This window comes from Syzygium oleosum, unplaced genomic scaffold (genome assembly GCF_021117445.2).
Source record: "Syzygium oleosum isolate NSW1041296 unplaced genomic scaffold, Sole_v2.1 Sole_v2.11, whole genome shotgun sequence".
Lineage (NCBI taxonomy): Eukaryota > Viridiplantae > Streptophyta > Magnoliopsida > Myrtales > Myrtaceae > Syzygium > Syzygium oleosum.
Genome location: NW_026607495.1, coordinates 7830125 through 7901921, shown reverse-complemented (window position 1 = coordinate 7901921; position 71797 = coordinate 7830125). Strand labels below are relative to the sequence as shown.

The following is a 71797-nucleotide window of genomic DNA, read 5'->3' as shown; positions in this document are numbered from 1 at the left end:
CATTCATCTCCTTTTTTGATGCCTGATTCATTATCTTCTTTGCTTTGCTATCTCATCTAATGTCAAAGCCCTATGCATTATAATAAAACCCTAGCTTAAAGACAGAACGAGACATGGAAGCCATCTTAACAGGATTAGGATTTGACAGCACTAGATATTCCACCTTTGACCTATGTTAACGTAATAAAGGACAAGATATTAGACATGTTCGAATCTTAAATTAGATCTCACATTTGACAATCAAAATCGATGGCTGCATCTTTGAAAATCAAGCCTCGTTGTTGGACCACGCCCATATCATGACATCTTTCAAACAGTAAAAAAAAATTCCAACAGCTAATAAACCGCGTGCTCTTGAGGCACACTCATTAAGACAACCACGCAATGCCATGTAATTAAAAATTTTATCGAATAGTAAGAGATTCCCTGTCCTATCACCAAAAACTTTACCTAATTATTCGAGATTAATATGCATGAAAACACGTGTAATATTCGGGCTGATTATAAAACGATGCTGTTCTTGGAAATAGTACATCAAAAGCATAGAGAGTTAGGCTTAATAAATTATTAAAAATTGCATGTAGTTTTCTTCTATTAGTTTATTATGTTACCCTTTATTATCGAGTATACATTTTTTAAGTGTCCAAAGTCTAATTATATAATTATATGGTATATGTATGTATGTATGTATATTAATACGGGTCAAACTTTCAATAATGTTTTTTCAGTCTATAAAACCGCCATAACCACCCACAAGATCAAAAAGTCAAAACCCAACAAAGCAAAACAAAGCAAAACAAATCAGACAGAGCCCATGCAACGTGACAGTTGGCAACGCTAGATTGGCCAACAATGAATCCTCAACCCCTTCAGAAGGTCAAACGGTCAAAACAAGACTGCACTTGTTTATTCCTCACCTCCACCTTTAAAAACAAGACCACACACTCTCACTAATAGCTCATCAACTTCCCATACTCTCAATCCCATCTGAACTCAGTAACGCACTCGCGAAGAACACAGGAGAGAGAACCGAGGGCATGGCAGGTTCGAGAAGGTCGACGATCATCGGTGTTGGTGGTGGCAATATAGCGAGAAGCATCATGAGCCGGCCGTTCCCAAGGAGGGGCCGGGTGAAGGCGGCTATAGTGGCAGGGCTCGCACGCCGGTTGGCCTCCGTGTTCACTGTCCACGTTCGATGCGCCTGTGCTCATTTTTCACAGTAGCAATTGCATTGGGAAGATAAATGCCATCTTCTAATGATGATTCTGATTGAGGCCATGTTCTTTGAGTGGACACAAGAAGATGGTGGGGGCAAATGAACTGGGTTCATCACTTGGGAAGATCCCATTTTTCTGTAGAGAGAGAGAGAGAGAGAGAGAGAGAGAGAGAGAGAGTTGTTCTTGAGGGTTGGGACTCCAAATGGTGTGTTCCTCTGTAACCATACAGCGAACTGTTGTTCTCTTTAATTTTCCCAAAATGACAAACTTTTTTATTTCTTGGAGTTTCAGTGCTATGAAGAGGTCACAATCTAATGTTTCTCATATGTATAAACAAGAAATGAAAAGGAACTTGATGCATTCTTTCTCTCTCTACTTTTCTGGGGAGAGAAATTTCTCTCCGGAGTATGCTCGGCAGGAAATTTAGTTACTGATCGATGCGGAACTGCGATTCCACATCGATCAGAACTTGTTTCGATTCTCCCTAAGATCATGCATTCGGCTCAAGCATCTACTTTTGTTCCTGCTTTTGATCTGAGATCTGTTGTTTTTAAATCTTCTACTAGTGGTTAAGCAGCTGCTGTTGGGTTGGCCAAATTCTAGTACGAGAAGAGAAGTCCATTTTTGGTCCCCGAAGTAGGGCGTTCTTTGTAATAAAGCCCTTCAACTTTTAATTTGTCACATTAAAATCTTCAAACGGGTATGTTGTTTTTTTTCGAATTAAGTTGATCGGAGATGACGTGTCTTGTTGGAGCTGGCAAGAGTTCGACGTGGAAAGCTTGAGTGCGGTGTTCATGCTCGGAAATCCCTTTACTGTAGGTCCGATTATACATGATATTTATCTTCGGGGTTTCTAGTCCCACGCATTAAATGGTAGTTCACTATTAGCAGGAAAGGCTTTTTCTACGCCAAACTCTTGCCAAGTCTAACTTCCACATTAGTTCTAATTCACTTCCTTTGAAGTTGGAGACGCTTGATTGCAAAAATTAAAAGTTCAAGGGCCTGACTTGACAAAATACACTTAATTCAAGGATCAAAAGTGAGAATTTTCCTATATAATTCCCCGTCCTATCACCAGATGCTTTACATGATACGTTCGAGATTAGTAATTTAATATGCATGAACACACGTGTAATACCTAGGCGGATTGTAAAACGGCGCTGCCCTTGGAACTTGAGTCTGGAGATTATAGTTGGAATATTAGATCGAAATCATACGGGGTTAGGTTTGATGAATTTATTAAAAATCGCAAGTAAGTTTTCATTTACGAATTTACCGTGTTGCCCTTTGTATTAGGAAGGTTTAGTGCGGCAAAAAAAATTGTTCGTCTTAAGAGGTTACGGTTATAGTTCCGCAGCTTAAACAAATTCATCGGGTAAAATGTCTTCTTTTGAGTGTCCAAAGTCTAATTATATCAAAATATAAATATAAAACGGGTCAAACATTCAATTATGTTTTTTTTAGTCCCACGGCTTTGAACAGAACCCGCCGTACCCCACGAGGTCAAAAGGGTCAAAGCCCTACAAAATAAATCCCGCGCACGTTGTCCTGCCCCCGCACCCCTTATCTTTAAAAAATCAAAATTCATTTTCTCTCCCAAACAAAAAATGAAAAAAAAATGAAAAAAATCGGTTAATCGGGTCGGGGGCAGAATGGGTAATAACGACGGAAGCTTCGAGAGCGAGGCATGGAGTAACTCGAAGCCCCAAAGCAAAACAGTGTCTTCGTTATTAATTTTGGATTATTATCACGAAAAATCCTAAATTAATACATTTATAATAAATTTACTTTTTATTAATTTTCGTTAAATTTTACGGTTAAATTATTGAATTGGATAACACGTAACTATTGATGGGTGTACCAGCTTAAAATTTTATACTTCGTTTGACATATGTATATCAATTTATTCAATTTAATGGAAACTAATAAAAGGTAAATTTAACACAAATATATAAATTTGAGATTTTTTATGACGAAAAAAATTAATTTGAAATAAATTGACGGGTACGTACCAACTCGGGTCATTTCATGATATTAGCCCCTAATCTTTTTCCTTTTTTTTTAATATTCATTTTTATTTTTCGTATATAATGAAATTTGTAGGCAGGACAGAACGACTAGAGACGACGTTGCATCGTCCTCGGCCGCACCAGCACCACCAACTCCCGCGAAGGAAAAAGCTCTCGTGATCAGTAGTAATGCAAGAGCTCTGAGAAGAAGAAGAAGAAGAAGGAGGAGGAGGAGGAGAAGAAGAAGAAGCAGGAGGAGGAGGAGAAGAAGAAGAAGGCTCGCTCGATAGGTTTCAGGTTGCAGGTGTGGCAATGTCGGGCCCGAAGAACAGCCTGTGGAAGCGGGAGGCGTCGTCCTCGTTCGACACCGACGACGATCGGCGGACGCCGGACGCTCCCCCCGTCGGGCGGTACTCCATCTCCGCCTCCTCGCTCTTACAGCACGCGCTGGCCTCCAAGGTCTGGCGGCTCAAGGACAATATGCAGGTATGCTCCGATGATCTCGCTTCGTTTTCGCTCCCGATTCTCCTTGCGTTGGTCGGTTCCTTCTTGTCGCCGAGCATGAGCGAGCGCTTTCCGCGACAGCCTGCGAAGCAGGATTGCTTGGAGTCGAGACGAGAGTCGAGCGAGCTGCGGGAGCATTCCAGCTCGGAGCTCGACCGAGTCGCACGCTACCTGGGCGTTCTCGCCGAGGAGACGTGGAAACAAGGTGAGGACGCGGCCTCTGTTGTGTGTCTCGACGTGTGTGTTTTTTTGCTTCCTCTTTCTGGTTTTTGACTGGTTCTCTGTTTGCATAAGATCGAGCTGCCGTTGAAGGTGAGGCTGGGATAGCAACACTTGAAAGCGAGAAGGAGAAGTTGTTCTTCCGCTTGTGGACATCAGAAGGTCAGTTTTCCCCTTTCTAAATCGAGTTCTTGCACTCTCCGTGCGAAGGATGCGAGCGGAAGTACATGGATACACGAGCCGAGATTTCAGAAAACTTCTAGTTTTAATCGCAATAAATTTCCGGGATGATGTCCCTGTCGGATGGACGAATAAGAGATAGCTTACTTGCAGGACAATTTTGCAGTGAGGAGGAGGACTAAACTTTAGTTTAAAATGTGAGATCAAGCTGGAATACAACTGATAGAGTTTTAGTGACGAAGAGCAGATCGACTCGAGATTGCACTGTGAGCTATGGGTTCGTGATGCATTTTGATTGATCAGTTGCGAGTCTGAAAATTGAGGTGCCTGTTAGTTCAGGACTGATTATATATACCTCAGACATTCATTAATCTGTAAATGGATGCTAGAAATCAAGCACGAAAATGATTTTTTTTACTTTGTGTATTTTTCTTCCTCCTCCAGAGGATCAGTTCTGGTACTATGGTCAGTGGTCACGAAGAAATTGAATCTCTTGGATTAAAGTAATGGGAGAACTCCCAAGAGATATGATTTTCAGACAAGAGTCCAGTCACCGGTGACGTAACTTCCATTTGGACTCCTTTCGCATTAGCAATTCACCATTGACTGCCCAATCACCAGATTGGTCGACCTAAGTTACACTAATAGTGTTTAAGTGAGAAGGACAGATCATCTTGAAGCCATTTGGTTGGCTATCAGTGCAGGAGGTGCACGCACGTTAATTAACTGTTTGGTTTAGAAGTTGAGCTATCTGTTAGTCAATTGCCGAGTGACTATAGTTCAATTGGTTAATCTTTAATGGAAGCAACGAAATCAGTCAAGATAGTAAATTTCTATCTTCTTTGTGTGCTCTCTTCCTCTTACTATAATAATTTGTTTCAATAGCTCTTCTCTTTAATTTCCAATCCTCCTTTTTTGAGTCAGTACAATATTTTGGGGTCAGAAATTTATTATGGGCATTTTCCTTTTCTATAATGATTTGAAGATGCCTTTAATATCAGGAAACGTAAAGGTATTCTGTCGTTCGAGACCATTGTTTGAAGATGAAGGTACCTCTGCTGGAGAATTCCCTGAAGATCTTACTATCCGTGTCAACACTGGTGATGAAACCAGTACCAACCCTAAGAAAGATTATGAATTCGATAGGGTATATGAACCCAATGTTGGACAGGGTGAGCTAGAAAATGATTCATTTTGTTACATAACTGGCAGCATTTGAAGATTTTTGGGTATATACTAGCTACCTGGCCGATTTGCTTGGAAGTTTGTTATCTTACAGTAGGACTGGTGCATGTACAGCTGAGATATTTAGTGATGTTCAACCGTTGGTTCAATCAGCTTTGGATGGATTTAACGTGTCAATATTTGCTTATGGACAAAGTCACTCAGGAAAGAGGCACACTATGGTATGGTCTCTCTCTCTCAAACATGCTCCCACCGATAATATCTCCATATGAGCTAAGTATCCAAATATCTGGGTATGGGTTTTTAGATAGTATTTTGCTCGTTATTCCCATTGCATTCAAAAGGGAGCAGATCTGGAATGAGAATGTGCTTTTGTGGACTAAACATGTATGGTTGCCATTACAGGACCATTAATGGAGAGACTTCCTTCAGATATCGGTCTTATGTCGTTTGAATTTAAGGAGCTAAAAGTTCTGTCGCTCGCATTTCTTAGATCCGATTATCGGTGGTTCGATCATTTGCAATCATAATTATCTGAACGATTTATCATTAACCATGTTCTCCCGCCATCTCATTCCACAAAATTCTGATATGGAAGTTGACATGATGCTTTTTTTTTTATGCTTTTTAGGAAGGATCTAGCCATGATCGTGGTGTATATGCACGTTGTTTTGAGGAGCTCTTCGATTTAGCGAATTCAGATGCAACTGCTACACCTAGATATGGTTTTTCTGTCACAGTTTTTGAACTCCACAATGAACAGGTTTCTTTTCTATTTACTCACTGTAAATAGCTTCAAGTTTCTTCAGGTGTTCCGAACGCCTACGTTTTGTCTTGATGTGATTGTGCTTCCACATGCTTATTTATGTAGGTACGAGATTTGGTGCATGAATCAGGAAGGAATTCATCGAAAATCTGCATGGGGTCTTTGGAATTTTTTGTCGAACTCACACAGGAAAAGGTCGACAATCCATTGGGTTTTTTGAAGGTCCTGAAAGAGGCATTTCAAAGTCGAGGAAGTGATGTTTTAAAGTCCAATGTTTCTCACTTGTATGCTCTGAATTCTACGCACCCTCTCTCATTGCTATCCTGGGTTTTGTGCTTTCTGGATATATCATGATGACAATGTTAGCTAGAAACTTTATTTTGCTGAAGGGTGAATAACTGTGCAATTCTTTTTGAAAGAATTCAAGATTAATTCATGAGGATAAGAAGAATGAAAAATAAATTCGAGCAATTAGTACAGATATGCCGTAATGTCTACTGCCGTCAATTACCCCTCTTAAACAGGTTCAATTGACTGTGTTGCCAAGCTTCTGAAATGAACGATGACGTTTTCCTTAATTAGATGATAGGAACAGCATTTGTGCATACCTTTCATAATGAGAGTTTCAAGCCCCTTTTGGCTGCTTTATCCTAATTAGATGGATTAGCTTGTTGCGCTGAACTTATTTATAGGTATTGCATGGAAGAGGATGCTGCTCAACCTAGTTGTTTGCTTTTACTTTCAGGGAGTACCACACCTTAATAATTTCGGAAAGGATGTTTTCTTTTATTTTTTGAAGCAACAGCTGAATACGAGCGATACACATGATAATTACAAAACGTTATTACTTGATTAAGCACACAGCAATGGCCTCTAAACCTCCCACCTCCAACCCATTGTTGAGGTTTTAATTGATACTCTTTTATTCATTCTCCTGTTATATAATCAGGATCGTCACAATCCATATATCCCACAACAACTTGATTACCGGAGAAAACCCTTATAGCAAGCTTTCTCTTGTTGATTTGGCTGGAAGTGAAGGGTTGAATGTGGAAGATGGTAGTGGGGAACGGGTGACAGAACTTCTACATGTTATGATGTCACTTTCTGCGTAAGTCTTGGCTTGTTTGCTATCATTCTTATTATTTTACTGTATAGTTAACTTTATTTTAGTAACAATATTTCAATAGTGGTTGCAATACTGTTTCTGGTCCCTTTTTGATGAGTAACTGCCTGTGCTTGCTTTCTAGCAGTATATGAACATCCGAAGACACAAATCTTTCCTGACACTGATTATCTGCTACTTTCAAATTGTTAGGCTTCTCTACCCCATTTTGATTCATTAATGTGTTGGTGCTTCAGACCTATCTATGTCCTCAACTATAATTTATTCAATGAAAGAAGTCCAAACTCATCAATTTAGAAGTGCTATATCTTGCGGTTCTTTACTTTGTTATTAAGCGGAAGTCAAATCTTAATTGCAGATTGAATGTGTTGACTGGTCTATTGTTCTCTAGTAAATAACTCTGATATTTTGGAGTGCCCTTGGGCACGGGGTTGTTGATGTAGAAGGGAGACATGCAGACATTACCTCTTATGTTTCCATAAACTTTTAAGATTTAAAATTTTGATTAATTTGTTTTTTTTGTTGATATAATGTTTTATGACTTGTCTTTCATTTTGTAGGTTGGGGGATGTTTTGTCTTCATTGTCGTCAAAGAAGCATATCGTTCCATACGAGAATTCAACGCTAACTAGAGTACTTGCTGATTCACTAGGCACCTTTTGGCATTGACTTTCTTGGTTGCATACATGATATTTGGATTTTCCGAAGGTGGTGGATATTACAAGTGGGTGTACTAGCTTGTGCCTGCTAGGATAGCACAAGTTCTCTCTCTCTCTTCCTATTTTATTTACTTTAATGGTACATAAAAGGTTAACTAGTTGACATCTTCACATTAATAATTTTTTATAGAAAGAACTTGATATGTTGGAGTGCCTGATGAAGAGATATGGAATTTTAATTGCTGATACCTTTTCAATGGATAAGAAAACTTATGAAAGGGATATGACATATCTGGCGCACAATATCTCGTGAAACTATTCATACAATATTATCGAGTGATAAAATAATTCACTGGGCTGCATCTTGCTTTGAAATATTTAGCCTTAAGATATTATGAAATAAGTTTGTGGATGGCCGCCTTTCCTTTTTTTTTTTTTATCTTAGGTTACATTCCATCAACATACTCATTGGTGATTTGGTGGTGCATAATCTAGGTTGTTGTTTAATCGATGTTATTTTGCTTAGAAAAGCTCCTGACATACCTGGATTGATGTTGTCCTCTTAGCTGCTAATAGGTGTTCATGACAATACCTGCACCATTTTCTGGAGAAGTGTCTCATCTTTGCAGAATGACTGTTTTTTACATCTTTTTTATTTGAGCCTAAAAAAAAGTAGTTCATTTCCACTCCTTTGGCAACGAAGGACCATTATGAATTTGATGCTTATTCACAAGATATTGAAGGTTGCACCTTTTCTTTTTTCCTTGAGTCTCAATTAAAACATTTGAGCAAAGAAACTTTGCAGTGACACACATTAATTTCTAATGGCTTGTTCATTTTCTTTTGCTAAATGTCTCTACAGGCGGAAGGTCCAGGACTCTGCTGATTGTTAATGTGTCTCCTGATGCATCAAATGTATTTGAGACGTTATAATCCCTTAATTTTGCTTCCAGAGCACGAAATGCTATGCTAAGCCTTGGAAACAGAGATACGATAAAGAAATGGCGGGACGTTGTATGTTCTGTATTCCTGAGTAGACTGAACCTTAGTTGGGATTTTTGGTTGAACTAGTGTCTATGGTCTATGGGCACAAACCCACATTAGAAAATTTTGTTTGTTTCTCCCTTTAAAGCTTTTGATTTTAGTGGACGTGAGAAGGTGTCCATGTCTGACCTCACCTTTCGGTCGCCTGTTGCCTGAATAAGTGACTTGTCAATTTTTATTAAATTTCTAGTTATCATGAGTATACTCTTTTCAGCTTGTCCTTGTGATGTGATTGGTTCGATGTCTTGTCATCATAATAGAATGCAAAAGCACTTTAATACAGAATTTCTGGCCCCTGCGATAACATATTTCTATTATTTGTCATGAAAAAGAGGAAAAAGCACTGAAATTTTGCAAGTGGGTTTCTTTATCTTTTTTAGGTCAATGATGCGAGGAAGGAGTTGTATGAAAAAGAGAGAGAATTACAAGATGTTAAACAAGAGGTTCTGGGGCTAAAACAAGCGTTGAAAGATGCAAATGATCAATGTGTCCTTTTTAATGAAGTTCAGAAAGCATGGAAGGTCTCTTATACTCTGCAGTCAAATTTGAAGGTGTGCACCTTCATAGTGGTATTTCTCCAAGTTTTGTGTGAAACTTGTATGATGATCAATTACTTTGGTTGATACATGTCCTTTGCACTCCTGATTATCAAAGTTTTTAGTTAGGATAAAGTTTATGGAAAATATTCTATGATGTTAACACCCATAATTAACTTTTTCCTCATCTCTAGTATGTGCATGAGCAGTTCAATATAAATCCAAGAAAATGTCATGTTTTAATTTGGAAATGATTTGCATATGTGGTTTTTAATGAGGATTATGTACTAAAATCGTGCGGCGACTTAGACTTCCTTGGATTGTTGGGATGCCTAGGCCAAGGCCTTTTCTCGATTGCTCGCTCGCTCGGATCGTAGAGAGAGAATCTAGAGAGAGAAGCTTTGGGAGAGAATGAAAATTACTTCTATTGCTTAGATGATCAAAATAAGAAAGAGGGCACCCCTTTATATAGTAGAGGGCCTCATATTACATCCGTTGATCGACTATTGATCTAGTGGCCGATATCGCATCGTCTTACGTGCTAACCACCCGCATTTATGGATACGGCGCAATTACCGTATCGGCCGGCCCTAGGGTGTTCTAGAAACTCCATTAGGGTTTTGGATTAGTCTTTGTCGATGTTGCACGGTTCTCGGTGCATGAAAACCTCTTGACCGTGATAGAAACATCCGCAATCATCTCCTCCTTCCAGTTGAGATGAAACTCGAAACTCGGTGGACTACATCAGCTTATTGCCCGACGCCTTAATCCATCATATCATCTCCTTCTTGACCACAGAAGATGCTGTCAAAACCAGCATTCTATCCAGGCAATGGCATTCCACTTGGACTAGAATTGGACCTCTAGTCCACACATATCACTCTCTGTTTTCCCGAGGACCGTATTCCGCAGTTGCACAACTTCATCCGTTTTGTCAAATCAGTGCCGTCACGCTGCACCGCAACTGAGGTGAAGAGGTTTTTCTTTGATGCTGCTTATCACCCCTTCTTGGATTCAACTGTTGATGCATGTCTCGAGTTTGTAATGGGGCATGGCGTTCAAGAGTTATCATTGAACCTGCATCGCCAGTGGTTGGGAGCTTATGTGTTGCCGCCGTACTTCTTCCACCTCACAACGCTGGTGAGTTTGCAATTGTCTCGATGCAATCTTTGGCTTATGGATGCCATGAATTGGTCTTTGCTGAAGACACCGTGCGTTGGATATGCCCGATTGATCAATCTTGCGTTGAAGAGAGACTTTTGAGTGGCTGCCCTGTTTTAGAATTTCTTGAGTTGAAAGGGTGCGAAGGCTCCCAGTTTTGCGTGGAACTTGTATGATGATCAATTACTTTGGTTGATACATGTCATTTGCACTCCTGATTATCAAAGTTTTTAGTTATGATAAAGTTTATGGGAAATATTCTATGATGTTAACACCCATAATTAACTTTTTCCTCATCTCTAGTATATGCACGAGCAGTTCAATATAAACCCAGAAAAATGTCATGTTTTTAATTTGGAAATGATTTGCATCTGTGGATTTTAATGAGGATTATGTACTGAAACCGTGCGGCGACTTAAGACTTCCTTGAATTGTCGAAATGCCTAGGCCAAGCCTTTTCTCGATCGCTCCCTCCCTCCCTCACTCGGATCGTAGAGAGAGAATCTAGAGAGAGAAGCTCTGGAAGAAAATGGAAATTACTTCTATTGCTTGGATGATCAAAATAAGTAGGAGGGCACCCATTTATATAGTAGAGGACATCAGATTACATCCGTTGATCGACTATTGATCTAGTGGCCGATATCGCATCGTCTTACGTGCCAACCACCCGCATTTATGGATACGGCGCAATTACCGTATCGGCCGGCCCTAGGGTGTTCTAGAAACTTCATTAGGGTTTTGGATTAGTCTTTGTCGATGTTGCACGGTTCTCGGTGCATGAAAACCTCTTGACCGTCATAGAAACATCCACAATCATCTCCTCCTTCCGGTTGAGATGAAACCCAAAACTCGATGGACTACATTAGCTCATTGCCCGACACCTTAATCTATCATATCATCTCCTTCTTGACCACAAAAGACGCCATCAAAACCAGCGTTCTGTCCAAGCAATGGCTTTCCACTTGGACCTCTAGTCCACATATCACTCTCTGTTTTCCCGAGGACCATATTCCACAGTTGCACAACTTCATCCGTTTCGTCAAATCAGTGCTGTCACGCTGCACCGCAACTAAGGTGAAGAGGTTTGTCTTTGATGCTGCTTATCACCCCTTCTTGGATTCAACTGTTGATGCATGTCTCGAGTTTGTAATGGGGCATGGCGTTCAAGAGTTATCATTAAACCTGCATCGCCAGTGGTTGGGGGCTTATGTGTTGCCACCGTACTTCTTCCAACTCACTACGCTGGTGAGTTTGCAATTGTCTCGATGGAATCTTTGGCTTATGGATGCCGTGAATTGGTCTTCGCTAAAGACACCGTGCATTGGATATGCTCGATTGATCAATCCTGCGTTGAAGAGACTTTTGAGTGGCTGCCCTATTTTAGAATTTCTTAAGTTGAAAGGGTGCGAAGGCTCAAAGCTAATCAGTGTTGAATCTAGAGGTTTAAGAGAGTTGGTCATTGACTCTCCCACTTTACTTACTAGGGATGGTTCGATCTTGAATATTAGGGCACCTCATCTTCTCAAGTTGCGCCTATTGGGCAATAATACAAGCATAGAGTTCAGACTAGATCGAGTGACTTCTTTGGTTGAGGCTGAGTTGAATTTCAGCATGACGATTTCTGGACTCAATAATGCTAAGGCTAGTGTCGATCTTGTCTAGGGGCTTCTCGAGAGGCTGCGTCACGTCACGAGATTGATGATAGGGAGCTAGTGCCGTCAGGTGCGAGCCTATTTAATTAATTTTTAAATCTTGTGCCCTGTTAAATTGAAGTTGCGGACAGACAATACACACTATGCCATTTGCTTAGGGTTAAATTGTATTATTGTTTGTTTGGTGCCTTAATGATGCCATGCTCATAAATTGTTAATTCAATGAAACATTTTCATTTTATAGAGATTCAGTGAAACTTTTGCTGGATGAGGCCTTTTCCTTTTTTGTAATAGGACTTATACACATCTTATTGCCCTTGTGGATCCAACAATACATTCAAATTTTGATAAGATTTCTTGACAAGCATTTGCTATTTGTTTGCTCATTTGTTTGGTCTATAGAGATCCTTGGAACTATACGCATGTCTTGGGAATGGTCTTCTTTATTGCCTGAAGAAGTAAAAGTAATTGGTATCTGCTTCTTCCCCCACGACTGATGTGCAGGTGCTGTCATTAACGGAGGCGAGAGTGTTTCTTCCATCCATAGAATGTCGTCATCTGACATTCCACGTCACAGAGGACCATGAGGGAGTTCCCACTATAGTGAAAATACTCGAAAGTTCACCAAGCTTGGAGAAGTTACTCATACAAATGACTTGCACACGCAGTTCTGCGGTACACAACTGTTAGAACCCTCCCATTTCACTTTTAACAGCATATTTGCATGAACATGCATAGTTTGTGAATTTCAGCCTTAGGCCGCATATAAACCTGTCATTTTTTTTCTTCTCGTGATTGACAATCGTCTTTGCACCTCTGCCATTTTAGTTGACTTCGGGATTCTCCATCGATTTATATTTCTCTTAATATAGCAACTGCTATTTTATCTCGTCAAACCTGGATATTTGTCTGTTCCAATTGCATCGCTCATCGTATGTCATGATGTTCTATATCCGCAGACTAAGTTCATTGCAGAGATTGTTGAACGTTGCAACTTGGATGCAGAAGAATTTTGGAATTCTGCAAACCGAAGGATCTACCAATGTCTGATGCATCTCAAGAATGTCGAGATTATTGATCCCGGTGCCGATTGGCTAGCGTGGGGAACTGTTCTTTCCCTGCTCGAGTTTCTCCTCCAGAATGTACCTTGGCTGGACAAAATAGAGATCAATAGTAACAATTCCAAATTGTCCAAGGCTGATGACATGGCTCGGATAATTTTGTCGCACCCAAATCGTTCTCCTAGCTTGAAGGTCATTCACAGTTATCCCTCCCAAGGATGCTCTTCTAAAAGTGTGCATAACGCCTGATTTTTACATCAGCCTGGATGTTGTCTATTGCTCCTTTTTGGACACCGGAATTTTAGCCTAGCACTTACAGGAGTTCTGACTGCATGCATTTAGAGTACAATGGCCTGGTGCTGAAATTTGAAATATCATCCCTTTATGTTTGTTCAACTGGACTTTTGGCTCAACTTAATATTGTTTCGTGAGGTTACAATGTGCATCTGTCTGAGAAAGCTGCTAATAAGGATGTTTACCTGAGTGAATAACACAGGTTTACGGGCATCAACAGCCCACAAGTTACACTCACGATGAATAACATTTGATTAATTAACATTCTCAGAAACCTTTAATTAAATAAGTTAATATTAGCCTGGGTTAACACCACATGCTTAGATATGTTTGGACAGGTAGATATATGCTTGAGCACATTTTGGTAGATTTACATGAGAATCGATTTCTTGAACATGTGTATGCAAGGTTGGCGGCCTTCAATTTGTTTGTGTGTGAGAGAGTAATGCTGGCTACAAATAGCATACGGTATGGATTGTATAAGGAAGAAGAAGAGAAAAGACAGGAAAAGATAAAAAGCAAAGGCAAGCTAACATACTTTTGGTTCTCTGCTCGTGCACTAATTACCTCTACATAGTGTACCTTTCCAATGACCAGAGAGAAGTCGTGATAAAATTGTCTCAAGATAGTAACCAATCTGATAACTAAGCTTGTACAGACCTTTCTATTTCACAGATACCATTTACTCTCCAACCAGGGCTCCGAGAAAAGAACTAGCGTTGTTCATAGGCTATCCTCCAGAAAAAACAAGACGAACAATTTCTTTGATAAAGAACATTTCTATTGGTTAAGTTCTCACAAGAAAAATTTGTTAAGCAAAAAGTTAGTGTGTTAATATTTGTGATTATATCTTGTACAATTACTTTTACACAGTTGGATCAAATCGGGCAGCTTCCAAAGATCACCTACCTTGAAGGGTTTTTCTCTGCCGAGGTATGTGCATCCTAGCTTTGATGATCATCTCCTTTAGCACAAGGGCACAAGCTTCAATGCATGATGACCAACAACGCGATGAACAATTTCAACTCTCTTGAAATGATTTGCTACAAACACGATGCTCTCATGTCGCGAACCTCATAATTCATTGTCAACAGAGTTATGAGATTAAGGGAATGAATCGGGTGATTGGCTTCTCATAGAAAGGATGTCGCTGGTCCGGTAGCTCTTCACCGTGGTCGAGGCACATGGGCTAGAATCCCATCTACCAAGACAGACAAGGCTTTGATCGTTTTGCGAGTGTAAGTATCTGGGCGTACAAAGCGATCGAAGAAAAGGAGGTCAGTGGCGGCGATCCAGGTGGAACGCCACCGCTTGGAGACGATGTTGGTCTTAACAATGACTTCAATGTGAAAGAACGATAGATGCGGCGGATTATGGCTTCGGGTAAGGTGCTGATGAAATCGTGGGGATAAAATTGTTGAGGTTCCTTTATCGGAATTTTCCCTACCGAATTAATAGGCAAGCATGAATAAATAAAGAATTTGATCGTGAAAATAAATTAGAATATTTCCATGTGACAAAAGAGGTGAAGGTCTACGATGAAAAAATATGTTTAGAGAAAAAAGGCTTTAAATGGCTTATGCGATACATATATTTTTTTATCAAAGACTTTGCGAAATGAAATAGCAAGGGAATAAATAATAATCTCGTGAAAATAAACTAAACTTGGAATAAATACAAAAAAGATTCTTTTTATTCGTTTAACAGGACAATCTAAGAATAACAACCACAAGCTTGAAACTCTTTTTAATCGATTTTAATAAGATGATGATTGAAATTTAATATCATAATATTTTTTCTTTGAATTATAAATTTGAGGTGGAACTAGTAATTCTTAGAGTTATATCATAATTTCTAGTTACTATGAGTTAGTCGAAAATTATTCCGACCTTTTAAAATAAAATTTATCAAATTTTTTTTGACTGCAATCGTACAAATCATAATTATTAACAATTTTTGAAATAAATTATTATTTATCAAGTATAATAAAAATCACCTTATTTAATTATGGTAATTAACATCTTGATTATTTAAGTTTGATGATAGAGTTATCTTACAATGTAATTTTCATTTAATTGGGTAATTTATTATTTGATAACTTAATCCAAGTATGTTTGCTTATGTACTGAGCATGCACTTCATTAAATTATGGAAAAACTAATCATGGATATTGAAATAAAACTAAATTAAAGGTTTCAAGGGCTACCTATAACCAGTCGGGTATGTTGGGTTCTTATCCTTGCATCTGTCCATTAGAATCATGTACCCTCGCTTTTAGGTCTCTAAAGACTCCCCTGTTTCCACAAATTAGATATTGAGCTCAATAATGATAGGCTTGAAAAAATTTAAAAAACTTAAAATCTTATAGAACATATTTTTTTCGGATAATTACAGGAAAAATCCTAAAACTTATTATGATAATGCGTTTGAGTTCAAAAACTTACATTCCGTGCATTTAAGTCCTCAATCATGCAATTTCGATGCACTTGAATCTTTTTTGTGAACTTTGTCAATTTTTGGTTGACGGAAAGTGTCACATTCAAGAAAACTTAACGAAGGTAACAAAACGCTAATGATGTCACAATTTGTTTCGATTTTCCAAAAGTTGGACAAAATCAAACATGAAATACGATTTAGTTCCGATTGCAAACTTTTTTGCCAGGAAAAAATCGCCTTGAATCAAATTAAACCACCAAAAAGGGGTGATGTTAAAATTGGACTTTATCTTCTTTTGGGTTGCAAAGAAGTACTTCAAGTTTGTGTCTCCCAAATCAAACACAACCCAAGGAGTTATTTGCCTATTCATAAATTTTTGTACAGAGAAAGCGGAGCAATATCTCAACCAAAACACCACTTCATATGTCCATCCTCCAAAGCACTACCATTAACCTCTTTCCTTAAGAGGTTCAAATTTATAGATGAACTAAACTCGAAAGAAGTTTAAATTAGGTACATGTAAAAATCCTAATACTGTCATAGTTCGTGTAACATTACTGTCAAAAGAGAGTGAATACTAATGAGCAGTGTAGTGCCCAGGGCAACATATGCTTGCCATGCGATCAACGAGAAACCCGGACTTTCATATGCTTTTATGAGGACACCAATTCAAAAGGATAATCGAAGATAACCTCAGCAATTTTGGAAGCTCTTCGATAGCTAAGCACATTTCGGAAAACACCAAGGAGTTTCGACAGAACAACGGCTTGAAGATGTTTTGGTATATATTGTGGGAACAATTCAGCCTTGATAATCAACTTCTCCAGCACAAGTGCATCCCCCAGAAGAAACTTAATCAAGGCGAGCACATGTTTCCACCCCAAACTATCTTCACAGCCAATGATCTCAACTCTCTTGAGATGTTTTGCCAAACATTCAAAGCTCCCCTTCCGTGAGCACAAAAAATCTTCGTCAAAGGTATAACGTGCTTTAGATTCTTCATCAAGCACAAACTGCACATAGATACCCCATTTAAGAAACTTATTTCACATTAGATGCGGATCCACGAGAAAAAAAAATATCATTGGCTCACTAAAATTTCAAACAAACAACTTCCACTTGTCCACTGCAGATGCTAGTTAGTTTTACTTTAATACAAGCTCTCAAACTCGTCCACACATATAAAACATGTTCCCTTTCTGGGTGCTCATCGCTAAACTCTTAGTTCAAGATCGAACGCTACATAGCAGCAAAAGAACCTCGAGTACAACACTGCAGTTACTTTAAGACATGAACTCAAACAGCTTAATGTTGCCCTGCACAAATGTCGAGTAGGGCTCACAAAGTTTCGGGCAATCTTCGATTGCTGGAACAAAAAAGAGGTTACGATTGATATTCTTTATGTACTTCTAAAGTTTTAACTCATTGTTTAAACATTAATGCAAAGGAGAAGTCAGCACAAGAAGCGAACTGAAAATACCACAGCAAAGGAACAAACCTTGGGGAAGCGAATCAGGCGTATGACTAATTTTTCCAAGCATTGTGAACTTTGTAGCATGTAAGCTATCCCGGGAAGGTCCGATTGACTAACCGGTGCATGTAGTATCAGATTCTGATGTTTTGACAGTGGCGATGGCACTCCATCCATCTCCAAAAGGGACAGAACCTAAGCACATTGAGCGAGCGAAATATAAAAAAATTTAATTAATATTTCTTTTTCCATTCAACATGTATAAAGAATAACAAAAATTACAGTATATCCAGATTTGTTACCGTCCGACCCTGTCTCCCAGCAGGAAAAAGACCGATAAGGATACTGCAAGTAAAAATGAACAAGGGAATGTCTTTTAAGAATTGAGACTATTTACATAAGCTTCTCATGTAAAACTTTTGATCATTGAAAGATCTAAAAATTCAAGTAGTTGGTCACATGAGACAGCACTTTGTTATTGACTGAAGTTTCCAAGTGAATCGTTCCATTGCCGTTGTAAAATATTCTGAGGATACTCTGTAACATATATTATGGAATAGCGGCTTAATGTGACAAGAGAACATGATCCAGTTCTGTCAACCTAAGATGAGTAGGTCCATTACCCTTCGTCATATACCCAAATAGCTGTAGTTCCTCCATAAACTTGAAAGAATGAAATGAAAAAAGCAACTCTTTCAGATAATCTCTTCGTGCATTTTTCTTGTGAAAATCAAGCGTTTGACAATGTCACGCTGAGCAACATCCAAAATAATAAGCAATATCTAGCGGCAGTCATTGTCCCTCATTGAGTGATCCCAGATCCATTTACTTGAAATTAGACAGAGGGAAAAAAAGCTCCGAAGGCTCACCGTTTCGTAGCAACTCGAAACACAAACTTATGGATCGTCCTATCTGCTAATAATTAATCACAATTGAGTTCACGAGGAATCCACTTGATGAAACCTAGAATGCCACATAGAGCTGATGTCACTCATCCAGGGCAACATACAGCACAAAACGGTGCTAATCAGAGACCCCATTCAACACGGGTACGTCTTATAAATGGTAAGAAATATTGAGCTTGTACCTTCAAACACCAACCGCCGATGGTGATTGTAGGAACGTTGCGCAGCTTCTCAAGAAGTTCCTTCAACAAGTCGCGGCCCGCGGAGCAAGACAACCCATCATCAGTTTCAACGTAAAGATCTAACTTGGCTTCCACCAAAGAAGACACATGGTCAAGTCTGAAGTCAGCATGAGTCCCTTGCAATACACGCAGCGAGAGCAAATTCGGGGCCCGAAGATTCTCCACGCAAGAGTTATAAGAAGTGCCGCGGCCCTTGAGTACCAACTTTTTCAAGCTTAATGAATCTATCGTAACGTTCCTCACGCCCCAGCACCCGCGCAACTTGAGGGACTCCAAAACAGGACTTCCCCTGAAGATTCGCCCGAGGAAATCATCACTCAGCTCCGCATAATCGATGGACAAGACCTTTAGACAAGGCCAGCTAACAGTCGCGCCCAACGAGAAACAGCACCCAGCGACATCCAGGCGCACCAACCAGCTCAAGCCATACAAGATCCCCGGCAGTGTATAAACACCCATCGTCTGCTCACTCAGCCACAAGCGGAGATGCTCTACGCGGCGCCGCACCGCGAAGTGGAGCCAGAGGTCGACCTTGGGGCAGTCGTCCTCGTCGCACACGAAGCCGATGACGTGAAACCTCCTCACCGTGACCGTGGGTGGGGAGGTGCTGCACTGGCTCAGGACGCTGTCGACGAGAGACGAGAAGTCCAAGGTTCTGAGACGCCGGTGTTCACTATATCCAATGAAGACAAGGTCGGCGGTGGTGGTCCAAGTGGACCGCCAGCGCTTGGAGAGGACGCTGGTCTTGACGACGTCTCGGATGGTCAGAAACGAGAAGATGTGGTGGATCACGGCGTCCGGCAAGGCGCTGATGTGATCCCTAGGGGGGCTCAGAGGAGGAGGTCGGTTTTGTAAGCCGCGGTTCGGCCGGTCGCCGGAGGATTTGCACCTGGCGCCCTGCACGGACGTCTCCGCCATGGATTACAAAATTCTAGGGTTTCTCTGCGGACGTTCCCCGAGTTCCCTGTCCTTTTCTTTTTATAGGCACTGCTTTTTATCCTTATATTTTTTCTTTTTATTTTTTTTCCTATTTTCGTGGCAATTTGAAAAAAAGAGTTTTTTTTCTTTTTATCGGTCATAATTTTTTTTTTTATCTGTCATGCTCCTACTCCTACTTTACCTCTCGACTCGCTTTCAAACTTTTGCCCGACCTCTTACAGAGCGTGGGGGTCGAAACCCACACTTGAAACTATGCGTCCCCACCCCTAACCCCTCTAAGAAGGTGGGGAATCGAACTCCCCATATTTGAGAAGGGTGGTCACTGGAGCAACCCTCAGTAGTTAATTTGAAAAAAGAGTCGGACGACCAAAATTAAACTTCAACTTTGAGAAAGTTAACCCGCTCGATATTTCTTTTCCTTTGTAATATGCACGTTCGTCAATCACTATAGGATAGAAAATCCCTAATTTCCTATATTTGTTACTCTCTCTTTTCTCTGTCTACTCCACCACGGCCATCACCACACTTTGTCGCTCCCCGCCCACTACTACATTTGACCATACTTCAGAGTCGCATCACCTCCCACTAAGACTGGCAATTTTGTACAGAACCATTTACATGACACAAAAGTAAGCGTGTTCCGTACGGTTAAAGCTTGATCAATTTCATGTCAGGAACGGGTCAACATATGTAGGCACGAATCATAAACATGTTGATCACAAATTGAATCTTTTAACGCTTTTATTACGCTCTTAGACATGTTTAACTAAAAAAAAGTTAACTTATACTTGGCTCAACACTATTTGTTTAGATACTATACACGTTAGTACTCCACAGGGGAGGGACGACCATGCCGGTCTCATGCAAGCCTCGAGCTCGCCCGATTCCGGCGAGCCAAGCCTCGCAAGCTTCAATCGAGCTCGCCAACCTGTGGCGAGGCTGGAGCGTCGCCGATCTGACGAGACTTGAGCGCACCGGCCTCGGGCAGGCTGGGCTTGTCGGAATCGAGCGAGCTCGTCCTCGCTTGTGGCCAGTCGCCGGCCATCACATGGCCAGCCGTCAGCCAAAAATAAAGGAAAAACAAAAAACAAAATAAGAAAATAAAAATGATTAAAAATTCGATTTTAAAAGATAAAAAATTAAAAAAAATTGAAATTATTAAAATGAATGCACAAAGTAAAATCAAATCATATTTTATATACCAAACGTCGGAAAATATTCTCTAGTCAATTTTCAGGTTTCAGCCAAACATCGGAAGTTTTTTTATTTTCTTGGGTAATGGCTTCATGAAAAATATTTTCTAGAAATGTTGTATTTTTTGGGAAACAAACAGAATCTCAATTTAAAAAAAATTATAAAAATTGTTCACTAACTTTATATTGTATGAAAATGTTTTAGCAGTATAGTTTTTAAAAAAAGTCATAAGAAACAAATTTTCTTAGATTTGGTTAACTATAGAAGTGTTTTAGCAATATGAATTTGGTTGGATATTGATCGGGATATTTACATTACAAATAAATTGATCATAAACGGGTTAATGGGTCGATTTGGATCTGGTCATAAATAATCCGACCCAAACCTAACCCGACCCACCCGTTTAATAGGTCTACACGTAAGTAAAGAGATTCCCTGTCCTATCACCCAATACTTTACATGATATATATCGAGATTAATGTGCATGATGAACACACAGAGTTAGGTTTGATGAAATTATTAAAAATTGCAAGTAAGTTCTCATTTATGAATTTACCGTGTTGCCCTTTGTATTATAAAGGATCAATACGGCAAAAAAAATTGTTCGTTCGAGTGGTTACGGTTATAGTTCCGCGGGTTAAACAAATTCATCGAACAAAATGTCTTTTTTTGAGTGTCCAAAGTCTAAATAGATCAAAATATAAATATTAACCGGTCAAACATTCAATAATGTTTTTTTTAAATCCACGGCTTTGAACAGAACCCGTCGTACCCCGTGAGGTCAAAAAGGTCAAAACCGTACAAAATAAATACCGCGCCCTTTATCTTTAAAAAAATCAAATTTCGTTTTCTATCCCTAACAAAAAGAAAAAAACAAATAACAAGTTCAATTAATCGCGTCGGGCGCAGAATAGGTAATAACGACGGAAGCTTCGAGAGTGAGGCGTGAAGCAAGGTGGAGCCCCAAAGCAAAAGAACATCTCTAGTTATCACGAAAAATCTCACACTGATACATTTATGACAAATTTATATTTCGTTAGTTTTCATTAAATTTTAAAATTAATACCACGAAAAACTTCAAACTGGCAAACTTATGATAAATTTACCCAAAACTAATTTTTTAAACACGAAAAACCCTAAACTGATACACTTGCAAAAATTTTACCTTTCTTTAGTTTCCGTTCAATTTTATCTTCAAATTTCTGAATTGGATAATACGTGGCAATCGACGAGTGTATCAGTCTGGGGTTTTACAGGTGTACAAGTTTGTAATTTTTCGTGGTATTAATCCAATTTAACGGAGGGTAAATTTGTCACAAATGTACCAATTTGAGATTTTTGGTGGTCAAAAAATTAGTTTATTATAAATTTGTCATAGATATACCAGTTTGGAGTTTTTTATGGTCAAAAAATTATTGTGGGGTAAAATTATCAGTTTGGATTATTTCGTAGTATTAACCCTACATTTTACTGTCAAATTGCTGAGTTGGATGACACGTAACAGTTGATGGGTATACCAATTTGAGATTTTACCTTCCGTTAGTCACATGTACACTAGTTCGTGATACTAATCCAATTTAACGAAAATTGACAGATGGTAAATTTGTCACAAATGTGGGGTTTTTAGTGCCACATGTACCAATTTGAAATTTTTCATGGTATCAATCCTTAATTTTTCCCTTATTTTCTTTTAATATTCACTTTTATTTTTCTTATATAATGAAATTCGTAGGCAGGAGGAGTGTAGACGACGTCGCATCGTCCTCGGCCGCACCAATACCGCCACCTCCCGCGAAGGAAAAAAGCTCTCATAATCAGTAGTAGTGCAAGAGCTCTGAGAAGAAGAAGAAGAACCGGTGGCAATGTCGGACCCGAGGAACAACCTGTGGAAGCGGGAGGTGAGCGGCCTCGAGCCGTGGGAGGCGGCGTCCTCGTTCGACGCCGACGACGACAGGCAGAGGCCGAACGTCGAGCCGCGGGAGGCGTCGTCCTCTTTTGACGCCGCCGATGATCAGCGGAGGCCGGACGCTCCTCCCGTCCGGCAGTACTCCATCTCAGCCTCCTCGCTCTCTCAGGACGCGCTGGCCTCCAAGGTCCGGCGGCTCAAGGACAATGTGCAGGTATGCTCCGATGATCACGCTTCGTTTTCGCTCCCGATTCTCCTTGTGCTAGTCAGTTCCTTCTTGTCGTTGAGCTTGAGCGAGCGCTTTCCGCGACAGCTTGCGAGGCAGGATTGCTTGGAGTTGAGACGAGAGGCGAACGAGCTGCGGGAGCATTCCGACGCAGAGCTCGACCGAGTCACGCGCTACCTGGGCGTTCTCGCCGACGAGACGTGGAAACAAGGCGAGGACGCGGCCCCTGTTGCTTGTCTCGACGTGTGTGTTTTTTTGCTTCCTCTTTCTGGTTTTTGACTGGTTCTCTGTTTGCATAAGATCGAGCTGCCGTTGAAGGTGAGGCTAGGATAGCAACACTTGTTAGCGAGAAGGAGAAGTTGTTCTTCCGCTTGTGGACATCAGAAGGTCAGTTTTCCCCTTTCTAAATCGAGTTCTTCCACTCTCCGTGCGAAGGATGCGAGCGGGAGTACTTGGATACACGAGCCGAGATTTCAGAAAGCTTCTAGTGTTAATCGCAATAAATTTCCGCGATGATGTCCCTGTCGGATGGACGAATAAGAGATAGCTTACTTGCAGGACGATTTTGCAGTGAGGAGGAGGACTAAACTTTAGTTTAAAATGTGAGATCAAGCTAGAATACAACCGATAGAGTTTTAGTGATGAAGAGCAGATCGACTCGAGATTGCACTGTCAGCTATGGGTTCGCGATGCATTTTGATTGATCAGTTGCGAGTCTGAAAATTGAGGTGCCTGTTAGTTCAGGACTGATTATATATACCTCAGACATTCATTAATCTGTAAATGGATGCTAGAAATCAAGCACGAAAATGATTTTTTTTACTTTGTGTATTTTTCTTCCTCCTCCAGAGGATCAGTTCCGGTACTTTGGTCAGTGGTCACGAAGAAATTGAATCTCTTGGATTAAAGTAATGGGAGAACCCCCAAGAGATATGATTTTCAGACAAGAGTCCAGTCACCAGTGACGTAACTTCCATTTGGACTCCTTTTGCATTAGCAATTCACCATTGACTGCCCAATCACCAGATTGGTCGACCTAAGTTACACTAACAGTGTTTAAGTGAGAAGGACAGATCATCTTGAAGCCATTTGGTTGGCTATCAGTGCAGGAGGTGCACGCACGTTAATCAACTGTTTGGTTTAGAAGTTGAGCTATCTGTTAGTCAATTGCCGAGCGACTATAGTTCAATTGGTTAATCTTTAATGGAAGCACGGAAATAAGTCAAGACAGTGAATTTCTATCTTCTTTGCGAACATAATGCTGGCAGATGAGCATAAGATTGAGAAGGAGCAGAATGCGCAGCTCAGAAATCAACTTGCTCAATTGGTACAGCTGCAGCAGGATCGGAAGCTGCAGATACAGCAGCAAGATTCAGCTATTCAGTCTTTGCAAGTTCGTCTTATTTGAAACTTAATGCTTTTCAGCATGTGCTTTTTCATCTATCTCAATACTAAGTTGATCATATGCTTTGCTGTTCTTTTATAGATCTTGTATTCTCGGGATTTGCCTCCTGGAACTCTTGAAACATGCTTTTTATGGCTATAGTTGCTCCTGGAAATTTTTGACAATGGTCCTATTTCTGTCAGATAAACCACCAAATATTACTGGAAAAAGTCGATATAATTTTAGTCTGTATATGATGGGAGACAATTGATATGGCTCCAATGTTTTGTTGAAGTACAGAGATGTTGGTGTCTGCATGTGGTCTTTGTGTGCCACCATTTCGATTTACAGAGCGACCGATAATGGAATTCTGCCGTTTATTTAGAGTCAGTTTGTTTGAAAGAAGATTATTTTCATGAATTTATTTGCCGATTTTTTGGTGCTTGGATGACGAAAGGCTAATCGATTAACAAAAAATGCTTTTTCATAAACTGAAAACAACAAGGCTGCGTTTGGTCGACCGTATAAAAGCCAGGATAGGATATGTTTTTTCCTATCCTGTGTTTGGTGGTGGTCCAGGATAGGATAAGGTCGGATATAGACCGGATATAGCCCGGATAAAAAAATCCGGGGGAGGGGGTAGGATAGACCTGGATAGGATTTCTAATGCCTATTTTTCCAGAAACTCTACGCTCCACTCACCGTCATCTTCATCCCCACACCTTGTGCGCTTTCACCAAAAAAATTTCTCGGCTTTTTTTTCTTCACTGGCTCCTCAGCCCAAGTATATATCGGGAAAAACGGTTTTCCTTTCCCTTTTCCTTAAACTCTGACAAAGCAAGGTAGGGTTCCTTCCGTTCCCAAGTTCTGACGGCTAAATTCTATACTCCTCGTCATCTTCCTCCTCTTCTCCTAATTATAAGCGTCGAAATCAACGTGCAATTGCCAGATATTCAACTTACTTCATGCCCGGCAGCGTCAAAGTCCAGAGCAGGAAGCCAATATAGAAGCACGAATCGAGCCCCTCCATAAACCTGCAAAGCCGCCCAACCTTTCAAAGGCCGTAAGACGCCTAATATCCGTTAGCTAAAAAATAACCGCCTGTATTAAAAATAATGATAATAAAAAAAATAAACGTTGATTAGTGCCAAGTCTGATCCGCGAGCGCGTAAAGTGCTAAGTGGCCAATTATTGGTACGTAGCCTATCAACGATCCAGAGAGTAAGAATTTTGTTCTTGAGTTAAATTGTTATTTAAATACAGATAATTTCTAATTTGCCCTTCATGTTATCGACCAAATATCTTATCTTTTCACAGCGAACTTCGTCGTTACTTCCACGTTTTAGCATCTAGCAATATTTTCTTTTTGTATAAGTTTTTTTCCTTTTATCCTTTCGTCTCTTCAAAAATTCTTATTTTTCATGTACCTTTGCATAACTAGTTATGAATTCTAATTTAATATATCCGATTCTTGGACAAGTGTAGACTTGTGTTGCACACATACACATTTACGCATGTATTTTGATAAATATGTAACAGACAAACTTATCAAAAAAAAATTATTCAACCAAAAAACAAACTTATCAAAATTAAGAAATTAAATTAACTACCTTCAAACGGCATTGCATACTAGCCAATGACAATATTTGGTCATTTTTATATAAATGAAGTTCTAATGTTATCAAAGATTTCAAATCTCTGATTTAATACATAATTATCAAACGGTCATTATGAATGTGTCTTCATCATCTTACATCATAATTAACTTCTACTGAGTTATTAACAAATATATCGAACTTTGAGGTTGTAGAGGGCTCGTATTATAAGTTTTGACTCATTTTCCATAATATATTGTACTTCGAAAGGGTATTTCGTGAATGACCAATAATTTTCTAATGACAAGTAACGACATTATCTGGTATAATTATAGATGTACTGTCTGCCCCGTAGATTAACCAAGATAAATAAATAAAAAGAAAGATGTAATGTGCGGTGTTATGTTGTATCTGTCAAGCACTCTATCTTGTGAAAAAATATTTTATCCATAGGCTACACCGTTAATGTGAAGTAACCACAATATAACATCACACACATGGTACTCATCCTAATCAATTCTTGTTATTTGATTTTTGAAGCTCTCGTGTCTTTATTGGCCGCCTTCTCCCTACGGTATGATTGATACGATGGATACGTTGTCCTATCTCAAGCATTAGACAATATATATCTTAAAGCAGTGGTACCTCAAGGTTGGTTGGACCAATTTCTCTCAATTGCATAGTGTTTACCAAACTTTTACAAAAACAAAAGACAACATTAATGTGGCGCTAATCAAACACCCACAATTTTAGGACCAAACTTCAACCCAAATCACGTTGATTTAGGTGCAATTATAGGGCCACATTTGATCCGAATCTAGTTGTCCATCACGAGACACAACACAATGTGACGTCATCGCAGTGATGTCCCTATAGCAAATGCGATATTATTATAAATGGACAGTTCCTAATTAATTAGTCACGGGAATGGAATTGGGAACTTGATGTCTAATTCAGTATCTTATTTGCTATCTCATCTAATGTCAAAGCTCTACAGCATCTAATAAAACTCTACTTAAAGACGAATTGAGACAGGGAAGCCAGCTAAATGGGATTTTGATTTGACAGAACTTGATATGCCATCTTTGACTTATGATAACAATAACATAATAAAACCGGAAAAAAATGCGAGGCACATTCGATTCTTGAATTAGATCTAACATTTGAAAATGAAAAGCATAATGCCTGCATCTCAACAAATAAAGCCTCGTTGTTGGACCACACCCATACCATAACTTCTTTCAAACAGTAAAAAAAAATTCAAAAACCTAATAAACCGTGTGCATATTCGAGATTAATATGCATGAACACCCAGAGTTAGGTTAGGTGAAATTATTAAAAATTGCAAGTAAGTTCTCATTTATGAATATACCGTGTTGCCCTTTGTATTATGAAGGTTTAATACGGCAAAAATTGTTCCTTTTAAACAAATTCATCGAGTAAAATGTCTAGATCGAGTATACTTTTTTTTGAAGTGTCCAAAGTCTAATTAGATCAATATAAATATAAAAGGGTCAAACATTCAACAACGTTTTTTTTAGTCCACGACTTCGGACAGAACCCGCCATGCCCACAAGGTCAAAAGGTCAAAACCCTACAAAACAAATCGGACAGAGTCCCACGCAATATGACAGTTGACAATTCCAGGTTGGTCAACCAGGAATCCACAACCCCCCATCAAAAAGTCAAACGGTCAAAACAAGATGGCACTTGCTGATTCCTCACCTCTGCCTTTAAAAACCAGGATGACGCACTCACTCATAACCCCATCACCTTCCCACACTCTCAATCCCATCGTAACTCAGGGACACTCGAGTCCAGAAGAACTTTAGAGAGAGAACCGAGGGCACGGCGGGTTCGAAAAGGTTGAAAATCAACGGCGTTGGTGGCAGCGACATCGCAAGTAGCGTTAGCGTCATGAGCCGGCCGATCCCGAGGAGGGGCCGGGTGAAGGTGGCTATAGTGGCGGTGCTCGCACGCCGATTGGCCTCCATGTTCACTGTCCACGTTCGATATGCCGGAACTCATTTTTCGCAATAGCGATTGTAATGGAAAGAAAAATGTCATCTTCTGATGATAATTCTGATTGAGGCCATGGTTTTTTAGTAGATACAAGAAGAAGATAGCGGGGTAAATGAACTGGGTTCATCCCTCCAAAATAGGCTCAATTCCAAAAAAAACCCTCAACTTTACACTTTGTTCCAAATATACCCTAACTTTTTTTTGTCTCAAGAAAAACCACCAACGTTTATCTAAGTCCCAAATCTTCCCTCCCGTTAAAAATCCGTCCAAATACGTCAGGAAAAAAAAAAAACAGAGAACCGGCAACTGCGGCGGTGGCCAAGCCTTCGCTGGTGGCCGCCGCCACAGCCGTCGGGAAGGAGCGGCGGCCCACGCCTACGCCTTCCCGAAGGCCGGCTACCCTCGCCGGCCCCGGGCGAGCCACCGGCCCCGGCGAGGCGCGCGCCCCGATCCGGGGAGGGTCTCGAAGGCCGGCGACCCTCGCCGGCCCCGGCGAGGGCGCGCGGCCCGATCTCGGGCGAGGGTCGCGCCTCTCCCGGATCGGGGCCGCACGCCTCGCGGCGGCTCGCCCGGGCGGCGAGGGTCGCCGGCCTTCGAGAAGGCCCGGGCGAGGGCCGGCGACCCTCGCCGGCCCGGGCGAGCCGGGCGAGGGCGCGCGGCCTCGATGCGGGGCGAGGGTCGCGCCCTCCCCGGATCGGGGCGCGCGCCCTCGCCGGCGGCTCGCCGGCGGCCGGTCGAGGGTCGCCCGGCCTTCGAGACCCTCCCCGGATCGGCGACCCTCGCCGGCCCCGGCGAGGCGCGCGGCCCCGATCCGGGGGAGGGCGCGACCTCACCCCGAGATCGGGGCACGCGCGCCTCGCCGGCGGCTCGCCGGGGCGGCGAGGGTCGCCGGCCTTCGGGAAGGCCCAGGCGTAGGCCGCCGCTCCTTCCCGACGGCTGTGGCGGCGGCCACCGGCGAAGACTTGGCCACCGCCACAGCTGCCGGTTTTCTATTTTTTTTTTTTTCTGACGGATTTTTAACGGGAGGGCAGATTTGGGACTTAGATAAAAGTTTGTGGTTTTTCTTGAGACAAAAAAAAGTTCAGGGTATATTTGGGACAAAGTGTAAAGTTGAGGGTTTTTTTTGGAATTGGGCCCTCCAAAATATCCCATTTCCCGTAGAGAGAGAGAGAGAGATGTTCTTGAGGTTTTGGACTGTTAATGGTGTGTTACTCTGTAGCTATACAGCGAACTGATTTTTTTTTTTTTTTGTAATCGAGGATCCGCCATCATTCCCTGGGGACGAGTCCGCACAGGTAATCGGGGCGCCTATACCTCGGGGGAGACTAACCCAGCAACCCACCGCCAGGGCCCCCCACTTAAATTACGGAACTGAGCGGGTATTCGAACCCAGAACCTCTCTGAGGAAAGGAAAGCGCCCACCAACTCGGCCATACGCAGGTGGGTCTATACAGCGAATTGTTTTTTTTTTTTTTTGTAACCGAGGTATCCGGGCCAGCTTGCGCGCACCTCGACTATTCCTCGGGGGAAACTAGCACAGCAACCCACCGCCATGGCCCCCCACTTAAATCATAAGTGCTCAGCTGGGGAATCGAACCTGGGACCAGTGCGCCTAACCACATAATCCCAAGTACGCCCTAACCAACTGAGCTACCCATGGGTAGGTTCTATACAGCGAACTGTTGTTCTCTCTCTTTTCCCCAAAAGACAAACTTTTTCTTTTTTGAGTTTCAGTTCTATACAGGATGCTTAGTTAATGATCGATGTGAAAATGCGATCTCGCCTCAATCAGAACTTGTTCCAACTCTCACTAAGATCGCGAATTCAGCTCATGCATCTACTTCTGTTTGATAAATTACTCTCGTTCAGGTATCGAAAGTGAATATTTTTCTATATAATAATGAAAAGAACTTACCACCATAAGTGTTTAATCGAATAATGTAGCATATAACATATAACACAATAAACTAGGAAAAGTTAATAGCAGGCATGCTCTCAATCGCTCAAAATCAGTACGGAACTAAGCTCACTGTACTTTTCATGTAATTCTCCATACAAATAAATAATATGTGGGCTACCAAAACTGGAGGGAAAAGTACCAAAAAAGTTCTAAACTTAATACAATTGTGTCAATTTAATCATAAACCTTTCATTTGTGCTATTTTAGTCATAAAAATTTCACATTTTTCCAATTAAGTCAATTCGGCCAATTTTGGCCTAAAATTGCCGATATAGACGCCGACCATCTTACGTGGCGTGGTCGGCGCTGACGTGAACATTTTTAAATCGTTTGTTTTTTCTTTCTTTTTTTCTTTTTCCTTTCATTAGGGAGGACGACATTGGGTGAGGGCTAGCAAGCCCTCGTCGGCCGTCGGCGAGGTCTTGGCCCCACCAACAACGGGCGAGCCGGCCCTCGCCCGCCTTCAGCCCTTGGTGGTCGTGAGCGAGGGCCACGATCCTCGCCAATGGCTGGTGAGGGCTTGCTGGCCCTCATGGGCCAAAATGAGAGGAAAAAAATAAAAAAATACAATTCTTTTTTAAAAAATTATTTATGTCAGTGCTAGCTGTGCCATGTAAGACGACCGGAATCTACGTTAACTATTTCCATCCAAAATTGGTCAGAAAGACTCAATTGACAAATTGTGAAAATGTTTAGGATTAAATTGGCATAATCGAAAAGTTTAGGACTGATTTGGCACAATTGTAATAGATTTAGGACTTTCTTGGTACTTTTCCCCAAAATGGTATATTACTAGGAGATTGATAGAGTTAGTTCTGGTTTCTGAAATGGTACAATCAACGGTCAATACCATGATAGCTAAGTAAACCATCACGACAATAAGGGTGCGTTTGTTTCGTGGAATGATTTGAAAAATACTTTCCTAAAAATGATCGCTCGTATCACTTAAAAAAAACGAATGAATGACAATTATTTTCATCGTACACAAAAATATACGAACATAAATTATTTTTGGTGATGAAAATATTTTTCATTGATTAATTATTTTAAGCGATACAATCAATTATTTTTAGAAAAATATTTTTCGAATCATTTATTTTCTACGAAATAAAAAAGGAACATGTTTACATGTAAATGAAGCAAGAACAAAGGATGTGAAGCAAGCCTCCATGATGGAACGAAGCGTTCCAAACATAGAGAAACACGTGTCAGTTTCTTATTTTTCACAATTGAGAAGGGTAATTTTAGAACATGAAGAGTAGATAATTTTTCATGCATTTATAGGTATATAATATATATATATATATATATATATATATATATATATATATATGAAAGATTAAAACTTTAAATCAACTATTTATTTGTAACTACTTCCTATTTTAAGAATATCTTTTTTGTACATGAAAAGTTATACATAATTGAAATACTGTAAGAAGTCAATGTATTGGAGATACGACGAAAATATTTAGATTTATTTCTACCAAAAAGTATATACATACAATAATGTCATCATGTATTCATGTAGATATTTGTTGATCTAAGCACAATTTAGTAATGAATATTTACATATTCGATCCCTTATTTACATTTTCCACAAGTACGCGTGTTCTACGGGATATAGGTCTAATCTACCTAGAAAGGCTGATTCTGACTGGCCATGGAATCCATTTCGCTTGTCGTTGTCATTTTCCTTAGAGCAATGGTAGGGTCAACTCCGTCATTCTTTCTCCAGTAAGATGCTCTCTTAATCACAGAATATTTCATAGAACCAGACAACTTGCTTAGCCAGTTTTCAAAGGAAAAATAAGAAAAGTTTCATTTGTCATATGTTGTTTTGACGCAATAATAAGGGAATGGAGTTATAAGTAAATGAAAGAAACCATGCAAATCCAAGCAACCAATACTTTAATTCTTTTAATATTAAGGATGTAATCTCTAACGTAGAAAGGATGGTTCTTCTTACACTTAACTTTTATTTCAAAATTTAAAAACTTTAGAAAGATTAATTTATAAAAAATTATGAAATACTATATTATTACAAAAAGATTAATTTGTTAATCAGTACAAAATAATCAAACTATGACATGCTGGATGCAATTTATAACGCAACAAAGCTCTAATTATAAATTCATAAGCATGATTTGCAAATTTTTTCCTTATAATTTTTTAGAGCGCAACTCTGTATTATGTAAATCTCCCATAATTGCCACACGTTTCATAGATAAAAGCCACCGAAAAGTTAATTTTTTTTGTTGAAAGAAGTTATCCATGCTATTGCCATGTCGTGTTTGGCTTTGAGTGATCCAATAGATACATATGACTGAACTAGATACTCGGATTATGTTGTGTTGCTTGTTAAATGGACCAAAGCGAATTAAGCATCCATCCACGGATCGATTAAATGAGTCGAAGGTTACGTTGACCTATTTGCGTCCTCCATTATACAAAACGAACACGGTCAAAGAATGAATATTGGTAGGAAGTGTCATTCAATTTGATGAAGCCAATTAAGAGTCACTTTTACTTTTTTTAAAATTTAATGGCTTTCACAATTAGATTTTTATTTAGCAATAAACATACTTAGCAATAAACATACGAAACTTTTCAAACTATACAAATATAGACATGTCAAATCATGCATATTTTGTAATTTTTTAAAACCTAATATTTTAAAAGTTTCGAATTTTGCGTAGAACAATATAGTTTTCACATTACAAGCTCCGTATGTACGTCAATTAGAATATCCTTGAATTCAATTCCCTTTTATTGTTGCATCAGAAAATATATGGCAGGTAAAAGACATTATTTTTCTCTTGAAAACCGGAGAAGTAAGGAGGTCTGTTTCCAAGGAATAATGTGTGATTAGGAAAGCACCATTAGCGGGGAAAAAAAGGGAAATTATCAAATAATGACCCAAAGTGAGTGCATTTTTTCAAAAGAGGACCCTAAGTGGACAAAGTATCAATTAAGGATCCAAAGTGCCAAACTAGTATCAAATAAGGATCTGAGCTCACCGGCTGGCCAAATGTTCGCCGGCCGGCGACCGGCCGACATTTCCGGCACCGGAATAGGGGCAATTTTGTCCAAAATTTTTTTTCTTTTCGTTTCCTTTTCTTTTCTTCTTCCCCGGTCGCCGGTCCGGCGACCGGGCCAGAGCTGAGGCCGGCGAGAGCTCGAGCTCGCCGGCCATCTGGGCGAGCTCGGCCGGCGAGCTCTGCCCAGATCTGGGCGAGCTCCGCCCTCGCCGGCCATGGCGAGCTCCGCCCAGATCTAGGCGAGCTCGAGCTCGCCGGCCGGCCCTCGCCATGGCTGTGCGACGGCGAGGGCGGAGCTCGCCCAGATTTGGGCAGAGCTCGTCGGCCGAGCTCGCCCAAATCTGGGCAGAGCTCGAGCTCTCGCCGGTCTCAGCGTGCTCGAGCTCGCCGGCCATGGCACCCTCCCCCTCCCTTTCCCGCTCCAAGTTCTCCCCATGGAAGCCCCCCCCGGAGTCCCCCGGCTCCGCCGCCCCGCCCCGCCCCGCCCGATGCGGCCCTCGACAACCCGGATCTCGGGCCCTTCCTCCTCAAGCTCGCGCGCGACACCATCGCCTCCGGCGACGGCCCCGCCAAGGCCCTCGACTACGCGATCCGGGCGAGGCCGGCCTCCTCGAGCTCGCCCAGATCTAGGCGGAGCTCGCCATGGCCGGCGAGCTCGAGCTCGCCCAGATCTGGGCAGAGCTCGCCGGCCGAGCTCGCCCAAATGGCCGGCGAGCTCGAGCTCTCGCCGGCCTCAGCTCTGGCCCGGTCACCGGTCGCCGGACCGGCGACCGGGGAAGAAGAAAAGAAAAGGAAAAAAAGAAAAAAAATTTTGGACAAAATTGCCCCTATTCCGGTGCCGGAAATGTCGGCCGGTCGCCGGCCGACGAACATTTGGCCGGCCGGTGAGCTCAGGTCCTTATTTGATACTAGTTTGGCACTTTGGGTCATTAATTGATACTTTATTCATTTGGGGTTCTCTTTTGAAAAAAGGCACCCACTTTGGATCCTTATTTGATAATTTCCCGGAAAAAAATGATGGAGCCGTCACCATCGACATTGTTCTTTTACCGACGCTAGTCATTTCCTTTACAAATCAGACGGCCGTGAAAAATTCACTTTCGATCAAACGCGTGACGATGATTGTCAATCAGCAGCCGAGGATAACGATCCTTGTCAGACATCCAACAACTCATGAGCAGTCGATGACTTTGCTGCATGTAAGTCAAGCTTGTCCCTGACATTAATCATAGGATACACTGCAGTGCTTCGGATATCCTTTCGATTCTTTATCTAGCTATCGAATTTCCAGCAAGAAATTCACCTTGATTCTACAATTTAACTCGGCATGGACAACAACCGAGGAGGTCGTCAAGCAACAGCTGAAAAACATGAGATCGAGCTCGTGAAGCAGCAGTTATTGCCTTCCATGTCAAAAGATATTGAAGCAGCGTCGAAATTGTTGAATGAATCAGCACACAAAAGCAGATGTAGCATCTTCAGAGTCCCCCAGGCACATGCCGGAGGAAAAGCCAAGACATGCCGGCCTCACATCATCTCTATTGGCCCATACCACCATGGGAAAGCGCAATTGGGAATGCTTCAGGAACACAAGTGGAGATACCTCCACAGCATGCTGGACCAAACTCAACTGCACGGTGTTGGCCTCGAGGACCTCATTGATATGGTGGCGCCGAAAGTGGAAATGATCCGACAGTGCTACTCAGAGAGCACCGACAGTTTCAGCGGACCTGATCTTGTAAAAATGATGGCTCTTGATGGATGCTTCATCATTCAGTTCCTCCGTCAAATGGTAGGGGTTGCACGGACTGATCCCCTACTAAAAAATTCATACGTGTTAGCTTCTGTTATGCGGGACCTTCTTCGGCTTGAGAATCAGGCCCCGTACTTTGTTCTCGAGGATTTGTTTGAAACGACGAATGTTCCAAACGGAACCTTGTCCTTGACCGATCTCACCTTCCATTTCTTCAGCTGCTTCCCGGAAGTATCCGGTAATGTCTGGGAAAGACGAAGCAATCCAAAAGGAGTGCATTTACTTGATTCATTTCGTTTGAGCTTAATACCTTGGGATCAACGAGACATTTATCCAATAAACAAGAGCTCGTCTCATCATCTGATTAGATCTGCTTCTGAGCTCCGTCGTGTGGGAATTGAATTCAAGCAGAGGGAAGCCAGCACCTTCCTAGAGATCAAGTTTGACCGCGAACGCAGAACCGTTGGAATTCCAAAAGTAACCATAGATGATGATCTCAAATGGATCCTCCCCAATATGGTTGCTTTTGAACAGTGTCGTGGTCAAGGGGACGGGCACATAACCGCCTATGCCGCATTCATGGGATACCTCATTCACACGGCCAATGATGTACAACTTTTGCACGACCGTAAAATCATCTCGAATCACGGCATGAGCAACGAGGATGTTGCACACTTCTTCGGTGATGTCTGCAAGGATGCTACTTTCTCTGTCGAGGGGAGCTATCTAGAGTCTCACTTCGCAATTTTAAACGAGCCTCTTAAGCATGAATGGGCTTATCTTTGTTGCGCACAACTCCTAAATGCTTTTCATGACAATCCATGGTCGGTTATTTCGGGCCTAGCTGTTGTAGTAACGCTTGCAGGCATGATTCAAACAGTATACGCTGTATTGCAATACTCTCATCCCAAGTAGCAGGAAGCAGTATGCATCTTTCATATTGATTTCATTACATGTATTGACTATGTTATCAGTGAATCTTTCAAGTTGTTGATCAATCTTGAATAAGTGACGAACAGTTATCATCACTAAAGTGATGGTCACTAGGGGAGAGCATGAACCGGGCCCCAATCGTCGACCGCTCCAGTCATCGACCACCACCATCAGCTACCGCCTACTATCGGCCATCAATCTCCACCTCTATCACCAACCGTTTAACATTCACAAATACATGGCATGATTAAATCAAGCAGGGACACGATAAGCAAATCGGTGCAGATGTGTGTAATGGTCAAGACTCAGGCCATGGATTCAGCATCATCACCTCGCCAACAACCACCATTGATATCCGTGGGAATATAGAACACAAGACAAAGAGAACAGCGATTCAGCAATATGTTCAACAAATGTAAAATACGCATGTAATCATGTCAAATGGTTACCGGCTCAGATTGCTCCACCTGAACAACGCTAACGTGTTCCCAACTTAAACGATTACAGAGAGTTTTTTTTGTCACCTCAAAGAGACATTTTATCAAACATATCGTGCGCGTTCAGCGGAGGAGTGAAGCCAATTGTAATGAGCTCGAATTTGATGCCGGATTCATACAAAAGTCATTCCATGGTGTGTACAATCAATGAAGTAAACTCATACAGAGCTGATTTGATCTTAACAGAAATCATGACATTTAAATTTTTTCTTTCATCAGAACAAAGAAAAATTGAGTTGAAGTGTTACCTTAGTGAGGAGAAATTCTTGATTGTGATTACTAGTCAAGCTTGCACAAGGAGGATCTGGGAAGCGTTTCCTGTGAAGATGAGCAACGGCTATGAAGCTTCAAACACAAATAACCTGCTTCGAGTCCTCGCGGCCAAGAACAGGGCGAACAGAGCTTCCTGTGGCTGTCGAACTGAGAGTGACGAGAAGCGATCCAGTGACGGCGACGATCGGCAACAAAGAGGCAGGAGAGGATTTGGCGGAGCTCGCCGAGAGAATGACTTCGGGACGCACAAAAGTTTCTCAAATCTAGGCAACAAATGCTCTCTGCTCTAGCCCTCTTTCAGTATACCTGGGCTGAAGTAAAGAAAATGGTTGTTTCGGACTCTCTAATTAAAACCCCTTTTTTATCATCATTTTTTCATTCATTTTTATTTTATCATTTCATTAATTCTCTCCTTTTTTTTTCTTTTTTTTTGTTTTTTTTATCAACAAAAAATTCAGGCGTCAATAGTGAAATAAACTGAATGCCAAACCAACCATCTCACGAAATCCTCCTGTGACATTCCTTTTTTTTTTTTTTTTGATAATCGAGGTGTCCGCGCGGTCGGCGAGCTAGGGCTCAAACCAGCGTTGATGCCCGACTAGTCCTCGAGGGGGCTAGCGTAGCATCCCACCGCCACGACCCCCTACTTAAATCACCGATGGGTGAGTTTGAACCCAGGACCTCATGTGACATTCCTTTGGCCTCTACATAAAAGAATATTTGGATAAGCAACAACTATTAATTCAGCGAATTATAAAAGAACTTGCGCATCAAAATATAGGTATTAGGAAAGAAAACCATTAGTATGGTTTAGTAGTATGTTATGTACCTTAGACTGGGGTAAATCGACGAGGGCCTTGTAACGCCCTACAGAAGTCATGCTTCCCAGATGCCTGTACACAAATGGGTCTCCTAGAGGTATGTCTTCCGAGCAAAATGCTTTCCCTCCATCTTGCTTTCCTATCCTACGAAACAGCTTCTCTGAGAATTTCCCTTCCCTTTTTGCGACCTGTTTCAAAAATTAGCATTCATATTATTTCCAAGGAAAGAAGAAAACTGAGCCTTTATGCAATGAGAAAAGGGATAGTAAATGACCACTTCCAAGTTCAAGTGGAAGGATTAATGCCACATCTTGTACAAAGTAGAACAAGATAATAAATTTCAATAATTTTCCCGGAGAAGTTGAAAGAGTGGAGATCAACACATTTAGAGCGAAACATTAGAAAATATATTTATTAGATAATTCTTTGAATAGAACGTCGATGAAAAAAGGATAAGTTTTAAAAATTGCTTGTCACAAAAAATATGGAACATTTAACTTCTGAAAAGAGGCTTTTGTGTGTTTGCTAAATCACAAAGCAGCCACCCATATATCTTCTACCTATTTTAGAGTATGCAATAAAAAATTACAGAGCCAACTTATACATATGCGTCAAAATTTTCACTTGTCTCACTTTTCATTTTCCTACATTACCCTTGCATCAAAATTGAAACTGCCTGACAGGCCACTCCTCTCTCTTTCATCGAGTTACCGTATAATTCATGCATTGCTTAATAATAATAGTAATTATCCGTTACAAATACACCATTTCTTTCAAAAAATGATTCATTTCTCTTCATATGTAACCCATCCACGATCACGCACATGATGCGCATGGTGCGTGCCTCAACACTAGTATATCAGAAGAAATGTAGAGTGGGGATGGAGCCTTTTTCCGGTTAAGGTTTGTGGTCGAAGATTTCGATTTAATTAATCATCACCTCAGGCCCATGGTCGATGCAACTGATGATCAAGCTCTATAAGGAAAAAATTGCTAACAGAGCACTAAAATTCACTTATCACATTCAAAAACTAATAGCTATGAATGTAACTATTGCTTTATATGAGAGCAAGGGAGTAGTAGACAACAACTTATCATTATTTCTTTAGTATCATTATACCGAAGTTCTCCTTTCCAACAAATATTGCTTTGCCAACCTCCAAAAGAATGGTAAAACGATTATTAAAATAAACAGTCTTCAAGTCAGAAAATTCAAACATTTTAAAAATTAGAAGCGATATCAGAATATTATCATAATATAGCAAAAATATTCTTCAAAGTATCGTAGTCTTAAAATAGTAAGATAAACAATTACAACTAAATATTAGGAAATTTCTTTATTTAACAAAAGCTGGTTTTTAAAGAGCGCTGCTCTTCCAAAATGTTTTGGGATACAAAATATATTCATACATATATGCAGTTTCACTTGAAAGTAGTTGGCACAAATTTAAACTTCCATCAACGTAAATATGGAAGAGTGTCCTCATCATGTTCGAGTTTTATAAGTTCATTTTGAGCCAATCTATAGTAGTAGCAATGCGTACATCAATTAATTATTTAGATCCTATTTTTTTCTAGTATGTGTGCATCTGTAAAAATAATATCAAAAACCACTTGAAGATATGTAATTACTTTATATCCCCATTTTAATTGAAACTTCGATTCTTCACTTTCTTTTTGTATTAAATCATCGACTTCACCCACTTACATTTTGTCTTTTGTGTGGCTACTTGTCCTCGCTCAATGTGTACTTCCTTAAAAAATGTCTTTATCTGTGGCGACTCCTTTGACAACTGGGCTATGTAAAGACCGATATTCAGATTCACTTATTTTATGAAATTTCGATCTTTTTATCTTCTTTTTGTACTCAATCATCGATTTCTTTTTTGTTTGAAAAATGTACTTTCATTCGTTCATAAAACAAGTATTACTAGAAGAAGGGAAAAATTACCAAAACAGTCATACGCTTATTGCAATTGTACCAATTCAATCCTAAATATTTTTTTTGCTAATTCAATCCTAAACATTTTGCATTTGTGCTAATTTAGTCCATCCAGCCAATTTTGGCCGGTCGGCACTGACGTGGACGATAGCCGTCCGGCTAACGTTGACGTGGCAATTTTTAATTTTTTTCAATTTTTTTTCTTTCCTTCTTTCCTTGGCCGGACCAGCCAGGGGCTAGGACCGGGCGGCAAGGTGTCCTCACCGGCCACTGGTGAGGCTCATCGGCCACTGGTGAGGCTCGCCGGCACTAGCGAGGGCGACGACCTCGCCCAACGACAGCGAGATCGGCCATGGCGAGGGCGACGACCTCACCAGATTTGGGCGAGGTTGCCGCCCTCACCCACAGCCATGGCAAGGGTGACGACCTCGTCGTCGACCTTGCCCTTGCCATGGCCAACCTTGCCGGCGACGCCCTTTCTAGCGACGGTGAGGTTGTCGCCCTCTCCCAGCGATGGCCAGGTTGAGGCTCGCCCTCGCCAGTGCCAGCGAGGGCGAGCCTCACCAGTGGCCGATGAGATGACTTGCCGGCCTTAGCCCCTGGGGAAGAAGGAAAGCAAGAAAAAAAAGGAAAAAAAGTAAAAAAAAATATTTTAAAATTACCACGTCAGTGTCGGTCGGACGGCCGATGTTCACGTCAGTGCTGATTGGCCAAAATTGGCCGGATGGACTGAATTGGCATAAATACAAAATATTTAAGACTGAATTAGCATAAAAAAAGATTTAGGATTGAATTGACATAATTATAATAGGTTTATGATTATTTTGATAATTTTTCCCAAGAAGATGATATAGGGAGCTTCAGAATGCAAAAAATTCTATACGGGTTGGGGAGGTAAAGTAACTGAGTTCCGGAGCATTGTTATTAATTTTCTCACTGTGCATTCTGGGTATAAATTCACGATTGGTTTATTCCAATCTGGCGGCTAAGATTGGTGAAGCTGCTGGCTGTACAAATCATTGAACTATTCCAACTTGACCAGCCAGCACCTTACCAATAAAGTCATTGATTTGTACCAATTTTCCAACTTGAACAGCCAGCACCTTACCAATTATTTACTCTCTTTTTTTGTCGGAACCAATCATTGACTTCACCTGTTTACTTTTTATCTTTTGTGGGGCTTCTTGCCCTCAATCCGATCATAGTTCCTTAAAAGTTGTGTATCTCAGAACCTCGTTGAACTTGGTAATGACCGAATGGATGTTCAGATTCATTTATCAAGTCAAACCCACTTCATTAGTATAAATTTATTAATGATGCATTCATGTTTGCTAATGTTTTAATGAAAATCATGTATAGAATAGAAAGACAAGAAGAGAAAAGGGATACTCAATTGTTAACGTGGTTCAGACGACCAAGAGTATAATCCCTTAAAAGCTTACATCCACGGTGGTAAATCTCCAATTCATCTTATTTTTTGGAGGGAGGATTCATTATCCTTTAGTAAAGAGCAACACAATGGGTTACAGTGATTAATTTGGTAACTACAGTTATAGCACAACCCAACATGATCTCCTACTATATTGGGATTATGATGATCTTGCATCCTTATCGTTCCAATAGTTGAGATCTTTGTGGTTCCTAAGCGGAAAATTGTATTATACAAGAATTGTGCTTGGTATACTAAGATTGGCGTACTGAATCAGCACGTTAAACGGCCTAGCAGATGCTTATTGGCCATTGAATCTAATTCGCTAGCCTGTGCCATTACTTAACTAATACTAGTCATTTTTTTTAATTAAATATCAATGAGAACGGTTTTTATTTACTGGGGATTTAGTGCCTTCTTCTGCTTTCTTCTGGATCCCTTCCGCCACTTGACTGGGAATGTTGATATTTTTTCTTTTTTCCATTGCTGGATCTGGGAGCATCCACTGTTATTCTCATATAATATATATGAGATATTTGATTAGATAAGAAAAAACCAAATAAAATTCTTAATTGGTCATTCCGATTTATTGGCTATCAAATTACATGCAAATTTATGTTTATAGATTGTTCTAGCAAGATATACTAGATTAAGTGATAATAAACTTTTTTAACTAATTAATGTTATCTAATTATCCTTGAAGGAAGCGGGAGGGAATGTATCTTTGTGGTGATGTGGCTTATAAAACTCCATTGCACCGACTTTTCTTATTTAGTACAGTATGAAGATCATTAGTTATGGACAAAAGGACACTATAAGTGCCATAAGTTATGTACGGCGCTCACTTTAGTGCCAAAAGTTTTCGCCGACTCACTTAAGTGCCAAATTGGAGGAAAAACAATCACTTAAGGGCCAAAAGTTTTTTTGGATCATTTCAGTGCTAAAATTTTTGAAAAACGGTCACTTAAGTGCTAAAATTTTTGAAAAACGATCACTTAAGTGCCAACTCCGGTGAGCCACGTCAGCTTCAGAAATTAATAAAAAAAAATATCACGTCGGATTTCAGGCGAAAAATTGTGTGGCTCACCGGAGTTGACACTTAAGTGATCGTTTTTCAAAAATTTTAGCACTGAAGTGATCCAAAAAAAACTTTTGACACCAAATGAGCGCCGTATATAACTTATGGCACTTGTAGTGTCTTTTTGCTATTAGTTATGTAATATTTGTATTTCTCTAACTAGGTCAAAGACTTAGTGGTGGGACCCACAAAAAAAAAAGAAAAAGGAGAAAAAAGAGGAAGTGGTCTTCAGCTTAGGGTTTATATTCGAAGTTTTGTGAAAATCAAGCCGCGTAATCCGATTTTTGAATCGTTGAACTCCGAATATATACAGAAATGATAGTTTAGGGTGTTATGGGGCCATGGAATTTACGGATCTCAATTTGGACTTACGGTTTGCTCGAAACAAAATTTTGAAGTTGGCCGCGTGTAATGAATAGTGCACGACATAAGCTTTCCATGCCCATTTTTGTCGTTTTTTGGCCTGATTTTGGGTCGGCCAAGCTAGGGGTCTTGTAGTTCTTTGACTAGGCTTTCTTTTGACTGTAAGTTTGCTTGAACGAAGTTCGGTGGAGAGAGTTATAGCGTAACCAAGTTTCGCGCTCAAGTTACGCATTGTGGACTGCTTTGAGTAATTGCTTTGGGTGAGCGATTTGTGGTGTGTGTGAGTCGTTTTGTTAGCATTTAAGCTTAGTTTAGCCGAGTTGTAGTTGACGTAGAGTTTTACTGGATTTTAACGTTGTTTCTCGCTTACTCGCTTATTTGATAGGATTACGAGTTCTACGGTTAGAGTAATCTTTGTTGTTTAGTCGTAGGCATTTTTAAGTAAGTGGTGTGATCTCTTCTTTGACTTTATAAACTCATGTTTTAAAAGTGATAAGGATTTGAATGTCATATGAGTTATTATAGCATTGTTATTGCATAAAAACTTGGATTGGACATTTACTACTCCTTGGTCATTTGATAATGGTTTTAAGAAAGATATTACGAACGAATATATATATATATATATATATATATATATATATATATATATTATATGTTGCGAATTGGTTTATGGAATGAGTTTTAAATGATTTGAGAAATATTTTATAAAAAACGTTATGAAAGGTTATATATATATATATATATATATATATATATATATATATATATATATATATATATATATATATATAATATCAGTATGAACTTGAGTCCATGGTGGAGGATCCTTTTTGAGCCTCTGATGGAGTGGTTTGCAAATTATATTGATGCGGGGAAAGAATTCAATATATTCAAACTTCCTAGAAATCTTTGCAATTAATTTTTGTCTCTGATTTCATCAGGAAATTTTTCAGAAAATATTATTGATCTTTCAATGGGAATGATGGTTCCTTGATGGATGTAATGTCCTAGAAAACGAATCTTTGTTTTGAAAAGAGATATTTTGGTAGGTGAAACTACTAGACCATTTTTCTTTACAATATTGATAAAATGATTGATGTGTTTAAAGTGCTTTTCTATGGATGCAGAAAATATTAAAACATCATCAATATAAACAATAATATAGTCAGAACAATGATTGAAAATATCATTCATTATTCTTTGAAATTCAGAAGGAGCATTTTTTAATCCAAAAGGCATGACATTCCATTCATATTGGCCAAAAGGAACAGTAAAGGCTGTCTTATATCTGTCCTTTTCACTAATTTGAATTTGCCAGAAGCTTGATTTCATATCAAATTTAGAAAAGATCTTTGCATTACAAAGTCTATTTAACAAATCTTTTTTATTAGGAATTGGATATCTTATCCATTTTAAAGCTGTATTCAAAGGCTTATAATTTATTACCAATCTTGGAACTCCTCTTTCTAGTTCAGCATGTTTGTTGACATAGAAAGCAGAGCAACTCCAAGGGGATTGGCTTTTCCTAATAAGTGTCACGCCCCGAACCCCAACGGCTCGCGACACCCCTTCAACGGTCGTATTGAACGCGACGTCCCAGGACGCGTCGCCGACTCAAACGAAACACCCAACGATAAAGGCAAGCGGAAGCGAATTTAAAACAACCCAGACAATAAAATATGACAAAGGGATAGCACAAAACAATAATTCCAAGTACACAACATCAAAAGGGAATAGTGGTGGGGTATCCTACTTCGCTATACAAAAGAGGGGCACACAAAATATGGGGTAACTTGACCCGTCCTCCATCCCCGAGATACCCTGGTGGCGTCTCCAATCAATCACGGTCGCAGATCTGAAAATGGTTATATAATAACCGTGAGAACGAGTCTCAATAAGCAATCCCCTATACCCCACATAGGCCAATGCGTACCCAGACAAGTTGTAACATGCAATCTAACCGATAACTTATATATAATTCACATCAATGGACTTACCTCGCCATCCAATCACATGCCCACACTGTACATTAGTCAAATCACATTAGTGCATCCAGCAGAGCTCATATTCAGATCACACAAGGAAATTTTCCATGCATCATACAATAACACTCGCGCGTGTCTCGATTATAAGGTAAAACCACTTGGGCACGTCCCATACCATGCCTAGCAGTATTCACCTCATAATCAAACACTATGCAACATGCGTGGTCCAGCCAACTTTCTCACGACCTCCCAGGTCCTTTCACACTGCCCGTGCCACTGCGCCTCAGGCCCATTCTCACGACCCGCGCTACTGCGTCTCAGGTCAGCCCTCAGATCAAGCCGGGCTCCGTCCCTCACTGGACATTTCACACTTTCCCACGACCCGCGCTACTGCGCCTCAGGTCAGCCCTCAGATCAAGCCGAGCTCCGTCCCTCACTGGACATTTCACACTTTCCCACGACCCGCGCTACTGCGCCTCAGGTCAGCCCTCAGATCAAGCCGGTCTTCGTCCCGCGTAACCACGCCTCGGGACATTTTTCCCTTTCCAATGACCCGCGTAACCTACGCCTCGAGTCTAACTCACCTTTCACGGCCGCGTAAACACGCCTCGAGGCTCGGCCCTCCGATCGATCCGGGCTTTTCTCATGCACATGCACCACAATACAAAATTCACCATGCTCTTAGTCATATAAATCAATTTCAATCACCACCCATTCACCAATGTCAATCTAGCACGCCACATCAGTCAACTCAATTCATGCTCCCGACATCGGCCCACCGACCCGACATTCAAGTCGGCACATTCAATTAATCCAATTCACCCACAAGCGCCACGACAATTCAGTCAGGCATATTTATCTCAGTCAATCACTAAATCAGCCGCACAATTATCGCCACAATAATTCACCAATTAAGCACAATCGGTCTAATTAGCCCACGCCTAATTAGAGTCCTAAGCCAGTACTAAATTTCACCCTAAACAAGTCTAAAAATACCCAAAGTACTAGGTAGGGTTTAGGAAGTCACTTACTAGGTTTTGGCCCGGGAAAAGTCGGCTCGGGCCCAAAATGGCCCGGGTGAACAGTGCGGACTAGGCGCGGGCGCGGGCCACACGGGCGCGGTGGCCGGCCAAAGTGGGCACAATGGCCGATCCGGCGTGCCTGGCGCGCGGCGCGCGGACGTGTGGCGTGCCCGGGCGCACGAGCAAGCGGATGGGCGACGCGCCGGGCGACGGGCCGGCTGAGCAGGCAACGCGCGCTGGCGGCGCGGGCACGGGCGCCGGCACGGGCGCGCGGCTTGGTCGCGTGGGCGCAGGCCGGCCACGGCCCGGGTTGGCTGGCCGGGGCGGCCGGGCTGGCCGAGGCGGCGACCAGAGCGGCGGCGACGGTGGCGCGGCGGCGGCGAGCTGAAGAGGGAGAGGTCAGCCGGGATGAGGGTGAGGGAGAGAGAGAGAGAGAGAGAGAGAGAGAGAGAGAGAGAGAGAGAGAGATCGGGCTGAGGTGGAGGGGCGAATCGGCGGCGACGGAGCGACACGGCGCGGCTGCTGGCGGGGTCGGGTGGCGTCAGGCTGGCCGGCTGGAGCGGCGGCGACGAACGTCGGAAAGCCAACCGGGAGAAGAAAAGGTTGGCTGAGGCGTTTGGTGCGGCTGGGGGGGTGCTCGGCGGTGACGACAGCGACACTCAGGCGTCGGGGCGGCGCTGGGGAGCTGGCCGGACGACTGGACGACGGCTGGGACTCGCCGTACGCGGCGGCGAGCCTAGCTCGCGCGCTCGGGAGGGGGAAAGGCAGCGCCGGGCGGAGCTGCCGAGCGACGCGGCGGCGCGAGGAAGACGGCGGCGTCGGTGTCTCAGTGGAGCGCGGCTATCGCGGAGGCGGGGAGGAGCTGCGGTGGACGGGAGTCGGAGGAGGGGAGAGTGACTAGGTGACGGGGCGGGCCGACGGAACCGCAGGCGGGGTCGGGCGGCGCGGCGCGGCGGTCGGGTCTGGCGACGGCGGCGCGCGACGGTCGAGCAAGCTCGGGCGATCGGCGTCGGGCAGCAGGGAAAAGGAACAGAAGCGGACGCAGAGGCTGGAACAGACGCGGCAGTGAAGAAGAAGAGATAGGAAGAAGAAAGAGAAGAAAAGGACAAAGGAAGAGAGAGAGTGTGTCAGGGTAGGTCTGCATGGGCGTGGCTGAGGGGACGTCTGCATGGGGGGGAGACGTGCGCGGCCAGAGGAGAAAAGAGAAAGGAAAAGAAAGAGAGAGGGAGAGAGAGAAAGAGAGAGAGAGGGAGAGAGACGTGCGCGAAGGGACGTTGCACGGGGGTGGTTGGCGCGGCGCAGAGGAGAGAGGAGAGAGAGAAAGGAAAAGCTAATTTTTATCTTTGAGTGCGATCCAACGGACACGGTTTAAACTAAAAATCGATTTAACGGTCACGATTCAAATTCGGAAAAAGATCTAACAGTCCATGAAAAATCCCAAATAATAATATAGGACAAAGGGCCAAAATAAAATAACTCGAAACACACTACGAGGGAGGTCTACGAGTCCAAATTCGCACCCGGTCAAAATTTCACTTTTTTCACTATTCCTGATAATCTCGACGCTGGCCACAATAATATCGACACCGTCCAATTTATTTTGTCCCGAAACTCCCGAAAATCGACTGCCAAGTTTGGGGTCTAAATAACGGCCAAATTCGATCGAGTGCGATTCTAGCAAAATCTCTATTTTAAAAACAAGAACCCGAGAGTGATCAGTTCCCAGGCGAGATTCTATTATAAACGCACTGACGAATTACACGTTTTATAAATCCCAAATCGGGCCAAAATTCGGAATGTCACAATAAGCTTCTTCTCAAGAAGTTCCTGTATTTCTTTTTGATAGAAATTTAAAACTTCGTGATTCATTTGAGAAGGTCTTGCTTTAGTAGGAATGTCCTTTTCTGAAAACTCTGGTTCATAAGGAAGATCAACTATGTGACACTTACGAGACCAGAAAGCATTAGGAATATTAGAACATATGGAATTTTTTATTTGACTTTCAAGATTGGAAATCCTTTTCTGAAGACTGGTTTCAGAAAGATTTTTGTCAATCCTTTTGTATTCAAGATCCTCTTTAAGAAACTGAAGATGAGTTTCTTTGTCTTGGATTATGCAATTGATCTCAGAAATGGAATGTTCTTGAAGAGTATTCAAATTTCTGGTTTGGGGTTTTGAAATGAAATCAAAGCAAATCCTTTTGCCCAAGGTTTCAGTTTCAATTCCTTTTTCAGAAACTTTAAAAGGCTGAAGTAAATTGATAAAAGGTGATCCCAAAATAACATTTTGTTTGATATTCTTAACAAGTAGAAAGGGAGTTTTGAAAGAAATTTGATCTTTCACAATCTCGGCCTCAGGAATTTTGTAATTAATCATTAGTCTATCCCCAGATGCTGATTTGAGAGACTGAGAAGTTTTCTCAAAATATTTGGTTGGTATGAGACCTTCCTTTATACAATTAAGGTCTGCACCAGTATCAAAAAGGGCTGTTGTTTCCAAAATAATTTCATTTTGGATTCTAATAGAAATATTGATAATCCATTTTCTGGTGGTAATTTCAGAAAGCATTAAAAGGAAGTTTGTATCAGAAGAAGAAGGAGGTTGAGGAACATTTTCTTCAAAATCTTCTTCTTTTTGTTTTCCTCTTAAATTTTTCATTTTAATATCCAAAATGTCTTTTTGCACAATCATCAGAGTGGCCTTGAGATCCTGGATTTCTTGTTTTTGTTTATTGATCTCTTGAGTTAGGTCACTTATAGAAATGGGTTTAAAATTTGCTTTTTTGGTTTTGCCAAGAATGGTTGAAATATTGTAAGGACTATCAGTTTGAAAAGTGGGTTTAGAAACTGATTTGGGATTTTGAAATTTATTCAAATATTTAATCTTTGTTTCAGGGTCAGAAATTTCATCAAAAGTTTGTAGAAGAATTTCTTCTTCTTTTGTCAAAACATTTATTTCAAAACTGGTGGCTTCTTCATCTTCACTTTCTGAACTTGATGATGAAGAGGTTTCTAAATCGCAAATTTGCAAACCTTTTTCAAAACTAGATTCATCAGAAGAACTATTATCAGTTTCAACCATTAATTGATTGAGTTGATTAATAGTTTCTTCATCTAAATCTAACTCATTAACCTTTTTGCTGAGTTTGCAAAATCGAGAGGTGTGGCCTTTCTTGCCACAGTTATAACAAGTGATATTTTTAAAATCCCTTTTGGGTTTTTTGGTTTTATTAAAATCATCATTTTCTTTTTTCTTAGAAAACTTTTTATCAAATTTCTTCTTATAAGGTTTATAAGGCTTCTTATAAAACTTCTTTTTATCTTTTTGTTTAGAAGGGCATTTTCCTGAACATTTGGATTTTTCAAAAGATTCAAAAGATGGATCATATTGGGCACAAAAATCTCCTAAACCTGTTTTGGAGAGTTTTTGTTCTTTCTTGATTTGTTTTTGGAGACGGATATTGGTGCACAATTGTGTTCCTATTTTATAAATATAAGAGGTTAGTTCTCCATAAGAAAGAAGGTCATATGGAATTTGATTTCCATATTCTTCTCTTATCTTACCACGAACTTGTTCTCCTATGAGTTTTGGTAAACCAGCAAGAAATTTTTCTTTCCAAAAAGACTGATTGCAGTCTGTTCTTTGGAAAACTCTTTGCAAAAATATGTCTTTATATTCTCGGAATTCTCCTAAAGATCTACATTTCATATTGGATAAAAGATCTTGATTTTTATCGAGAATATGAGAAGAATCTCCTAGAAAATGTTGGGATATAGAGAATATCAAAGTATTAACAGCATCTTGGATAGGTTGATCATCTTCATCAAGAATATTTTGACCAAAAGGGTCGAGTTTAAAAGCATTTAAAATTTGAGACCTTTGCTCATCATTCAGGTAGTTATCCCACCATCCTTTGAGCTGGCCTGTAAATCCGGCTATTAAAAGATATGCAACAGAATGATCGGATGTATCAGGGATGGTCTTATAAGTATTAGCAAGCATGACCATTTGAGTCAGAATATTAATAAGATTTTGCTCAGAAACACCATCTATGTTCCACTCATAGATAGCATCAGAAGAATATTTGTTCTGGACCTTAGAAAAGGTTTCTTCTGTGAGAATATCAGGGGGAGTCGCACGAGAGTAATATAACTTCTGAGGATCCTTCCAAGTGATACGATTTATTTCTAGAAGGGATTCGGTATCGGATTTATCTAAAAGATTGATTTGATTAGAAGGCTCAATGTGATCCGGAGTATCTTTGACACTCAAATTTTTTATTAAAGGGGTATCCAAAATTATGGGATTTTTAGGAATTAAAATCGTTTTTCCTTTGAGGAGTCTTCTCCTATCCTCTAAGGCTTTGGCAAAATCAAGACTAGGATTTTTTGGAATTTCAAAATTCCTAAAGAGAGGAGGTTTTAAATCCTTTTTTGGAATTGTTATAGAAGAAGATGAGAAACTATTTTGAGTAAGATTCTCAATTCGATCAAGCTGCCTTCCTGTGGTATGAAGATGTTGATTAGAAAAGTTATTTTGTTCAACAATCTTCTTAATACCAATGCCATCTATTTCAGAGGCAGTTTTGAAAGGAGAAGCAATTATTTCTGTTTCTCGATGTTCAAGTTTGATTTTTCTAAGGGGAGGATGATTAGACTCGATGATATGGCCATCGTCTAATTTCCACTTATAAAATTGATCCAAAACAAAAATTTGTTTTTCTTTTAGAAATTCATTTTCAAACCAATCAAAGAAGAATACTTGGATTTCATGTAGGTACATGTAATCATAATATTCCTTTTTGATTTCGAGTGCTTGTTTTTGAAAATTTGCAAAGAACCATTCTCTGATATGTTTGTTTTCAAAAGAATTGAATTCTTTATTCAAAATGATTTTGTCAGGTTCAAAGGCTATTTCCAAAACATTGATTTCAGGATCTTCCATTTCGGAAGGAGTAGGGTCAGGAAAATCAGGAGTATTTTGATAAACTGGCCTGGAAATTCCGGACCTGTTATCTAGACCACTGATGTTTGGAAGAGGGGGAGCACTTGCGGATGCTTCCTCGGGATTATTTAAAGGGATATTCAAAGGAATATTAGGAATAGTATCTACTGACCTTCGAGAAGAAGTAGAATGCCAAGAAGGAATTGATCTAATGTCGCAAGACCTTCTAGGAATATCTATGGATCTTCTTGAGAATTGAATAGTTACTCTTCCCTCAGGGTGTTGGATGATATTGGTAGAATCAGATTTTTGAATGATTGGCTGGGGAATTCGGTTTTCTAATTCCCATTGATCAGGAAGGGTTATCTGATTCCAAAGAATGGTCCTGGGAATAGTAACATTTGCTTTAGAAATATCAGTTTGTAAAAGAAGGGTTTCTCTATTGGAATTCAATTTAAAAGCTTTGCTACCAAAAGCAGAATTCATTACTTTGTAATAAACTCTGTATATAAGAGCTATGGGAATAGAACCTTCAGCTATGGAATAATTATGGATTTTTATTTGAAGAGTGAGAGATTTTAAAATATTTTTGTCTTTGAGAGAGACTGTAAGACCAGGATGACTATCAAAATGAATTGGTCCACTGCAAAGACGGGTCTCGACAGCACCAAGAATAGATTCTTCATATTTTAAAAGTCTAGCATCTCTTAAAACAAGGAGTAAGGAAGTATGATGTGGACATCGAACCCTATCGAGGAGGAGGTGCTAGGGACCCGTTATTCTATCCGCTAGGCCCGATCACTCGAGCGAGAGTGAAGGAATTCAAACAAGCTGTCGGTATCATGGTTCAAGATATTTGGAATGGAGACAATTTGGATTCGAGACTTGAAGATTCTGAAGCTCCTTGGCGCAACATGGTTATTCTTGGTCCAGCGAATTCCGAAGGAGCTTAGAATTGACGAACACCGAATTGGCTCAAATTTGGATGGACGCTTGGAAACGGGCCGCTGATCAATACTCACTACTAGTAGTGATTGATGATGTTTTTTAGCGATTTGGAGTCGTTTAGATGAACTTTTAGGCCTTTTTCCATTTTTGGACGAATTTTAGCAATTAAGGTTATTTTTGTAATTTTAATCTTAGTAGGATTAGGATTAGGGTTAGCACCCTATATAAGGTTGCTTATAGATTTCTAAGAGAGGAGGCAGAATTTTATACAGAGAAGTTTTCTTCTTGAGTTCTCTTGAGGACTAGATCTTATCAAGGCTCACTTGTGGCGATCGAATTCAACTTATCGAGCAAGATCGCGAATTCTCTTGTTCGTGGCGTTATAGCGTGGATTGGTTGACACAGGTTCGTCAATAGGTCGCGTTCATACCGAGATTACCAATCACAGGTTCGATTGGGGGTTGAGGTCAGCAATTCGTAACTCACAGATCTTCGTAGAACGATCATCTTCCGCACAGATTCATATCATCTGGTATCAGAGCTGGTTCTACAAGATATAGTTATCCTACTTTTACTGCTTTTCATTCATCAATCTAGGGTTTATAGAAACTAGGGTTTATAAAATTAGGGTTTCGTTATTAATCGAATTAGGGTTCTGAATTTGTTCTTGCTGTGATTTCAATTTTGATTTAGGGTTTTCGGTCCTAGTTGTTTTTTTTATTGTACTTGAGTTCGTAAAAAAAAAAAAGCCAAAAAAAAAATTCGGCAAAAAAAAAGCCAAAAAAAAAAATTCGGCAAAAAAAAAAGCCAAAAAAAAATCGGCAAAAAAAAAAGCCAAAAAAAAAACAAAAAAAAAAGTTTCGGCCAAAAAAAAAAATTCAAGAGGACGACTCGTTTGTTTTTATCATTGATAGTTGGACCGAATAGAAAAAAAAAAATTTCAGTAGCAGAAATTGAATCTGAATCCGAATTTAGCGAAAATTTGCTGAATTGCTGAGTTGAGCGGTATATTGCTGAATTTGATCTTGCTTGGTGGTTTATCGATTGTTGTGAGGAGCTTGTGAGACTGGATTCAAGTCTGAAAAAAAGAGCTTGCTAGAAGGAAACGAGAGGTAAAAGGCAAGAGTGTGTGAGTCTAATTGAGGGAAGAAAAAGCCGAAATTGAGTTAAACACGAAAGGAGTGACAAACACTTTGAGCGGAAAACGTGAGGGAGTGATTAGTGAGATTTCTTTTATCTCTAACATTTTCTTGCAGGTTTAAAAAAAAAAAATGTCAGGCTCAGGCCAGGAAAGTGTGAATCAAAGGGAGGATCGCACTCATCCAAGGGATGATGCGATTCTAGCAGGCATCCAGCAATTGAGTTTACAAATTGAAGCACTTAGCAACCGAGTTGCAAGATGTGAGACAAGACTTGAAGATGACCAAGAGCCATCACGAGGGAGGCCACAAAATCAGCGAGAGGAGCCTAGGGCACAACCTAGATGGCAGCGGCAATTTGATGATGCATATGTGTCCGATACAGAAGATGATCGAGATGGCAGGTTTGAGAGGAGAAACGGACGCCGAGGATTTAGACGTCGAGAAGATGATGAGCTTGGCAACATCAAGATGAAGATTCCATCTTTTCAAGGAAAGAATGATCCTGATGTGTATCTAGAATGGGAGAAACGGATGGAGATGGTATTTGATTGCCAGAGATATTCGGAGCTTAAAAAGGTAAAAATTGCAGCTGTTGAATTCACTGATTATGCTATAATTTGGTGGGATCAACTTGTGACTAGCAGGAGACGCAATGGTGAAAGACCAATAGAAACGTGGGATGAGATGAAAGCAGTGATAAGGAGGCGCTTTATACCTAATCATTACCACAGAGACTTGTTCCATAAGCTGCAAAATCTCACACAAGGTAATAGGAGTGAGGAAGAATACCATAAAGAGATGGAGATTGCTATGATCCGTGCTAATGTGGTGGAAGATCGTGAGGCCACAATGTCACGATTTTTGTGTGGTTTGAGCCGAGATATAGCAAGGGTGGTAGAGCTGCAACACTACGTTGAATTGGAGGAATTAGTGGACAAAGCCATCAAAGTTGAGAGGCAATTGAAGCTGGACCGAAATTACAAGAGTAGTGGAGGTTCAAGCTCGAATTGGAAGTCTAATTGGAAGAGAGACGAGAAGCTGAATTGGAAGGGAAATAATATCAAGATTGAAACTTTGAAGGAGAAGGAGAAGGATGGCAAAGTTGGTTCGAATCCGGCTTCAGGTAAAACTGAAAACCCTAACACTAAGACTCGTGATATTAAATGTTTCAAGTGTTTGGGCAGGGGTCATATGGCAAATCAGTGCCCTAATAGGAGGGTGATGATCATGACTGGACATAATGATGTTGAATCAGAAAGTGAGAGGGAGGAAGAGAATGATGACATGCCACCATTGGAGGATTGTAGTGATGTTGAGATGCCAGCAAAGGGTGAATTGATGGTGGTTAGGCGTTCTCTTAGTGTTCAAGTCAAAGAGGAGGAGCATCACCAGCAACGCGATAACTTATTCCATACAAGATGCTTGGTGAATGGTAAGATTTGTAGCTTGATTGTTGATGGAGGTAGTTGTACAAATGTAGCAAGTTGTACCATGGTGGAGAAGTTGGGATTGAAGACTGCAAAGCATCCAAGACCATATAGATTGCAGTGGTTGAATGATAGTGGTGAAGTAAAAGTATCGAAGCAAGTCCGAGTTCCATTTGAGATAGGGCGATATAAGGATGAGGTGATGTGTGATGTTATACCTATGCAAGCAGGGCATCTTTTACTTGGTAGGCCATGGCAGTATGATCGAAAGGTACATCATGATGAGTACACTAATCGATATTCATTGGTGATGAATCAGAAGACATACACATTGGTGCCAATGACACCTACTGAGGTGTATGAAGATCAATTGAAACTACAACGTGAGGCTGAGAGAGAGAGAGAGAAAAAGTGATAAAACTGAGGGCCTGCGTGGAAACTCTGAGACGCAAGTAAAAGAAGAGGAAGATAAGAGTAGAGTGGTAAAAACCGAGAGAAAAGGAGAGAGAAAAGAAAAGAGAGAAAAGAATTTCTATGCAAAATCAAGTGAAGTGAGGAGAGCTTTGATTCTGGATCGACCGATACTTGTACTTTTGTACAAGGAGGCACTGTTTACTACTAACGAACTTGACCCGAATTTGCCAAGTTCTGTCGTGTCTTTGTTGCAGGAATTTGAAGATGTCTTTCCTGATGAACTTCATGGAGGTTTACCACCGATTCGAGGCATAGAGCATCAAATCGATTTGATTCCTGGTGCACCATTGCCTAACCGACCCGCATATCGAAGCAATCCTGAAGAGACAAAGGAACTTCAAGCAAAGTTAGCGAATTACTAAAGCAAGGATATGTGAGAGAGTCTCTTAGCCCGTGTCTTGTTCTGTTTTGTTGGTGCCAAAGAAGGATGGGTCTTGGCGAATGTGTGTTGATTGCCGAGCAATCAATAACATAACGGTAAAGTATCGACATCCTATTCCTAGGCTAGATGACATGTTGGATGAATTGCATAGAGCTTGCATATTTACTAAAATTGATCTGAAAAGTGGTTATCATTAAATTAGGATGAAAGAGGGGGATGAATGGAAAACTGCATTTAAGACCAAGTACGGGTTGTATGAGTGGTTAGTCATGCCATTCGGTTTAACTAATGCACCTAGTACTTTCATGCGACTTATGAATCATGTTCTGCGTGCTTTTATTGGTCGATTTATAGTTGTCTATTTTGATGATATCTTGATATATAGTCGAAGCTTTGATGACCATATTGAGCATGTGCGAGCTGTTTTGCAGGTTTTAAGGGCTGAGCAATTATATGCTAACCTAAAGAAGTGCTGTTTTGTAACTGACAAATTAGTATTTCTAGGTTTTGTTGTTGGTGCTGATGGAATACAGGTTGATGAAGAAAAGGTGAAAGCAATCCGTGAATGGCCGACACCTAAGACAGTAGGAGAGGTGCGCAGCTTTCATGGTTTAGCCAGTTTCTATCGTAGATTTGTAAAAGATTTCAGCACCATCGCCGCACCTTTAACCGAGGTTATCAAGAAGCACGTGGGTTTCACATGGGGAGAAGAGCAAGAGAGAGCATTCAATCTGTTAAAGGATAAGTTGACTAATGCTCCTTTATTATCTTTACCGAATTTCAGTACTACTTTTGAGATAGAATGCGATGCTTCTGGTACAGGAATTGGAGCTGTGTTGATGCAAGGAGGACATCCCATAGCGTATTTCAGTGAGAAGTTAAGCGGAGCGACATTGAATTATCCGACTTACGATAAGGAAATGTATGCTTTGGTGCGAGCTTTGGAGACCTGGCAACATTACTTGTGGCCAAAAGAGTTTGTGATCTACACCGACCACGAGACCTTAAAATACTTGAGGGGGCAGCAAAAGTTGAACAAAAGACATGCCAAATGGATGGAGTTCATTGAGACTTTTCCATATCTAATCAAGTACAAAAAAGGTAAGGAAAATGTGGTAGCCGATGCACTTTCTCGAAGGTACGCAATTCTAACTACTCTAGGAGCAAAGTGTCTAGGTTTTGAGCATATCAAAGGTTTATACGCTGACGATGATGATTTTGGAAGAGTATTTGAAGCTTGTGAGCATGCTGCGTTTGAAAAGTTTTATAGGCATGATGGATATCTCTTTCGTGAAAATAAGTTGTGTTTGCCTAGATGCTCTTTGCGCGAGTTGTTAGTGCGAGAGGCACATAGTGGTGGTTTAATGGGGCATTTTGGAATCAATAAAACTTATGAAGTGCTGCATGAACATTTTTTTTTTGCCACACATGAAACGAGATGTCACACGAGTTTGTGAGAGATGTATCGCATGTAAGCAGGCTAAGTCTACGATTAAACCACATGGTTTGTATACACCTTTGCCTATCCCGACGCATCCTTGGGTTGATATCTCTATGGATTTTATATTAGGATTGCCTAGGTCTAAGCATGGCAAGGATTCTATTTTTGTGGTTGTTGATCGATTTTCAAAGATGGCTCATTTTATACCTTGTCATAAATCTGATGATGCATCGAATGTTGCTGAATTGTTCTTTCGTGAGGTTGTGCGTTTGCATGGCATGCCTAGGTCCATTGTTTCTGATCGAGATACTAAATTTCTAAGCTACTTTTGGAAGACATTGTGGAAGAAGTTAGGTACACAACTTTTATTCTCTACTACTTGTCATCCACAAACTGATGGTCAAACTGAAGTAGTTAATAGGACTTTAGGGACATTATTGCATGCTATCATTAAAAAGAACATTAAGTCTTGGGAAGATTGTTTACCGCATGTTGAGTTTGCTTATAATAGGAGCGTGCATTCTACTACTAAATTCACACTGTTTGAGGTTGTCTATGGTTTTAATCCCTTAACTCCGTTAGATTTAACCCCTTTACCTGTTGCTGAGCGTGTGGATTTAGATGGTGTTAAGAAAGCTGAATTTGTGAAGACTTTGCATGAGAAGACGCGGCTGAATATTGAGCTTAAGACATAGCAGTATGCAAAGCAAGCCAACAAAGGGCGCAAGAAAGTAGTGTTTGAACCCGGTGATTGGGTTTGGGTTCATATGCGCACAGAGCGTTTTCCCAAACAGCGACGCTCTAAATTGCTACCACGAGGGGATGGACCATTTATGGTGTTGGAAAAAGTCAACGATAATGCTTACAAGCTTGACCTTCCAGGTGAGTATGGTATTAGTGCTACTTTTAATGTTTCTGATTTGACTCTTTTTGATGCAGATGCTGATTTGAGGGCAAATCCTTTGCACGGGGGAGGGAATGATGTGGACATCGAACCCTATCGAGGAGGAGGTGCTAGGGACCCGTTATTCTATTCGCTAGGCCCGATCACTCGAGCGAGAGCGAAGGAATTCAAACAAGCTGTCGGTATCATGGTTCAAGATATTTGGAATGGAGACAATCTGGATTCGAGACTTGAAGATTCTGAAGCTCCTTGGCGCAACATGGTTATTCTTGGTCCAGCGAATTCCGAAGGAGCTTAGAATTGACGAACACCGAATTGGCTCAAATTTGGATGGACGCTTGGAAACGGGCCGCTGATCAATACTCACTACTTTTGTAGTGATTGATGATGTTTTTTAGCGATTTGGAGTCGTTTAGATGAACTTTTAGGCCTTTTTCCATTTTTGGACGAATTTTAGCAATTAAGGTTATTTTTGTAATTTTAATCCTAGTAGGATTAGGATTAGGGTTAGCACCCTATATAAGGTTGCTTATAGATTTCTAAGAGAGGAGGCAGAATTTTATACAGAGAAGTTTTCTTCTTGAGTTCTCTTGAGGACTAGATCTTATCAAGGCTCCCTTGTGGCGATCGAATTCAACTTATCGAGCAAAATCGCGAATTCTCTTGTTCGTGGCGTTATAGCGTGGATTGGTTGACACAGGTTCGTCAATAGGTCGCGTTCATACCGAGATTACCAATCACAGGTTCGATTGGAGGTTGAGGTCAGCAATTCGTAACTCACAGATCTTCGTAGAACGATCATCTTCCGCACAGATTCATATCAAAGTATCTAATCCTTCTTTGGTAAGGGGCTTTACACCGACCTGTACCAATCCTATGTGCATGTAGTTCCATTTCTGGGAATGCTTTTTTATAGAATCCTTATTCAAAAGTTGTATTGAAGCACAGGAGTTAGAAAGTGGAATATCTCTTTCTTCAGTAACAATGACATAATCATTATTTCCAAAAAGTCTAAATTTAGAATGTTCATCAATTTTATCCAACTTGACTTTAGGAATAAACCAATTTTCAATTGATTTTTTGAAATCTTCTATATTAATTTCTTCTCTATTTATTGGTCCTTGATCTGAGGACATTTGTGATAAAGAACTAGAAGAAGACTCAGATCTCCTTAATAAGTTCATTTCAAAAGACTACTTTCTTCTTTTCAATAGATTTCGACGATGCTTACCAATGGTCTTACTACCCCACTGGGCTTTACTGCCTGTAACACATCCAGAAATCACTTGAAAAGATCTCCACGAAGGAAATCGTCTTTACTTCCTATACCAGCTCATTTCTGACAATTTTCTATTGCACTTGTACTTCAATATCTACATTCTGTAATATTTCAATACTGTGGTTGTAATCTTTCCATCTTGTTTGAATAATAACAGTCTCTTCTTAATATTTTCTTGCATTTACATATACACACCCCACAAACGGCAGGTCGAACCGCCTGTGGATGGTCTGTATTTTACTTTAAAAGGCAATTTTCTGCAATTGTTATATATCCTTACTTCTTCTTACCATTTTGCCCTTCTCACTCTGGCATAACAACACCACCTACATGGTTGGTTTAGTGATTCTACTTCTCGTTTTATATGTTGCTTATGGTCTTTACATAGCTTACAATGCTCGTTATTTTATTTAATTTCATTTATTTAATAGTTTTTTGCGTAGAAATCTGCACTTTTATACTAGGATATATTTTCAACGTTGCTAGAACCACGAGCATATCTCACATCCATTATTTATTTTCTCAATATATTAGATATTTTAATTATTGGGAACGAAGGTTAAATATAACATACATCTTTGTTGCTCTTTTCTTTTTATTGCAATTTCCAGGATTTCTTCCTATATTCTTTTCTAACAAACGTAAAAGGACAGATTAAATCGTTTTCTTCCATTTATTGATTTCTTTCTATAATATTTTACTCTCTAATTATAATCCCCAGATCCTTGGACACTTATGGTATATATATATATATATATATATATATATATATATATATATATATATATATATATATATCGATTTATGAAGAATTTTGAAATGATGTGAAAAATGTCTTGTGAAATATGTTCAGTTTGATGAATGAAGTTGATAAAGATTATTTGTTTTGTTTTGTGAAATCAATTAGTGATATTGATTGTGGATTTGATTGCTGGTATCAAAGGATGTGGGTTTTGTACTCAATATCGCTGTGAACCCATTGAGGGGTTTGCGGGTATACATACGAGGTTAGGATATTCTTCTGGGCCGAGCCACCGACTTTATAGGTGAAGACTTTGCCAATGGGGGAATATTGGTAGCCTTTGTCACAAGGCATTGTGTCGTGACCATGGTTGATATCGAGCAGTAGATTTGTCGATGAAATGGACCATTGACATGTGATATGATATGGGATTTATCAATTAAATAGACCATTGATATGTGATTTGAGAGTGATCAATGAAATGAACCATTGATGCGATTTTTAATAAAAATTGATCAATGAACTTGATCATTGATATTATGATGGTTTAAACAAGTATTTTTTATTTGTATAAAGGCTTGTTGAAATGAAACAACTCATATTTGATTGATATATATATATATATATATATGTTTTTCGTTTAAAAATTCTTCTTCGAACCAATCAAAAAAGAACAATTGTATTTCATGTTGGTACATGTAATCATAGTATTCTCTTTTGATTTGGCTAGCTTGATATTTGAAATTGGCAAAGAACCATTCTCTGATTTGTTTGTTTTTAAGAGAGTTAAATTCTTGGTTTAAAAATATTTTGTTTGGTTCAAACTCTGTTTCTAAGACGTTGATTTCAGGATCTTCCATCTCAGAAGGAGTAGATTCAGGATATTCTGGGTTTATATATATATATATATATATATATATATATATATATATATATATATATATATATATATATCATATCTTTGGTTTGAAGTATGAGTTTCTGGTATGTCTTTATGTATACATGCATAGTGGTTGCTTGATCTGCTTTGAAAAGATGTACTATTCACTGGGCTATGGTTACTCACCCCTCTCTTTTCTAATATTTTAATGTTCCTTGGTTAGTAGCTAATAGAGCGAGAGCGATATCATAGGGATTTTTGAGAGTTGGATTTCTTGTTGCGATTTGAGGTTGTGACTTTCGGGTGAAAGGACGGCCGTGTCATCCTCCATCCTCATAGGTTTCAAAGTGTGACAAGTTAAAATAGTCATTCTGAACAACTATACAAGTCCAACTTTCGGCTTTTCTTTGACCTATTTAAGACCATGAAATTTGGATGACCTCTCTTAAAAAATAGTACTTCATTTATATACTATTAATGCAAAGACCATTTTACAAACTTTAACTTTTGCAAATTCACATTCATCTTAAAGCTTTCATCAACTCAGTCAGTAATTATTTAATCTTGGATTTCTTTTTTGTCTATATAAGAATGTAACTAGAACCCGGGATACATGGTTAAGAAAATAAAACGATCCATAACCGGACTACAACATAGCAATTGAGTTGGCCGTCAATAGTTATTAAGAATCTTCAAGTCAGAAAATTTAGACATTCTAGGAATGAGAAGCGACATCAGAATATTTTCAAAATACAGCAAAAGGAGTTCTTTAAAGGCAAAAGGACACTATAAGTGCCATAACTTGTGTACGGAGATCACTTTGGTGCCATAACTTTTTTTTCGGATCACTTTGGTGCCAAGTCGGAGGAAAAACGATCACTTAAGTGTCATAAGTTTTTTTTGGATCACTTCAGTGCTAAAATTTTTGAAAAACGATCACTTAAGTGCTAAAATTTTTTAAAAACGATCATTTAAGTGCTAAAATTTTTGAAAAATGATCACTTAAGTGCCAATCTCCGGCGAGCCACGTCAGCTTCAGAAATTAATAAAAAAAATGCCACGTCGGATTTCCGGCGAAAAATTGTGTACGGCACCGGAGTTGGCACTTAAGTGATCGTTTTTCAAAAATTTTAGCACTTAAGTGATCGTTTTTCAAAAATTTTAGCACTAAAGTGATCCAAAAAAAACTTATGGCACCAAAGTGAGCGCCGTACACAAGTTATGGCACTTATAGTGTTCTTTTGCCGTTCTTTAAAGTATGGTAGTTTTAAAAGAGTAAGATAAACAATTACAACTAAATATTAGGAAATGCTAAAAAAAAGGTGATTTTAAGGAGTGCTTCTCTTCAAAAATGTCGTAGGATACAATATGTATGTATACATATATGCAGCACTAAAACGTTTTAAAGAATCTACAGAAGCGAATAAAGGCAAGCCTATTCAATTTACATAACAAATTTAATTTCTTCTTTTCTTACATTGCTCGAAATATTCATTAATTCCTAAAATGCAAGTGCAATTTAATATGCAGTCGCTCTAAGGTAGATTGTACAGATTCAACATCACCTTAAATATGGAAGAGTCTTCTCATCATGTTCAAATTTTATAAGCTGATCTGGAGCCAATTCGTACTAGTAGCAATGCACACATCAATTTATTACTTTGATCCGGTTTTGTCAAGAATGTGTATATATGAAAATGAAAACACTTGAAGATATCCACATTTCAAATTACAAAATTAATTAAATTCATAATGAATTTTCGATTTTTTGCTCTTTCTTTTTTTACTAAATCATTAACTTCAGCTACTTACATTTTGTCTTTCGGGTGGCTCTTGTCCTCGCGCCGACCGGAGTTTCTCAAAAAATGTGTTGTTTCTTTGGCACCTCCTTAAATCATTGTACTAATTCACCCACTTACATTTTGTCTTTGACATGCAAACTTTTCAAACCGGTCTTCATATACGACTATAACACGAGTCATTTTGTTTAAATTCCTAGGAGAACGGGTTTTCCAATAATTGTGGCGACGGTAATTTATTAAGGACCTAAAGAAGAATAAAAGAGAGCCAGTTGACAAATGTCCATTTTTGATCTAACGGCTGACGATGATTGTCAATCAGCAGCTGACAGTTGACGGTCATCGTCAGCCGTTTGATGGCTTTTTGAGCCCTCGACGACTTTGCTGCATGTAAGACAAGCCTGTTTGGTTTTTAATTAAAAATCTGAGAAATAAACGAGACCATGTGATATGTGATCGTCCCGAGGACTTGCCGCGACAGCTTGTTCCAAGACCTTCTAAAGTCTTTGCTTGTGCCTGACTTTTTTCATGGTTACACTACATTTCTGATATCCTTTCAATTCTCTCTCTAGCTATTGAAATTCCAGCAAGAAATTCATGTAGATCCTACAATTTAACTCAGCATGGACAACAATGGAGGAGGTTGTCAAGAAAGTGCCGACCAACATGAGATCGAGCTCATGAAGCAGCAGTTATTGCCTTCCATGTTAGAAGATATTGAGGCAGAATCGAAATTGTTGAATGAATTAGCGGGCGAAAGTAGTTGTTGCATCTTCAGAGTCCCTCGGGGACTTGCCAGAGGAATTGCTGAGGCATGTTGGCCTTGCATCGTCTCGATTGGCCTGTACCACCATGGAGAACCGCAGTTGCAGAGGCTTCAAGAGCACAAGTGGGGATACTGTAACGTTTTCCTAATGTGGGTTACATTAATTGAGATTGTTATTACCCGCTTATGGGTTTGATCTAATAAGTTTGGATATGCAGTTTCTTAATTGATCGGATATGGGCCCGGCTTGTGTGGGCCGAGTTCGGCCCGGCCCGTTATGAGAGGGCCTGGCTGGAAACTCTATAAATAGAGCTGCAGGTCCCTCCTATGCACCCAACTCTCTCAAATCTCTCTCAAACGCTCTCAAACTCACCTAAGGCTTCCGTGAGTTGGCTGAGGCGGTCTGAGGCGGTCTCATAGCGCCGGGACTTCGGGGGCGACAGGGGAGAAGACCTACGGCACCGGATCGTCGTTATTTCCGCATCCAGAGACGATGGAATCCAAATCAGGTGCACAAATTCTATCCATCCTTTTACCGTACCGTTAATATCTCGCTATGGTGATCCTAGGACGCTCGGCCGAGCCATACGGGCCGGCCAACATGTGGTATCAGAGCCGCCATAGTCGAGAAACGGGCCGGTACTATTCGTATGTGGTTTTGATTTTTTCATCCGTTGAATGTTAGAATAAATCACATATATGGATAGATCGTCGCGAGACGAGAAAAATGAGTGGTCGCCGGCCACCAGGGGCCGCCGAGAGTGGCCGCACGCGCCGCTACGCGCCGGGGCGTGGGAAAGCCCCGGCGGCACACGCGTGGCCACACCCGGGTGTTCCCAGGCGCGTGCAACGCACGCGCTAGGGTTTCCGCGAGCCGGGTCGATCCGGCTGACCCGACCCGACTCCGAACCCGACCCAGACCCGACCCAGATTTGACCCGTTGACCCGACCCAGGGTCCAACCCGGGGATTGGCCGACCCGTTGACCAAACCGGTCAACCGGTCGGACCGATAAGCGGTCGGACCGGTCGACGATCAGACCGGTCGGACCGGCCTTTTTGGCAGGCTTAGGCGCCGGCGCGTGAGGCCCACCCGCCCCACTTTCAAGAGGCGCGTGAGGGCGCGTCCGGCCTCCGTTTGGAGCGTGCAAGGTACCGGCGTGCTCGTATAAAGATTATCTACACTGTGGTATATTTATTTTACATGTTTGATACTTTTAAGGATGTGAAAATACATACGGAACCCTATGTACGCGTATTTTTAGGGTATATTTTCGTATTTTCTTGTATTTCTCTATGGTTTAAGAGATACAGATAAAATCTTACATGTATATGATGACATAAGGACGTGTAGATCATATTTCATTGATAGTATGTATAAGGTTCGACATATATCAATGTATAGAGCAATATAATTAGCATGATATGTAATTTTAGAGACATTGCCCATGTCTTTCAGTCTAGAATTACATCTATATAGTATATGTGAGACATAAAGTTTATATCCTTAGTATGAGAGAGTTTCAATGATTCAATTTGGTAGTGACCGCCAAAGTGGCATACTTGATTGAGTTTGAGAAATATCAGTCTCGTATTGTTAGGATGTCTCCTGTTCTAATGTGTTATTATACTCCCAAAGGAGGTGATTATGTATTGGTTCATGGAGGAATGCATATACAACATGCGTGAGGAATGACTGATCCTAGTGGTTCATACACCCAAAGGTGGTGAATTCATAAAAGATTGGAATATATTCTCATGGCCGTTGTAATGTAGAGAGTATACAATTGCATATCATGTATTCTGCCCAAAGGTGATTATATGATGATGTGTGTAACTCTCAGGAAAGTACTCACATGATGCTGATTATAGATATTGCTTGTTTTTAACAGTCACCTTCTCCCTGAATGGCAACTCCATAAGTATTGAGGTTCTTACTGGTTCAAACTTTAAGAAATGGAAAGAGGATTTTCTGTTTGGTATGGAGCTGGCAGATATTCATATTGCTCTTACTGAGGATAAGCCAGCAGATGTCACTGCTGAAAGTACGGACATGGAAAAGGCACTAAGTGCCGCCTGGGCAAAGAGCAATAGGATTTGCTTGTTACTGATAAAGCGATCCATTAAGGACCATTTGAAAAGTAGTTTGCCAGCTGACTGCACTGCTAAAGAAATGATGGAAACCTTGCAAGCAAGGAACCGTGACTCGTCTAATGCTGAGGCTGGGACATACATGCAGTTACTCAATAATATGAGGTATGATGGTTCAAGTGGGGTTAGGGATTACGTCCTTAGGATGGTAGACCTCCGGACAAAACTAAAGGTCCATGAGATTATTCTTTCTGATGCCTTCATTATGCATCAAGCCCTGAACACCCTTCCTACTGAGTTTGGAATTATAAAGACCAACTATAATTCCCAAGATGAAAAGTGGTCGGTCAGTGACCTGATAGTTAGGGTTGTGGCAGAGGAAGAGAAACTGAAGAAAGATAAAGGGAATCTTGCTTTCTATGCCTCTAGTTCCAGTAGCAGGAAGAGTAGTAAGTTCAAGAATCGTACTCATAAAGGAACTCCTGAAACCACCGGTCATTTAGACAATCTGGGTCCTGAGAAAACACCTTTGAAGAAAAATGGTGTTCACTGCTACTTTTGTAGGAGGAAGGGTCACACAAAGAAAGACTGCAATAAATATAAACCTTGGTTGTCCAAGCGTGAGCAGTCAGGTATTAATTCTTTGGCACTTGTTTGTGAATCCAACCTATTAGAAGCTCCATCCAGTTCTTAGTGGCTAGATAGCGGTGCAACTAATCATGTTGCGTATACCATACAGGGATTCACAAATAGAAGGAAGCCAAATCAGGATGAATTAAAGCTCACTGTATGAAACAACAAGAGAGTCGACGTCGAGTTCGTGGGAGATGTCATATTAATTTTGGATTCTGGTTTTAATATGATGTTAAGAAACACCTTTTATGTGCCTTCCTTCAGACGGAACTTAGTTTCCGTATCAAGTTTGGATGTTTGTGGCTACTCTTTTGAAATAAAGAACAATGTGGTTTCTATGTTCTTTGATTCAAATAAGGTTGGGTGCTGCAACATATCGAATGGATTGTACAGATTGTGTTTATCTCTCAATAATATATACGTCGCTTATACAGCTGAATGGGTTGTTTCCAAAAGACCTCTACCTAAGGAACAATCTTATGCATTGTGGCATAAACGACTTGGTCACATTTCTAAGGAAAGAGTGGAAAGGCTGATAAAGACAAACATCCTGCCTACTCTTGAAAGTGACCTAGATACTTGCGTAGACTGTTGTAGGGGTAAGATGACCAAGATAAAGAAGAAAATCGCAGTCCGTAGTTCTGACCTGTTGGAAGTCATTCACACTGACATCAGTGGACCCTATACGGCAATATTGTGTAGAAATTTCTATTTCATCACATTTACAGACAACTATTCTCGATATGGTTATCTGTTCTTGATTAAGGAGAAGTTTGAGTCTCTTCACAAGTTCAAGATTTTTCGGACTGAAGTCGAGAAACATCTGGGAAAAGTCATAAAGGTTGTCAGGTCTGACCGAGGTGGTGAGTATTATGGCAGGCATGGCGATGCTGGACAGCTGAAAGGGCCATTTGCCAAATACTTGGAAGATTCAGGAATAGTGGCTCAATTTACTATGCCCGGGAGTCCTGAACAAAACGGTGTGGCCGAAAGACGGAATCGCACCCTTATGGACATGATGAGGAGTATGATTAGCAGGACGAACTTACCTGATTTTCTGTGGGGTGAAGTCTTGAGAACAGCTCTCTACATTCTAAACCGTGTTCCTACCAAGGTTGTTCCAAAGACTCCTTTTGAATTATGGACTGGACGTAAACCTAGCCTAAATCATCTTAAAGTTTGGGGGTGTCCTGCAGAAGTAAAGTTATACAATCCAACATTGAGCAAGTTGGAATCCAGAACCACTCGATGTTACTTCGTATCTTACCCAGATCATTCGAAGAGGTATCGGTTTTACAGTCCCCATGAAGGCACAAGAATTGTCGAATCACAGACAGCGAAATTTCTGGAATTTGATGTAGCCGAGAAGGGTAGTTGCTCAAAGACCATTGAGGATAATAATATGGTAGGTACTTCAGTGTCGATTTCTCTACCTGTACAGACAATTGTGGAGCCCCCTACACCACAGACTGAGCCTGTTGTGGTCTAGGATCCGGTTATTGAAACAGCTCCTGATGAAGTACTTCAAACCCCTCAGGTGCAGGATGAGGAAGTAGTAGCTCCACTTAGGAGATCTATCAGGTAGAGACGATCGGCTATATCACTTGATTATATAGTCTATCTGGGTGAGCATGACTACGATATAGGCTGCGTGGTTGATCCAGTAACTCATTCAGATGCAATTTCTTGTCCTCAATCAGATATGTGGGTGGATACAATGAAAGACGAGATTCAGTCTATGAAATATAATGGTGTTTGGGAGCTTGTTGAATTTCCTAAAGGTTACAAGCCCATCGGTTGCAAATGGGTATACAAGACTAAAAGAGACTCCAAAGGAAAGATTGAGAAGTTCAAAGCCAGACTGGTAGCCAAGGGTTTCACTCAAAGAGAAGGAGTAGACTATGAGGCAACTTTTTCTCCAGTCTCTTCTAAAGATTCTTTCAGAGTGATTATGGTATTAGTAGCTCATTTTGACATGGAGTTACACCAGATGGATGTTAAGACTGCCTTTCTGAATGGAGACCTTGATGAGGAAGTCTATATGGTGCAACCCGAAGGTTTTGCAGCTAATGATTTGGGTGAGCTTGTGTGTAGATTGAAGAAGTTTATTTATGGCTTTAAGCAAGCTTCTAGACAATGGTATTTGAAGTTTCATAGTGTTGTCACTTCATTCGGTTTTGTTGAGAACAGGTTGGATCAGTGTATATACAGCAAGGTCAGTGGGAGGAAATTTATTTTTCTCATACTCTATGTAGATGACATCTTGCTTGCGAGTAGTGATATTGGATTACTACATGAGACGAAGCGAATGTTGTCGAAGGATTTTGACATGAAGGACCTTGATAAGGCGTCTTTTGTCCTAGGCATTGAGATCCATAGGGATCGTTCTCGCCGAGTATTGGGTTTGTCTCAGAGAACATATGTTAATCGTATTCTGGAAAGATTCAGTATGCAGGATTGCAAGCCAGGAATTGCTCTTGTCATAAAGGGTGATAAACTGAGTCTGTCACAGTGTTCTCATACGGATGTTGAGAAAACCCAAATGAAGGATGTACCTTATGCTAGTGCACTTGGAAGTATCATGTATTCTCAAGTTTGCACTAGGCCAGACATTGCTTTTGCAACAGGACTTTTAGGCAGATATCAGTCAAATCCAGGACACGATCATTGGGTTGCTGCCAAGACGGTTTTAAGGTACTTAAAGAGGACAAAAGACTATATGCTGATCTACAGACATGTTCAAGACCTTCAGCTGGTAGGGTATTCGGATTCAGACTTTGCTGGCTGTCAGGATGAAAGGAAGTCAACAACGGGTTACATCTTTAAGTTAGCAGGAGGTGCAGTATCATGGAAAAGTGAGAAACAGAAATCAATGACATCCTCTACCATGCAAGCGGAGTTTGTAGCATGCTTTTCGGTCGCTACTCAGGCAATTTGGCTCCGGAACCTCATTAGGGAGTTGACCGTATTTGATTTTGTGGATCGGCCCATACAGTTGTATTGTGACAATAACTCTGCGGTGTTGTTTGTTAACAACAATAGAGGTCTCAAGGGGTCTAAGCATATGGAGGTCAAGTACTTGACCATAAAGGAAAAAGTCAGGGATTGTGACATTATAGTAGAGCACATTTCCACAGATGATATGGTAGCAGATCCACTAACGAAAGGCCTTCGCCCCTGTATTTTTGAACGACATGTCGTTAGCATGGGCTTAGGAGTATCATGGGATACTGTTATTTAGTAAGAGCTATTTTTATTTATGCTCTAATAAAGTTTACATCTGTGTTTTGTTACTCTTTGTAACATTTTGGATGTGTATCAACTCATTTGCATTCAATAAGGTGTTTCTGAATGCATTATTGTCCTGTTAAATACATATATAAGGTGAAAATCTTAAGGTACTGTGTAAATCTTGAGTAAGGGCTATGGGCATTCAGTTATTAGCCTTAAGGATATGTCTTATTACACATAAAGTAATGTTAACAATAAGGATAAGACATATGTAGGTTCATTGGAACCATAAAGATATTCTCTAGTGACACATCAGGTTTTTGTGACACTTAAGGAAAGAGAATGAGAACTGACAAAGGGGATGACACATGAGGTATCACTCTTTATGAGGTGTCATCCGTTTGCCACACAACCATATCGAATCCATATCAGTAAAGTCTAAGACACTTGTGACCATGGAAGGCTCTGCGTGATTACATGCAGTTACCGCTATGATTCGGTGTTTGAAACTTTATGGGATCGAATTGACTATTAAGAATTATCCATAGACCAAATAAAGGTGCACATAAGGTACGATTTCAATTAATATAGCCCAAGTGGGAGAATGTAACGTTTTCCTAGTGTGGGTTACATTAATTGAGATTGTTATTACCCGCTTACGGGTTTGGTCTAATAAGTTTGGATATACAGTTTCTTAATTGGTCGGATATGGGCCCGGCTTGTGTGGGCCGAGTTCGGCCCGGCCCGTTATGAGAGGGCCTGGCTGGAAACTCTATAAATAGAGCTGCAGGTCCCTCCTCTGCACCCAACTCTCTCAAATCTCTCTCAAACGCTCTCAAACTCACCTAAGGCTTCCGTGAGTTGACTGAGGCGGTCTGAGGCGGTCTCATAGCGTCGGGACTTCGGGGGCGACAGGGGAGAAGACCTACGACACCGGATCGTCGTTATTTCCGCATCCAGAGACGATGGAATCCAAATCAGGTGCACAAATTCTATCCATCCTTTTACCGTACCGTTAATATCTCGCTATGGTGATCCTAGGGTGCTCGGCCGAGCCATATGGGCCGGCCAACAGATACCTCCACACCATGCTGGACCAAAGTCAACCGCACGGTGTCGGCCTCGAGGACCTCATCAATATAGTATTGCCAAAAGAGAAGATGATCCGGCAGTGCTACTCGGAGAACACTGACAATTTTAGTGGACTTGATCTTGTGAAAATGATGGTTCTCGATGGATGCTTCATCATTCAGTTCCTCCGTCAATTGACAGGGGTCGTACGGACTAATCCCCCATTGAAAAATTCATACATGTTAGCTTCTGTTATGCGGGACCTTCTTCGGCTTGAGAACCAGGTGCCGTACTTTGTTCTCGAGGATTTGTTTGAAACGACAGATGTTCTAGAAGGAACCTTGTCCTTGGCCGATCTTGCCTTCCATTTCTTCAGCTGCTTCCCGGAAGTATACGGCAATGTCCAGGAAAAATAGAGCAATCAAAAAGTAATGCATTTACTTGATTCATTTCGTCTGAGCTTAATACCTTGGGATAAACAAGACATTAATCCAGTAAACAAGAGCTCGTCTGATTATCTGATCAAATCTGCTTCCGAGCTTCGTCGAGTGGGAATTGGATTTAAGCAGAGGGAAGCCAGCACCTTCCTGGAGATCAAGTTTGACAGCAAACGCAGAACCATTGAAATTCCGAAAATAACAATAGATGATGATCTCAATTGGATCCTCCCCAATATGGTTGCTTTTGAACAGTGTCGTGGCCAAACGAATGGGCACACAACTACCTGCCACGTTCATGGGATGCCTCATTCACACGGCCAATGATGTACAGCTTTTGCGCGACCGTAAAGTCATCTCGAATCACGGCATGAGCAACGAGGATGTTGCCCGCTTCTTCGGTGATGTTTGCAAGGACGCTACTATTAGCGTCAAGAGTAACTATCTAGCGTCGCACTTCGCAATTTTAAGCGAGTTTCTTAAGTATGAACGGACTTACCTTTGCTGCGCACAACTCCTAAATGCTTTTTATGACAATCCACTGCTCTTTCGGGCCTAGCTGTTGTAGTGACGCTTGTAGGCATAATTCAAACGGTGTACGCCATACTGCAGTACTATCATCCCAAGCAGTAGGAAGCATCTAGAAACTGCATCTCCATATTGATTTCATTACATGTATTGACTCTGTATTTAGTGAAGCATCTAGAAACTGCATCTCTGTTTTCAGTGAATCTTTCAAGTTGTTGATACTTTCCTTGTGGCTAGATCAATCTTGATACTATCCCCTAGTGACCATCACAAATTGCTATTGCAGATTTAGATGACAAAGGAGAGAAGAAATCTTATTTCCTCACCTTCCACCAGGGGACTTGGAAAGATTAAGTGACTTGATAAACTCTGAAGGTCCAACACCGGTGGACCAGACTAGCAGGCCGTATGGAACATCCATACCATCATTCAGTACAATTTTCTTTGCATGGACCTCTTTCACCACGCCTCTTTTAAGACGAACACCGGACTAGCATTGAAAGCATTAAATCGGCACCGAAATGAACTGTTAGAAAAGATTACGGAAACTGATGCTAGCATCTTAAAGGGTGTACTTGTCAATTCATGCTATTTACATTTTTCCAAACTGATGCTAGCATCTTTAAGTAAGTGTGTATGAGTACCTCAACAAGGGTGACTTGAATGTAATCCTAAACATGAGGAAAACGTTCATGGACGTCTTTCATGATAAAATCGCTCAATTCACCGCTGAACTCCACCCCAGTTGGTCCACCACCAATAACAACACAGTGTAAACGGTGTTTCCTCTCTTCTTCTAATATGCCTACAAGATACAGAAAAGGAATCACTCCCCCAATCTTCATTGAAGTCGTAAAATCTTGCTTAGTTGGTCCAGGGATGCTTCATTATCGATAACTTTTCAAGAACTAAGTTGACTTCTCTTTTTAATGAAGTTGTTATAACTTTCACAACACATCCATAACGAGAAACTAAGTTATAATTATATGACATGACTTCGCTCACAATAAGATGTTATCATTGTTAAGATAGATGTGTTGTTTTTATTCAGTTTACATTAGTACAACTCGACTATATTCAATAATCTCGTGTCACTTTCACATGGTATCATCACTAGCTAAAAAACTGCTTCCGGATTGGAGTTGCATAGGTGTTTATCGTTGTCCGCTTATGCTCAGAAGTATTATAATGGGTAAATATAAAAACTAAATGATTTCCTAGTGGGCTATTTTATACAAGATTGCAAGTCTCATTAAGTATCAACGTATAATTTCATCGCGCCAGCCAACTATTTTGGATCAAGGTCCATGTATACGATCACCTTCTTTTGTCGGAAGATCCATTAATTAATAGCCTTGGAAATACCAAAAACACGCTTTATGTTTTGTCAAGGGCCGTACTTTTTTCACTTCTCATATGACTTAGACACTCCCTTTTTTGTTATTTTGACCATCTTATCTTTTGTGGGGCCCACTACGCTACAATTTTATATGATCCCACTTGCCTTCTTTCTTTCCACAACTCCCACTCGTCTCTCTGTACTCTCTTGCAAGCCATTATCTTCTTTCTACGCCTCGCACTCCTTTTCTTCTTCTTCCACAAACTCTCCTGCATATACAATCCCCAAAAGCACTGCTTACTTCAACAATC

General features: G+C 40.5%; 4 protein-coding genes and 2 pseudogenes across 4 annotated transcripts; 5 read left to right on the top strand and 1 right to left on the bottom strand.

Moving 5' to 3' along the window:
- The first annotated feature begins 3502 nt into the window (after positions 1–3502).
- On the top strand, positions 3503–7875 carry LOC115686713 (kinesin-like protein KIN-14A). Its single transcript, XM_056315757.1, has 8 exons — positions 3503–3712; positions 3812–3935; positions 4025–4111; positions 5429–5535; positions 5946–6077; positions 6186–6364; positions 7030–7191; positions 7767–7875. The coding sequence occupies exons 1-8, from the start codon at positions 3539–3541 to the stop codon at positions 7873–7875; spliced, it is 1074 nt and encodes a 357-aa protein (XP_056171732.1). The 5' UTR covers positions 3503–3538.
- Positions 7876–11431: 3556 nt separating this feature from the next.
- LOC130139231 (F-box/LRR-repeat protein At5g02910-like) lies at positions 11432–13568 on the top strand (annotated as a pseudogene).
- Positions 13569–16469: 2901 nt separating this feature from the next.
- Positions 16470–19638, bottom strand: LOC115686721 (putative F-box/LRR-repeat protein At3g18150). The gene is made up of 3 exons (XM_056315737.1): positions 18608–19638; positions 17548–17715; positions 16470–17062 (listed from the first exon to the last, which is right to left on the bottom strand). The coding sequence occupies exons 1-3, from the start codon at positions 19583–19585 to the stop codon at positions 16703–16705; spliced, it is 1506 nt and encodes a 501-aa protein (XP_056171712.1). The 5' UTR covers positions 19586–19638; the 3' UTR covers positions 16470–16702.
- A 2967-nt stretch (positions 19639–22605) lies between these two features.
- On the top strand, positions 22606–23844 carry LOC130139224 (kinesin-like protein KIN-14A). The gene is made up of 2 exons (XM_056315738.1): positions 22606–22920; positions 23020–23844. The coding sequence occupies exons 1-2, from the start codon at positions 22663–22665 to the stop codon at positions 23209–23211; spliced, it is 450 nt and encodes a 149-aa protein (XP_056171713.1). The 5' UTR covers positions 22606–22662; the 3' UTR covers positions 23212–23844.
- A 10408-nt stretch (positions 23845–34252) lies between these two features.
- Positions 34253–35911, top strand: LOC115665642 (UPF0481 protein At3g47200-like). The gene has a single exon (XM_030587496.2). It carries the CDS (start codon positions 34259–34261, stop codon positions 35597–35599), a length of 1341 nt encoding a protein of 446 aa, XP_030443356.1. The 5' UTR covers positions 34253–34258; the 3' UTR covers positions 35600–35911.
- Positions 35912–61972: 26061 nt separating this feature from the next.
- Positions 61973–70252, top strand: LOC115686728 (UPF0481 protein At3g47200-like; annotated as a pseudogene).
- The last annotated feature ends 1545 nt before the right edge of the window (positions 70253–71797 follow it).

What these genes read in the sequence shown, in the direction of transcription:
- LOC115686713 (XM_056315757.1), top strand. Translation starts at nt 3,539, where the DNA reads ATGTCGGGCCCGAAGAACAGCCTGTGGAAGCGGGAGGCGTCGTCCTCG. An exon ending in CAGGAAAGAGGCACACTATG is followed by an intron (nt 5,536 to 5,945) that starts GTATGGTCTCTC and finishes TATGCTTTTTAG; the next exon opens with GAAGGATCTAGCCATGATCG. An exon ending in AAGTCCAATGTTTCTCACTT is followed by an intron (nt 6,365 to 7,029) that starts GTATGCTCTGAA and finishes TTATATAATCAG; the next exon opens with GATCGTCACAATCCATATAT.
- LOC115686721 (XM_056315737.1), bottom strand. Translation starts at nt 19,585, where the DNA reads ATGGCGGAGACGTCCGTGCAGGGCGCCAGGTGCAAATCCTCCGGCGAC. An exon ending in TCGGCGGTTGGTGTTTGAAG is followed by an intron (nt 17,716 to 18,607) that starts GTACAAGCTCAA and finishes CAATGTGCTTAG; the next exon opens with GTTCTGTCCCTTTTGGAGAT. An exon ending in GCCTGATTCGCTTCCCCAAG is followed by an intron (nt 17,063 to 17,547) that starts GTTTGTTCCTTT and finishes ATCTATGTGCAG; the next exon opens with TTTGTGCTTGATGAAGAATC.
- LOC130139224 (XM_056315738.1), top strand. Translation starts at nt 22,663, where the DNA reads ATGTCGGACCCGAGGAACAACCTGTGGAAGCGGGAGGTGAGCGGCCTC. An exon ending in GGCTCAAGGACAATGTGCAG is followed by an intron (nt 22,921 to 23,019) that starts GTATGCTCCGAT and finishes TTTCCGCGACAG; the next exon opens with CTTGCGAGGCAGGATTGCTT.
- LOC115665642 (XM_030587496.2), top strand. Translation starts at nt 34,259, where the DNA reads ATGGACAACAACCGAGGAGGTCGTCAAGCAACAGCTGAAAAACATGAG.